Below are 72,089 nucleotides of genomic sequence, written 5' to 3'. Positions count from 1 at the left end.
TTGCAACGTAGTTTGCGCTAGCTTGTGCTGATGCTGATTATGTAAGAGTTTACTTTACAGAACTGAAGTTAGGTAATGCGATTTGCTAGAGAGACTCTAGTCCTTCCATTGTCCTACTGTGAAATAGTGGTGGATGGATATTTGATACTAGGTTTAGTTTGTTAGTAGTAGTTACTAATTGTTTTATGCGGTCTGCGTGACGCATCCTCTGTCACTGAGTGCTGCTTACCCCAGTCCTCCGTCGAACCTTTTGTACTTTGTTTAGTGAGTGGTAGGCTTAGCATGGTCAGTCAGTAGCAGAACTAGATCAGCATTATGCAACCAACCCACAATTTGTTGTATGTATGCACTAATGTATGCAACTATGCATGTGTCCTCCATCTCATCTATGCATTTGATGGCTGAAAAAAATTGAAGTGCAGACTTAGTGAACAATTGGCCCGTCTGGAATAGGTGGTGTAGGTCAGGTGGTACTTACTAGGCTTTGTTAGTATTTGGAATCAGAATGATCAAGGAACACTGGAGTGTTCATAAATAAGTAGACGATCCGTAAATGCACTAGGAAGCAGCCAGTAGTCGATCCATCTGATTAGATAGGTCAATTTTATTGCACTTGTTGTTTCCTAAAATGTTCTTTGACTTATTATTTTTCCAAATGATTTATTATTTTTCTCACAGCACTCCTTAATGTTGGTCTCTTTCTTTATTATATTTTACATGATCATCAGCACCACCCAGGGGCAAGAAGACGGGGTCGGAGTCGGCGGGGGAACCCCAGGACCTCTCCTCTACTGAGGCTCCTGCAGCTGGCCCCAGTAAGTCCTCCATTGGTTAGATTGACATTTATATTTCCCTAAATGTTATGTTACTGCATCTTTTTTTTCCCAAACTCTAAATTATGGTTCCACTTTCTGAATCTCTTTTTTACAAAAGCTTACTTCTTTGACCTTGACTATCTGTTTACTAATTCTGTTTATCCCTGCCTCGAAGTTGCTTCTAACTCCCTCTGCTATGACTCTCTGTGCTACTAATACTACTACTACTATTACTATTATTACTCTGTGTGTAGCGAAGCTTGCACAGTTGCCCACTCTTTAATAGAAGGTTTTCTTTGCAACAATAAAACTCTGATTGACCAATAGCTCTAGCCACTGGGTCCTGTCCTTTGGGTTGTCCTCTTCAAGTCTTCTCAATGTTGAGGCTTTGACAATTACCACAAACAAAATGCCCAACCAGATATTTGACTAGTATTTTTGATCGGATAGTACATGATACTACTATTGTCTAGGATTCTGCAGAGCCACATACAGAACTATGCACAACAAAATAGGATGTTGCTGATGAGAGGTTGGATCTTACTGATCACACCTCAGTCCGAAGAACCCAGGATCCCCTAACCGACTAGCTATAGTGTCTCACATTAGGGTCCCACTCCCGACCCCCCCACGAAGACGATACACAATGTTGATGATGACTGAGACAGAGACAACCCAGAACATAATAACAAACACCATTTTGCTCACACACTTGTGTAAGTCCACTCCACCACACCAAATACCACAGAGTCTATGTGTAAGTTCAAAAGGTTTATTGGAAACAAGTATCAAACTCTGTACATCGTTAATATGAAATTTAATTTACGACAGCCATAGTCAATAAGCCAGCAAAAAGCCTAACATTAAAACAGTAAACATTTACAAGTGCATGATTGACAAGAACAAGAGCCAAGATCTTTTTAATTCTGGAAGATCCCTCACCGTAGAACGTAGAAATACTGGTTACATTATCTTGCATCCAATATGCTCTGTAAATCTCTGGTTTGTAGAAGGGAATCTTCCGCCTATGATATATGAGAAAAACGCAGCGAGTTAGCCATTAGATAGTATACTGGTGAATGCTAGCATTTTGCAGTCATGCCAAAAAGTGTAACATGTATGTGTGATGGCTAAGCAATATAAACTAAACAAAGTCAATAGGTTGGTTTTTTTTCGACCTCTTCACTTGTACGCAACAGTCAAGCGGCCTTAAAGGCATCTACTGCACATGTCAATAAGCTGGCAGGTATAATATGCACCAAAAGAGTAGTAGTCGACATGATGAATCTAAAAGGGTTACTCATGGCTCAGGCTAACTTTCAAAAGAGTAGAGTAGGACTAGATGACCCTAGGAAGTGGAACCATATCCTACTAGTGTCTGTCTACTGACTGTACTTACTGTCTAGTGCTGATGTATGTTGCATCGCATTAACTTTTTTTTCAATGTTCCAAGTGAACACTTAAAATAGGGGGAGGTTTACAGGCATCTAAAAAATTTGTGATGCTTTTTTCTAGGCACACTACCATCCACCAGTGCCGTCGGGGCCAGTGATGCGGCCATTCCGGAGGGGGCAGGCGAACTGGCGGCACCTGCAGGAGACACAGGGCCCAGGGGGGATCCAGCAGCAGTGGCCGGCGGCGGTAAGTTATATTCATTACTTCTTGACATTACAGCTAGATGGAACTGTGTTCACTATTTCACTGTACTGTGCGACTTATTATACAACGGTTGAAGAAGACACCCTTTACGTAGCATTACCAGCGTGAGTAGAGTAACCAATGGCCTCTTCTATTTGACTCCAAAATCAGCTGTGAATGTTTTATGGAGAAGACAAACTCAGATCAGATGACCTTCATGGATGTGTTGAACATAGAGGGAAAGCACTAAGGGTGGAAGGACGGGCGAGATAAACAATATGACTGACCGGCAGAGAAGGATATGTTGTTGGAAGCATGCATAGGTGGCTGATAGTAATAAGATCAGATGCATGGGTTGTTGAAGGATGGGTGGAAGGTGAAAGAATGCCTGCCTGGGTGGGCGACACAGTATGGGTGGATAGTACTAGATAGCAAGAATCAGCGGTGTTTTTGGTTCAAACTCAAAGCCAAGGCAAGGAAGGAAGGAGCAGAAGCATGGGTGTTTGTTGGTGAAACCAACTAAGGTTTGTTAAGAGATATATACAAAAGGATAGACGTTTACTTTAATGGATGTATGCCTGGATGTACTATCACCAAGAGACAGTATAGGTGGAAAGTGTCACTGGAGATTCTTACTTTGAAGAAAATGTAACAGAAACTGCGCGACAGTAGCAAAGCCTAGAGGAATCAAGGTAGTATTATGAGCATACAGTACACTTGCAGTAGTTTGCAAGCACGTCATATATTATCAAGCGGAAACCCCTTCCTCCCACTCTGGGGACCACTCCCTACCTATTATTATTAATGTATTTTCGATTGGGGCAGCCAGCCTGCATGGTGTGGCCTATCTGTTGTTTAATGTTTATGTATATTGGTTACACAATCAATGAAAGCAAAGTACCCTCTGCAGTAGCGGTTGGTGGTGGGATTGTTGGCGGGCGGTGCCATGGGGAGGGGACGGGTGGGTGTCACTGGCGAGTAAACTGTGTATTACTGTTACGGCCAAATACAGGTAATCAACATAAAAATAAATAAAACTATTTTCAAGGTGCACACTGCACCGCCGAATGCGATGCAGTGTGTGCTACTGTGTGCAGCAATGTTTTTTTTTTATGTATTCTTTAATTACCTGTGAATGTCCTTAATCCATCGTTTACTATCCCCACCCTGCACCTTCCCACGTCACTGACCGGCAGCACTCCCACCACCGACCGCTACCGACCTGATGTCGTATATCGTATTAGCACTAGCAGCATCTATAATATGAATATAAGCAATGATCGTTGGATCCGATAAATAATCAGCCTTTTTGTAGTACCCATGGCAGGGTGTAAGTGAAATTGTGCATGCCATTTGCCCTCATGTAACAGAGTATGACCAGTGCCAACGGCCGTAAGGCGTCAGACAAAAAGATGAGCTTCCCCACCTGCAGACAGTAGTAGTAAATAAAACTAACGTGAGTCTGCATCATGTGGCTCATATCTGTTTCTCTTGGGTGCAAGCTTAGCTGATGGACCTGGCATGCCGCCTACAACAAGGTTATGTAATTGGGCTAAACTACAGATAAGAACAGCACGACTGGTGTACCGGAGTACATACATAGTACGATTTATATTTATAAATAATGTCTGAAACGGTCACAAATGTTAGAGTCCAAGGAAGTAGGATTAGAGATACTTACCCCAGCACCAAATCCCAAATGTTATGAACTGTGCTTGCTAGTGATACTGTGACACTATGTGTTGAATGATTTTAGTGTTCCTGTTTTGCTAAGAGTATTGGCTCCAACATGTTCTTTTTCTTTCTTGATATATATGATACTCCTTCCACTAAACCATCAAGGAAGGAGTTGGCCGCTAGGGCCCGGCGCCGGAAACTGGAGGCCATCTGCGAGCATTATCGCCCGCTGGTGGCTCAGGAGGAGGAGGAGGAGGCGGAGGCGGCTGCAGTTGCAGCCTCCTCCAATGCCCCGGGCCCCAGTCAGGCCCGGCCTCCACTTTCACGGCGCCGTGGTCCGGCATCCGCCCGCCGCCACGCCTCTATTTCCAGCACTGCTGCCCCCCACCCTGGATGTAACTGTAGGGCATTTCGCCGCCAGCTGCTCCGCCGGATGGCCCGCTTGGAGGAGAACATGGAGGAGCGGGTAAAGATCCTGGTGGACAAACATCTTAAGGCCCGCCGACAATAGAGGACCTCGTCGTTTGCCCCTTTTTTAATTCCTTTTGTTGGTGGGTGGGTTTGTGGGCGTTGGGGATTTCTACGGACATTGGGACTTTGGACTTTCGTTTCGTTTTGTTGGGGTTAGGGAGGGGGGTGGGTTAGGTCAGAGCGGGATAGTTTATTTTTGTTAGGGGACATTAAAAATATACTTACTATTTATTTATACGATGTTAATGTTTTTTGTGGTGGGTTACAGTTTTCCGAATTCAATGTAAGTTACATGGTTGTTTACTTTGTTTCCGTGCTGCTGCATGCCCACAGCCAGTGTTTGATTTAAAAGATCTGCCGATTTTGTAACACACAAACCGATAGATGCAGTACCCCCACTGAGTTATTTTTAATTGTCATAATAGTACTGTCAGTCTCTCCTCCTAGTCCATACCTCCCACCAAACTTATCTTACCTGTGATTGATGATGAAGTTCGGCACACTGATGGCTGCATGGTTGGTTTCCCAAGTTGACGGAGTAGATGCCATTATTGTGGTGGTAGTAGTAGACACTGGCAATAGCGTTTGAAAAAAGAAAGAGAAAGTCACTTGACTGAGACTCTGGGAGGAGGAGTGGAACAGAACACAAAGTAAACTACAGCATGGGTGGTCAAGCAGAAGAAGATCCTTGCCCTGCCTTAGTTGAAATTCAATTAGTGTTGCTTTCACCACATCTGCCCCAGCAAGCGTGTGATCAATTGGTGTACATAGTCATCACATCACACCTCAATATAAATCACACAGCCCGGGGGAAGAGGGTTAGGGATTGATGATTGGATGGGAAGTGGGGTTTTGGGAAAGGTTTGAGAAAGAAAAACAGACAATATGCATGGACACAACAAAAGTAAAACACAATCTTGTAAGACGACCATGATTCATTATCAAAGAAATCAAAGTATGAAGTGAGAGAAAGAAAATGCATGCATGCTGAGGAGGATAACTTGATGGTTAATGATAATGAGTTGTACTATAACTACTATGACCCAATGAGACAGTACAGTCAGGGACGAAATTGAAATTTGCCTTGCCTGTCTGACGCCCTCAGAGCTCAGACCGTAACCAATTACATGCTGTACCGGGCTTACTTTTATTTTTCAAGCTAGCTAAGGAAATTAAAAAAAAGTTGGATCAATTAACAAACGAACCACAACACACAGTCGTAATGATTAAAGAGAAAAAAGCAAGCAAATAAATGTAAAGACGAATGATGATACTAAAGTTACTGTATTATCCTGGTCCAAATGTGGAGTTGCATCATTCTCGTCATTCTTCTTGGTCCTCCCTTCCATGGACACTCCGCACATCAATCTTGGGTACCACTGCCTGCCTGATGCGGATTGGTAAGGTACGTGTGAGTCGTTTCTCCCACTGTAGCACAGGGTAAAGGCCAGCCTGTAAGTCTAGATGGAAAAACAAACGGGGTATTGAAAAATTACAGCCTTTACAACAATAAACTCAATTACAGTGGAGTGCAAGACAACACTCTGGAGAGAACACTTTCAGACTGAGGCAGCTTGGATAGGCTACATAGTGTGTCTACTCTACAGCATTAAGGTACAACAACAACGGGACAGGATTCAGGAGCCAGCACAGCCACAGAACAGGAGAACCGCAGCACAGGCCAGGCACCCTACCCCTTACTTACATTTTGACCGAGCCAGAGAAATGTCATATGCACTGCAGCAACCTAGAATTTTCCCAATGAAGTGACTAAATCAATGTGCCACTGTCCGTCATACCACTACACTCTACTCCAGTCCACACCACTACACGGACATCTAGCCTAGGTCTGCTGTGGTTCTTGTTCAAACTTTTTACCTTTTATGTCAGCCCATGAAACGCCTGATGCGGATTGGTAAGGTACGTGTGAGTCGTTTCTCCCACTGTAGCACAGGGTAAAGGCCGGCCTGTAAGTGTAGATGGAAAAACAAACGGGGTATTGAAAAATTACAGCATTTACAACAATAAACTCAATTACAGTGGAGTGCAAGACAACACTCTGGAGGGAACACTTTCAGACTGAGGCAGCTTGGATAGGCTACATAGTGTGTCTACTCTACAGCATTAAGGCACAACAACAACGGGACAGGATTCAGGAGCCAGCACAGCCACAGAACAGGAGAACCGCGGCACAGGCCAGGCACCCTACCCCTTACTTACATTTTGACCGAGCCAGAGAAATGTCATATGCACTGCAGCAACCTAGAATTTTCCCAATGAAGTGACTAAATCAATGTGCCACTGTCCGTCATACCACTACACTCTACTCCAGTCCACACCACTACACGGACATCTAGCCTAGGTCTGCTGTGGTTCTTGTTCAAACTTTTTACCTTTTAAGTCAGCCCATGAAACGCAGTTATTCCATCAATTTTCTCCAATCCAACTGACTGTGTGCAAAGATAGTATGCTCAGCATCCTCAATGATGGTGACCGTGTGGTACGTATTCTCCAACACCAACTCAGTCTGTAGTGACTGATTAAGTTTATAATATATTCCATATTACCAAATTGCAACGGATATTGGCCGGCACCTGCAGTGGTAGGAGTATAATGTGGTCATTATTAAACAACAAGGAAACATTAACTGTCACCACACCTGAGTCACTTTTACTTTGTCGATACACTAGTATAGTTCTACTTCATGGCATGCACAATTCTTCGTAGTCAGCCAGCATCCAATGCAATGCATGCCACCATCATTCACAATAATCACTCATTACCTGTCTTGGTGTTCTCTTTGGCTGTCTGATCTGATGCCTGCCTAGCCTTCTGCCAGTCAGTGATGAGTTTCTTTCGGATTGGAAACAAAATGGAATATAGGTGGAGTCACATTTCACTTCTTATGGAGGGACTGTTAGAGGCAACCTGTATTGTACTATTCTCCATCTCCATCCAATGTCTGACTTGCTTGAAATGTACTTAGGGAGAGTAAGGAACATGGAGCAGGACCCTGAGGAGTGGAGTGGACAGTTATGCACAGACGTGCAACTCCAATAGGGAAATAAAAAGAGGAGACTGTTGATGGCTTTGTTGTGAATGTAGATTTTGAACCAGAAAAACAGATACACACAGTCACACACAAATAAAGGAAGGGAGAACAATTTGAAAGCCTAGTTGTCAGGGAAGAGGAGCTCGTCCTCAAACTCTGGTGGTTCGGACAGCAGTACGTCTAACAATCCACTCCTTATGTCATCAAAGTCGCTCTCCTCTTCCTCCTGTGATTCACGTATTTTGTACTCTGGTGGTATAAAGTGTTGATTCATTTTGATCATGGTTAACCTCTCAACACTTTTGGGCGAGAGACTGGTCCTTTTGACAGTAACAATGGCACCAGCAGCACTGAAAACACGCTCTGAAGAGACACTTGCAACAGGGCAAGCCACATACTTTATCGCCAGCCTGCTGAGCACTGGCCATTGGCTTCTTTTCCCATACCAATACACCAATGGGCTTTGCTCCATGTAGACCTCTGTTGTGTCATCTAGATAGGCCTGAACCAACCGCTCAATGTTCAGGGTTGCTCCGATTTCCTGGGCATCTTTTGCCTTTGCATCAGTCATGGATGTGCAATACCCTTTCCGTAGAAACCAATCACCTGCCGTTTTTGTAAATGTGCCTGATGATCCTGTTGGTGCTGTTGATGTTATTGCTGCTGGCAGTGTTGACTGCTGGGAGGCAAACGCACTGCTCTTGGCTTCTGAAGTAGAACTTCGTTCTGGGTGCCCTGCAGTACTTTTTCTGCCCTGGAGGGGCGGGCCTTTAATGAAGATCCTTTCGTTTTCAAACTCAGTGGCTTCCTCAGCTATCAAAGTTTTGTACTGGGCAACATTCACTTCTGAAAATGGAATGATTTCATTACTGCGCAGCAATAATTTGTAACGTGGATCCAAAATTGAGGCAGTAATGTAATGTGGATCTGACAGAATGTTATTTTGAATCCTTGTATTGTGAGATAAGCGAGCGGATAAGGTGTCTGCCAAAGAATGTGCGTCTACTTTGTCATCCACACCTGCGTACATTTCTGCCACCTCCTTCAGCTCTTGCTCTAGCATGTACAACAATGGGATAGCTTGGCCCATAGTACAGTCCTCCCGGCTCACTTCACGGGTGAAGACCTCAAAAGGAAGTAGCATCTCTGTCAGGCTTTTGACAAGGTCCCATTGGGCCATCTCAACTCTCATGCCTTTCACTGTAGGATCCCCTGACCTTTTCATGACATAAGCATTAAGTGGTATGTACTGCTCAAACAGACGCTCAAGCATGTAATACGTTGAGTTCCAACGTGTTGGCACCTCTTGGATGAGTCCTTTGACTGGCATTTTATGCTCACGTTGAATCACCCTCAGCTCCTTCCGGGCTTTAAAAGAATGGTTGAAATGTGTGCATATTCTTCTGCAGGTGGTCAGTAAGCTGCTGACTTTGCTTTCATTTTTCAGAAAGTCTTGCACAACAATGTTAATGCAATGTGCCAAACATGGCACCCTGAAATAGCCACCATCTTTCATGGCCCGAACTACATTACTGCCATTGTCCGTGGCAACAAAACCAATGGTAAGACCTCTTGGTCACAGCCACTCAAACACCTTGCTGTTAAACTCATCCAAAATGTTAGCAGCAGTATGAGATTTCTCTATTGCAAACATGGCTACAGTAGCATGTTTGCGAGTGTCTTTAAAAATCTCAGCGGTGTCAACAACGCCGTCAGATATCTTATCTTTAACACCCGAAAAAGAGACCCAGTGTGCAGTGATGCACATGTAATCAGTGGCTTGGCAACTGGTCCACATGTCTGTTGTCAGGTGTATACTCTGAACAGCACTCTTTTTTAAGGCTTTTCGAAGCAATTCCAGCACGCCGTGATGTAGTGCTGGAACAGCAACTCTTGCAAAATAGTAGCAGCTGGGAACTTTCCATTTTGGGCAGATGGTGGTCACAAACTCAAGAAAACCCACCCCTTCAACAAAAGAAAAAGGGAGAAGGTCCAGTGCTAACATTTTTGCCAGCTTAGCATTGTACAAACGTGCTATTGGGTGATTGCGTTCGTACTGCCCCTCCGGCCTACTAAACATGCTCAGAATGGTAGGCTGCATGGTATTCCTTCCTGTGGTCGACGTCGCACTTTTTGGGCCAGCAGTACTCCTTGGTGTCTCAGGCTGGCTCTTACTCTTGTGCCAATGAGATGTGGCTGAGGATGTGGGCGTTACCACTGCAGTGCTGGGGACAGGGCTACTTTGTGTACCACTAGCACAGAGAATGTCTCCCTCTTCTTCCTGTTCCACCGTGAGCGGACTTTCTACTCGTTTAAGCCCAACAGCAATGGTTCCAGTTTTGATGAGCCTAAGGTGCTTCTCCCACTGGATTGCGTGGTGTTTTTTCAGATGGGTCATTTGGCCTCCGGTACCATAGTTTGTACCAAGCTTTCCACGGCTAACACAGGAATGACAAACGGAGCATACAGCAATGTTCTCCTCCTTTCGGCTAACCGGAAAGAAGTCCCACACTGGGGAGCTTAACTTTTGTCTCCTGCTGGAGGTGCCACTCCCACTTCCAATGCCGGATGAACTGGAGGGTGTGTGTTGAATTTGACTCTGTGCAGGACCACTACCTACTTCTGCTGAGGTGGTGCTTGTTGTGCTGGATGTAGGACGCTGCCGGCCCTTTGCTAATGTAAATATGGAAGCTGGAGGTCGTGTTGGTGTTACCTGTGTTGGAGGTATGCGTGCTACATCCCTCGCATCCATTTTGGATAATGTAAAAATGTTGCTCTCCATCTCCTCAGGCCCGGGAGTGATGTTTGTGATGACTGGCTCATCATCATCATCATCATCAACCTGCTCTTCTACATCAACATCCATAAGTGTAAGGCTTTCTGGAACCTTCCTTTTCCCATGCCTGCTCTTGTGATGTGTTTCCCTCTCAGACTCAGTTTGTGGCTTCCAAGTGACATCTAGATCATCAGAAGGGGGGCTTGGTGAAGAACTTGATGTACTAACCCTCCTTTTCCTTGCTGGGGATTTAAAAGCCAATGCAACTTCTAAAGGAGTGGCTTCCTCTTCTTCCTCTGCATGAGGCTCAATTTCCTGAACTGCCCCTACTTCGGGAGGAACAACAGCTGCTATTGCGGGCGGTGGCTGCGGCTGTTGACCACTTATCTGCTGTGTTGATGATGTTCCCTCCTGCGTTGATTGTGTACTACTTTGAGATAGCGATAAGTTTAGTTCAGGCTCAGCATCACTGCTTTCTACCATAAGGCTGGCTACCTCTTCCACACTCATCTGCTTGGGCATGGGATGGTGGGTTAGGCCCACTGATGTGGAGGTGCTGCTCCCAGCTTGCCCCCCCGACACCGCTGCTGCAGGCCTCATTTTTGGTGAACCAAAAAAGGTTTTGGGAGGCACACCAGACTTAAGTGACACTTCCTTCTTCTTCTGTTCCTTCTTCTCCATGGCAACTTTCTTGGTACCGGAGGACCTGCTACCTGCTTTCTTTGGGGGCATCTTCAACAGATGTCAAAACAGCACTCAGTTGCACAAGTTGCAGAGATGCCTGGTCAGGTCACTGACACGTCACGTTGTGTACACTACAGCAGCAGGACGTCGGTCTGGCACCACAACAGTGGATGATGATGACACACCTCTGTCTTTTGTGCACCTAAAAGCAAAAAATCCAGAAGAACATCAGTCAAAAGATCCATAATATAATATATAACTTATTAGTGTCTCGTGGGTGGTCATCACAATTATTAAATTTCATGAAGTCAGTGAACAACATCAACAGTATAGTCAGCTATTAAGAGACTGACAAGGCCAGGGATCCTGTTGTATTTGTACTGTGTACACTTAGGAAGAAGAATAGCAAGGAACAAAAACCCGCCGTGATGATTGCTGAGTTGTACCCCTGGGCCTACTGTACGACTAGGCCACAAGTTTGGACGCCTATGGCAAAGGCACAATGCATGCCTTCCTAAAATGGCCGCCACACACATGCTCAGCCCACCCACCACAATAACAAACAAAAAGTGATTGCAAAGGACAGGAAGAGGAAGTTGTAGTGTCTCTGGAACTTAATCCCTCTAAAAAAAATGTTTTCCAGACATAGCAGCTTCTCCCTGCTCCAAACCTACAGCTCAATGACAGCCTGAGGAGTTTTTTGTGCAGAAATGCACAAAAAAGCGTTTTCGAGAAGGGTCTATGTTGCTCGTGAGATATTGTTTGCCAGATTGCAAAAGCTGCGTGTTCGGGATCGCGAACTGTACAAAAAGGCTTTCTCGCGTGCGCGAACACGCATATTGCGAGCGCAAAAATGACGAAAACTGTAAGTCCGCGTTGTCGCGCTGTTCAGTTACCGAAAGTTCGCGAGCTGAATCCCTTGCCTTCCATGCTGGCCAAAAAAGCCCAATTTGTGTAGCACACACCCCAAAAATGCTACTCCACCCCAAACACACCTTTTGCAATAAAATCCAAAGCCATCCATGGAGTAAAGGAAAATCACCAGACAACACCAACTGTACATTTAAGTCACGCACCACAGATTGGAGGCTGACTACCTCTGGGCCTACTGGAAGACTACTAGGCCACAAGCTTGGAACCGGATGGCAAAAGCAAGCACACTGCTTGGATGGCTCCACAAAATGGCCGCCACACACCCACAACAACCACAAGAAATGGGAGACAATCAATGTACGCCTACGGCAAAGGCACAATACATGCCTTCCTAAAATGGCCGCCACACACATGCTCAGCCCACCCACCACAATAACAAACAAAAAGTGATTGCAAAGGACAGGAACAGGAAGTTGTAGTGTCTGTGGAACTTAATCCCTCTCAAAAAACATGTTTTCCAGACAAATAGCAGCTTCTCCCTGCTCCAAACCTACAGCTCAATGACAGCCTGAGGAGTTTTTTGTGCAGAAATGCACAAAAAAGCGTTTTCGAGAAGGGTCTATGTTGCTCGCGAGATATTGTTTGCCAGATTGCAAAAGCTGCGTGTTCGGGATCACAAACTGTACAAAAAGGCTTTCTCGCGTGCGCGAACACGCATATTGCGAGCGCAAAAATGACGAAAACTGTAAGTCCGCGTTGTCGCGCTGTGCAGAGTTACCGAAAGTTCGCGAGCTGAATCCCTTGCCTTCCATGCTGGCCAAAAAAGCCCAATTTGTGTAGCACACACCCCAAAAATGCTACTCCACCCCAAACACACCTTTTGCAATAAAATCCAAAGCCATCCATGGAGTAAAGGAAAATCACCAGACAACACCAACTGTACATTTAAGTCACGCACCACAGACTGGAGGCTGACTACCTCTGGGCCTACTGGAAGACTACTAGGCCACAAGCTTGGAACCGGATGGCAAAAGCAAGCACACTGCTTGGATGGCTCCACAAAATGGCCGCCACACACCCACAACAACCACAAGAAATGGGAGACAGTCAATGTACGCCTATGGCAAAGGCACAATGCATGCCTTCCTAAAATGGCCGCCACACACATGCTCAGCCCACCCACCACAATAACAAACAAAAAGTGATTGCAAAGGACAGGAACAGGAAGTTGTAGTGTCTGTGGAACTTAATCCCTCTCAAAAAAATGTTTTCCAGACAAATAGCAGCTTCTCCCTGCTGCAAACCTACAGCTCAATGACAGCCTGAGGAGTTTTTTGTGCAGAAATGCACAAAAAAGCGTTTTCGAGAAGGGTCTATGTTGCTCGCGAGATATTGTTTGCCAGATTGCAAAAGCTGCGTGTTCGGGATCGCGAACTGTACAAAAAGGCTTTCTCGCGTGCGCGAACACGCATATTGCGAGCGCAAAGATGACGAAAACTGTAAGTCCGCGTTGTCGCGCTGTGCAGAGTTACCGAAAGTTCGCGAGCTGAATCCCTTGCCTTCCATGCTGGCCAAAAAAGCCCAATTTGTGTAGCACACACCCCAAAAATGCTACTCCACCCCAAACACACCTTTTGCAATAAAATCCAAAGCCATCCATGGAGTAAAGGAAAATCACCAGACAACACCAACTGTACATTTAAGTCACGCACCACAGATTGGAGGCTGACTACCTCTGGGCCTACTGGAAGACTACTAGGCCACAAGCTTGGAACCGGATGGCAAAAGGAAGCACACTGCTTGGATGGCTCCACAAAATGGCCGCCACACACCCACAACAACCACAAGAAATGGGAGACAGTCAATGTACGCCTATGGCAAAGGCACAATGCATGCCTTCCTAAAATGGCTGCCACACACATGCTCAGCCCACCCACCACAATAACAAACAAAAAGTGATTGCAAAGGACAGGAACAGGAAGTTGTAGTGTCTGTGGAACTTAATCCCTCTCAAAAAAATGTTTTCCAGACAAATAGCAGCTTCTCCCTGCTCCAAACCTACAGCTCAATGACAGCCTGAGGAGTTTTTTGTGCAGAAACGCGCAAAAAAGCGTTTTCGAGAAGGGTCTATGTTGCTCGCGAGATATTGTTTGCCAGATTGCAAAAGCTGCGTGTTCGGGATCGCGAACTGTACAAAAAGGCTTTCTCGCGTGCGCGAACACGCATATTGCGAGCGCAAAAATGAAGAAAACTGTAAGTCCGCGTTGTCGCGCTGTGCAGAGTTACCGAAAGTTCTCAAGCTGAATCCCTTGCCTTCCATGCTGGCCAAAAAAGCCCAATTTGCGTAGCACACACCCCAAAAATGCTACTCCACCCCAAACACACCTTTTGCAATAAAATCCAAAGCCATCCATGGGGTAAAGGAAAATCACCAGACAACACCAACTGTGCATTTAAGTCACGCACCACAGATTGGAGGCTGACTACCTCTGGGCCTACTGGAAGACTACTAGGCCACAAGCTTGGAACCGGATGGCAAAAGCAAGCACACTGCTTGGATGGCTCCACAAAATGGCCGCCACACACCCACAACAACCACAAGAAATGGGAGACAGTCAATGAACGCCTATGGCAAAGGCACAATGCATGCCTTCCTAAAATGGCCGCCACACACATGCTCAGCCCACCCACCACAATAACAAACAAAAAGTGATTGCAAAGGACAGGAACAGGAAGTTGTAGTGTCTGTGGAACTTAATCCCTCTCAAAAAAATGTTTTCCAGACAAATAGCAGCTTCTCCCTGCTCCAAACCTACAGCTCAATGACAGCCTGAGGAGTTTTTTGTGCAGAAATGCAAAAAAAAGCGTTTTCGAGAAGGGTCTATGTTGCTCGCGAGATATTTTTGCCAGATTGTAAAAGCTGCGTGTTCGGGATCGCGAACTGTACAAAAAGGCTTTCTCGCGTGCGCGAACACGCATATTGCGAGCGCAAAAATGACGAAAACTGTAAGTCCGCGTTGTCGCGCTGTGCAGAGTTACCGAAAGTTCGCGAGCTGAATCCCTTGCCTTCCATGCTGGCCAAAAAAGCCCAATTTGTGTAGCACACACCCCAAAAATGCTACTCCACCCCAAACACACCTTTTGCAATAAAATCCAAAGCCATCCATGGAGTAAAGGAAAATCACCAGACAACACCAACTGTACATTTATGTCACGCACCACAGATTGGAGGCTGACTACCTCTGGGCCTACTGGAAGACTACTGGGCCACAAGCTTGGAACCGGATGGCAAAAGCAAGCACACTGCTTGGATGGCTCCACAAAATGGCCGCCACACACCCACAACAACCACAAGAAATGGGAGACAGTCAATGTACGCCTATGGCAAAGGCACAATGCATGCCTTCCTAAAATGGCCGCCACACACATGCTCAGCCCACCCACCACAATAACAAACAAAAAGTGATTGCAAAGGACAGGAACAGGAAGTTGTAGTGTCTGTGGAACTTAATCCCTCTCAAAAAAATGTTTTCCAGACAAATAGCAGCTTCTCCCTGCTCCAAACCTACAGCTCAATGACAGCCTGAGGAGTTTTTTGTGCAGAAATGCACAAAAAAGCGTTTTTGAGAAGGGTCTATGTTGCTCGCGAGATATTGTTTGCCAGATTGCAAAAGCTGCGTGTTCGGGATCGCGAACTGTACAAAAAGGCTTTCTCGCGTGCGCGAACACGCATATTGCGAGCGCAAAAATGACGAAAACTGTAAGTCCGCGTTGTCGCGCTGTGCAGAGTTACCGAAAGTTCGCGAGCTGAATCCCTTGCCTTCCATGCTGGCCAAAAAAGCCCAATTTGTGTAGCACACACCCCAAAAATGCTACTCCACCCCAAACACACCTTTTGCAATAAAATCCAAAGCCATCCATGGAGTAAAGGAAAATCACCAGACAACACCAACTGTACATTTAAGTCACGCACCACAGATTGGAGGCTGACTACCTCTGGGCCTACTGGAAGACTACTAGGCCACAAGCACACACATCCAACAAAGGTAAATCACAGACACACACCAACAGTGAAATACACCACAGCCACGTTTAGCATTTCAATCCTATGCCATCCATGCCCTACATGATGTAGAAATTCTACAGACACCACAAAACATGGACCCATGGGTACCCTACTGGCTGAAATTGCAGAGAAAAACAACTAGGCCCCTATTGAAAGTAGTACAGGCCACCCACCACAACAATAATTTTTAAAACATGGGGCATCCCTCCCAGGGCATAGAACTCACCCTTGACACCTGTCAACTGCTCAGGAGTTGGGAAATGAATAAACTCATCCAGGTGAACCAACATGGCCTCTAAAAAATCATGCAGGACACGGCTGAACATGGTCTGGGACATGCCACCAACATGAGCTATGGTATATTGAAACGTACCCGTGGCAAAGCAATGTAGGGCTGCCATCACCTTCATCATGGGTGTCAGTGCTGTAGGATACCTGTGTAGCGGTTGGAGGTGTGGTGCCAGCCTTGCTGTCAAGTTCACAATCAACCGTTGGGTGAAGCGGTAGCGGCGTATACAGTCACGTTCCCTCAGGGCAGCCAAGTCTGGCATTGGTCGGGGGAGAGTCGGAGCCCTGCAGTAATTTGGAAGGGACAACGAAGAGTGAGTACAGTACAACAACAATGTCAATGTACTGAGCACATGTTAAACAGCCAATACACATATGCTACATACAGAGTCAGGTCTGTGAAATATATCCTGGACATGTATGCCAGGCAGGTGACACTCCTACCAAGAGCCAGCTACAAACGTGGATTCTCAAGCTCAACATGACATGGCATGAAACTAGCTGTGGGCCAGTGTAAGTGAACAGGCAGACGCATTACAGGAGTGACAGACATCCACATATGTGCAGAAGAAGGATGTTTATCATACAGACAGGTTGCAGAACACTAGAGGCACAGGTCACATGTTCCTGAAAAAAGGACAGACCACACACCTTGTCATGAAGGGGTACATGTCTAGACTGATCACACATACATTGATACTACGCAGATATGTCCTTGTCTCGCAAGCCCATGTTCGATGCATACATACACACGTTACGTCTGATTCCACATGTGTCCTGGTGTGCATAATGGTGTGCCATGCCCATCTACACACAGACACATCTTGGATGCAGCAACTGCAGATGCATTTGACGGAACACCAACAGCAAGCTTATGGGAACACATGACACACACATGACATAGTCACATCGTGCCACGCCGGTAGTTACATGTCAGGTGTAATTATCCGTGTACCTGGCATCAGGGGACAGTTGCGGGTGTTGGTGAGTGTGCCATGCCAGTGAAGCATTGCTCAACAAGTCTGTACTACATGCACACATGTCAAAGGTGTGTAGGGGATGTGTGGCACATAGTGCACCATCACACATGACATGTGTACACAGCTCATCACACATCTATTGGGTTCAAACATGAGGTGATATGTGCCACATCACAGCCTGACACACCTAGTCCCGAGACATGTAGGACTGCACTGACAATGACTTGATGTCCAGCCTTGGCCAAGTATGACAGCTCAATTCCTTTCTGTGTGCCGCCTGTCACCAGTGTAAGCTGTGAAACGCACCGTGCACACGCTCTGAGTCCGTATCACTATGGTAGTCTAGCCATACGAGTACGCCATGGTGATACGGTCCGTACACGCGTGTGTAGGGTCCGTATCACTATGGTAGTGTAGCCGTACGCGTACGCCATAGTCATACGGTCCGTACAAGCGTGTGTAGGGTCCGTATCACTATGGTAGTGTAGCCGTACACGCGTGTGTAGGGTCCGTATCACTATGGTAGTGTAGCCGTACGCGTACACCATGGTGATACGGTCCGTACACGCGTGTGTACGGTCCGTATCACTATGGTAGTGTAGCCGTACACGCGTGTGTAGGGTCCGTATCACTATGGTAGTGTAGCCGTACGCGTACGCCATAGTGATACGGCCACTACTCATGCATGTACAGACCGGATCCCTATGGCGTACGCGTACGGCTACACTACCATAGTGATACGGACCCTACACACGCATGTACGGACCGTATCACTATGGCGTACGCGTACGGCTACACTACCATAGTGATACGGACCCTACACACGCGTGTATGGACCGTATCACAATGGCGTACGCGTACGGCTACACTACCATAGTGATACGGACCCTACACACGCGTGTACGGACCGTATCACAATGGCGTACGCGTACGGCTACACTACCATAGTGATACGGACCCTACACACGCGTGTACGGACCGTATCACTGGAGTAGTGGTGCCCTAGGGGCGTGTAACGTACCGTACACATGAGGGACAAGTATAAGGGCCTAAATACATGCTGGTTGTCATGGAGACCGAGTTTCCAGTTCAAATTATTCATCAGGTGGCCAGCAAAAGTCGGTTGGAGACAATATACAATGTTGCCAAGTGGTTGTTGACTTGACATCATGCTCAATTTTTGAATCATGCAAAGGCACTCACTGGGGAAGGTTCAAAGGGATTGGAGGAAACGTAGGATGCAAATGAGACTGACCAATCACTCTGTACTCCTGTAAATGAAACAGGCCAGCAAGGCCAATATAAGGCAGCCAGGTCCCATGAGAGAGCACTTGCCTGCATAACCTTTCATTCCACACCACTGCTGCTGCTTGTGATTCCTCTGGCACCATGTCCAGGTCTGTGGAGAGGGCCCAGCCATTTACCCTGGAGGAGAATGTGGCATTGCTGGATGTCATCCTCCCACAGTACCCCAGCCTGTATGGGAGACCAGGGGAGCAGGTGAGTGCTGACTCCACTAGCTTAGACTGTGCCCCTTTTTTGTGACTGTCACTTCTGGCATTGTGTCCAGGTGTGACAGACATGCAATGTTCTTTAGAGTGGGTCCCGGGGGGGGGGGGGGGTGGCTCATGTCTCCCATGCAGAGCATGCTGTAGTGCATGTCTGCACTCCTCACTTGCATAGTGCTTACTGTGACAATCACTGCATGGTGCATGCCACATTCAGCCTGGCTAATCCTCTTGGGAATGTTGTTTCTACAGTCCTGATGTGATTCTGTGTTCCCCCCAGTGTGACAGGTGACTGTACCCACAGATGTGTGTGAGTTGAGTGTACCTGTGGTGAGAGTGTCCAAATAATGTGTTTGTCCCCTGGACATTGGTGTGTGTGTAAGTCCCCTGTCATGTGGGTGAGTGTCTATGTGGAGTGTTGCAGCCCAGATGCATGAGGGATGCATATACCCTACCCATCTGATGTGAGCAGGGAGCAGTGCTGTGTGTCTGACGTGCTGTGCTAGCCCAACACCTGTGACACCCCCCAGTCAAGTGGCACATGTGCAGAGTGAGGTTTGTACCCGCAGTTGCCAATGGCAGGTGATTGTCCTGTGCCTGTGTGTGTCTGTGTACTCTGCTGAGGTTGCGTCAGTGGCCTGGGGCATGTGACTGCTTTGAGGTGCTGCACATAATCCTGGTGTAGCTTGTGATGCACAGTGTGAGCCAGGATCATTGATTGTGTGGCACTCCTCATTTCACCTGTGTACTTTCAATGCCACGTAGTGCATTTGGCCTTCCCCAGAGGATAATGTCCCTATGACAAAGGTGCAATGAGTTGGCTGCATACTATGCCCTGTTCACACCAGCCAAATTGTTCAAATGTGTTTCTCTGTGACATGTAGCAGGTGTATTGATGTTGTCTCACTTTGTCATCCTCACAGGTAGGCGCCTATGCCAAGGGGGAGATCTGGAAGGAGGCCGTCAGGGCCGTGAGGTCGGTGGAGGGACGAAAGCGGCGCCTGGCCCAGGTGAGGAAACGCTGGAAGGATATCCGGTGCTGGACCAGGAGGATCGCCCGGGTCCTGCTGGGGGACTCACCAGAAGGTCATAAGAACCGTAGGCGCCGCCGCCTCACCCACATAATGAAGCGGGTCCTGGCGGTGGTCTTCCCTGACTTGGATAGGTGCTTACTGGAGAAGCAGCAGCAGGAAGGGGGTAGGTACATGTGTGTTTGTTGTGTGTCACCAGCTTTTGGACTCTGCTGAGGTTGCGTCAGTGGCCTGGGGCATGTGACTGCTTTGAGGTGCTGCACATAATCCTGGTGTAGCTTGTGATGCACAGTGTGAGCCAGGATCATTGATTGTGTGGCACTCCTCATTTCACCTGTGTACTTTCAATGCCACGTAGTGCATTTGGCCTTCCCCAGAGGATAATGTCCCTATGACAAAGGTGCAATGAGTTGGCTGCATACTATGCCCTGTTCACACCAGCCAAATTGTTCAAATGTGTTTCTCTGTGACATGTAGCAGGTGTATTGATGTTGTCTCACTTTGTCATCCTCACAGGTAGGCGCCTATGCCAAGGGGGAGATCTGGAAGGAGGCCGTCAGGGCCGTGAGGTCGGTGGAGGGACGAAAGCGGCGCCTGGCCCAGGTGAGGAAACGCTGGAAGGATATCCGGTGCTGGACCAGGAGGATCGCCCGGGTCCTGTTGGGGGACTCACCAGAAGGTCATAAGAACCGTAGGCGCCGCCGCCTCACCCACATAATGAAGCGGGTCCTGGCGGTGGTCTTCCCTGACTTGGATAGGTGCTTACTGGAGAAGCAGCAGCAGGAAGGGGGTAGGTACATGTGTGTTTGTTGTGTGTCACCAGCTTTTGGAAGTGCGCAGTCGCATGGATACACCTCCAGGGTTTATATGTGCAGTGCATATCCTGTTCCACAAAGTCAACCCGTGCTGTTCTTCCTCCCTTCCCCTCCTTGACATGTGTTCCCGAGTCTGTGGGTAGTCACTCTTGCACAAGGTTATCTAGGCTGGCAGTTAATCCAAGTGCCCAATGCTTGCAACATCATGTGTGGGGGTGGTGTGTTACATGTGTTGTGAGCTTGCCTGTGCCCTGGCCAGTTCAGTCATTGTGGGGTCCATGTTAGTTGGCACTGCCGCTGAGTCCCGACATAGGAGTGTGTCTTAAAAGTGTACTGCCTTACAGTATGCATGACCAATGTTGTGCCCTCAGACATGAAGTGCATGAGTGTGAGATATGCATAGTGCAAGGACGGTCGCTTCTGTTGCAGTCATATCCATACAGGACCATGGAGGAGTGTGGCCACTACAGTCCCCTGGGGCACCTTTTCCTAGGTTTAATGTGTGTCAGCCAACAATGTGGACATTCTCTGTGTCTTCAGCATAGGTTGGGCTCTGTGGCATTGTACCCTGGCCTCATTTGTATTTACGTTAAGTGTGCTACATGTGTCCACTTGACAGGGTGACCCAATTTGGCTTGTGCATACTCACAGTGGCCAGTGCCTGTGTGTCTTGGTAAAACTATCTGATGATGGTTGTTTGTCAATTATATGTGTGGTCAGGCACACGAGGGGTAGTTCGTGTACAATCAGGATTTATTGTAGGGCATTTTTTTAATCCCCGACTACGAGGTGTAAGTACTTCCTCTGTCTCAATCACATTGTCTCAGGTGGGGGGGTGTTTGTGAGGGCAAGGCCTACATGTGCAAACCGTATGTCTCCTTGCCAGGTCTGGCCTGTGTGTGATGATTGTCTGGACATACACTCAACATGCAGTGACCCAGTCATGTTGGGCATGGTTTAATGTATTTGCGAAGCATGCATGTGCCAAAAGTTAACAGACATGGTTCCTGCTCATCCCTTTTTTGGCAACGGTGTGTGGTCCAGATGCTGTGCTCGACTGTCCCCAGACACTAGCTCCTCTGTCTCATTTGATATCAAGTTATTTGCTGTTGTGTCATGCTCTCCATTGTTTCTCAGTGGCATGGTGGGTCAACCCACTGTGTGGTGCAGGGCCTACACATGTGCGTAGTATTGTAGATGTTACTCATGTTGCTTTTCATGCTATGCACTGTGACCTATGTAGTTTTGACTCATGTGTCATATGTATACAGGTGTCTGATTATTTCCTGTCTCTTCACCTTGCCCACAGCATCGTCAGGGGAAACCGAGGGAGACACTGGCACGGACCTTGAGGAGGGATCCAGCACCGGTGCCACCACTGCTGGCGAGTCTTGCGCAGCGAGTGGCACGGAGGCCAAGGGGAGTGAGGCGGAGGACCTGTCCAGTCCCACCACCGACTATGACACTGACGGGTCCGAGGCTGAGCTCCCAGAGGGGGCGGAGGCTGCTCCCAGAGCTGAAAGCAGCACTCCATCTCTCGCCGCCCCCTCCGTTCCCATCACCGGCCTCCCACTTGCTCGGGTCCCTTCCCTCCGTGCTAGGCGACAACATGTCTCCTTCGTGCCAGGCACCGCACCCCCTGCCCCTGTCTCCCCTGCTGCCGTCAATGCCGAGTCTGTGGACATTCTGCGGCAGTTGCAGGTTGGTCAGACCTCGCTGCTTAATGTCCTCCATTGCCACACCACACTGCTGACACAGATGGTGTCGTACATGGAGGGCATGTCAGCAGCGATGTCTGACCAACGGATGTTGCTGAGGTCCATAGACTCGTCACTGACTGCAGCAGTGGATCTCCAGCAGCACTCCGTACCCCTACCCCTGCACCATCCACACTTCCCACTCCCATTCCTGTCCAACGCACACCCAGACGTCCCCATGCACGCACCCCACCAGACACAGGCAGCACACCACCAGGGAAGGCCAAGCGCACACCTCCTGTCACGCACACACAGGGGGAAGTAGGCACAGCCACTGGGTCGGGGGGCAAACAGCAGCCACGCACCCTCCCACAGTAGCGCTGCAACCTATCCCTCTGACCCCCCTCCCTCCTTGGGGCCTGTGGTTCATTCGGGTGCAGGGGTGATGCTGGAAGAGCTTGCAACCGTGTGCAGCGCCCTGCTAACCACCACCTTTGGCGCTGCCCCACCCCCTGTGGTGGAGTCGTCCGTCCCTGCACCCACAACACCTACCCTTGCCCCTCCTGTCCCTGCAGTGCCTGGTCCTTCCCCCCCACATGATGCCCCCCCCCTTCTGTGGATGATATGGAAGAGTGAACTGTGCAGGCAAGCTAGGGGAGACGCGTCCCAAAGTGTCCCTCACCAGGACTTCGCACATGGCCTGGCCTATGGGCCCTGTATATAGTGGACATTTCTTTTGCTATAATTTTTTATGCTGAATAAAGCATTTTGGTTTTCATTTGCACACGAATGCTTTTCTGGTCTTGCTGTTGGTGGTGCTGCTCCATGATTTGGGGTGGTGATAATGTGTTAGGTGTCTGGGGAATGTTGTAGTGTGCTGCTCATGGGGTGGACCCTGGTATCTGTGTGCCATCACAAGGTATCTGCAAATAATCTTTGGTCATGTAAGCTCTTACTGTATGGTGACATTGTCCCAAGGTGTGTTCCTTCCTCTGTGGACCCTGACATCTTCCCTGCAGGGTGTTTCCCAATTGTTGTGCTGAGCTCTGTCTACATTTCCTGGGTGTGTGATGGATCCCTTCAACTTTGGCCATGCATGCTCAGCAATGTCTCCACCTGCATCATTTGTGGCATCCTTGGTGGTCACTGTACTTGTGTATGGAGTATATTGACATGACTTCATGTGGACATGTTCCCTTTTATGCACTATGCATGTGTGTACTCCCAGCCTCGCACACATGTGTTACATGTTCTGCTGGGTCTTTGGGCACCTGACTGACAATTGTGGGCATTGTATCTGTGGGTACTCCACCCTTTTCCTTCCATGGGAGGCAACAACTTGTTGCCTGCCCCAGCACCTGTACATTCCTATCAGTCCTGGAATGTGCGTGACAGTGTGTGTTCCCTTTGGGTCTCTTATTTTAGTAGGGTGGCACATGAATATACAGTCTTGTTGCATGCTCTCAGTGTGTGTACTGTGCTGCAAGCGCCAGGGGTGGGTAAGCATGTGTCATTTGTCATCACACCCACATGTGGTGTGTCATGCAGTGGGAGATGGACATCCACCCTCATGGGAGTAGGACACTGCTGTCAGTGATGTGTTGACATGCCACTCTCAATATAGTCGCACTTTGTGTATGCCTTCATGCACCCATGGAGTTTTGCTAATTGTAGGATGGTGTACACACGACCATGTCTCTGTCCACTGCTGGGAGGACTCAGCACCCACCTCTCCTGTGTCTGGGCACTGCTGGGAGGACTCAGCACCCACCCCTCCTGTGTCTGGGCACTGCTGGGAGGACTCTGCACCCACCCCTCCTATGTCTGGGCACTTCTGGGAGGACTCTGCACCCACCCCTCCTGTGTCTGGGCACTGCAGGGAGGACTCTGCACCCACCCCTCCTGTGTCTGGACATTGCTGGGAGGACTCTGCACCCACCCCTCCTGTGTCTGGGCACTGCTGGGAGTGATAGGCACCCACCCCTCCTATGTCTGGGCACTGCTGGGAGGACTCTGCACCCACCCCTCCTGTGTCTGGGCACTGCTGGGAGGACTCTGCACCCACCCCTCCTGTGTCTGGGCACTGCTGGGAGTGATAGGCACCCACCCCTCCTATGTCTGGGCACTGCTGGGAGGACTCTGCACCCACCCCTCCTGTGTCTGGGCACTGCTGGGAGGACTCTGCACCCACCCCTCCTGTGTCTGGGCACTCCTGGGAGTGATAGGCACCCACCCCTCCTATATCTGGGCACTGCTGGGAGGACTCTGCACCCACCCCTCCTATGTCTGGGCACTGCTGGGAGGACTCTGCACCCACCCCTCCTGTGTCTGGGCACTGCTGGGAGGACTCTGCACCCACGCCTCCTGTGTCTGGGCACTGCTGGGAGTGATAGGCACCCACTCCTCCTATGTCTGGGCACTGCTGGGAGGACTCTACACCCACCCCTCCTGTGTCTGGGCACTGCTGGGAGGACTCTGCACCCACCCCTCCTATGTCTGGGCACTGCTGGGAGGACTCGGCACCCACCCCTCCTGTGTCTGGGCACTGTTGGGAGTGATAGGCACCCACCCCTCCTATGTCTGGGCACTGCTGGGAGGACTCTGTACCCACCCCTCCTATGTCTGGGCACTGCTTGGATGACTCTGCACCCATCCCTCCTCTGTCTGGGCACTGCTGGGAGGACTCTGCACCCACCCCTCCTGTGTCTGGGCACTGCTGGGAGGACTCTGCACCCACCCCTCCTGTGTCTGGGCACTGCTGGGAGTGATAGGTACCCACCCCTCCTATGTCTGGGCGCGGCTGGGAGAACTCTGCACCCACCCCTCCTATGTCTGGGCACTGCTTGGAGGACTCTGCACCCACCCCTCCTGTGTCTGGGCACTGCTGTGAGGACTCTGCACCCACCCCTCCTGTGTCTGGGCACTGCTGGGAGGACTCTGCACCCACCCCTCCTGTGTCTGGGCACTGCTGGGAGTGATAGGCACCCACCCCTCCTATGTCTGGGCACTGCTGGGAGGACTCTGCACCCCCCTCCTATGTCTGGGCACTGCTGGGAAGACTCTGCACCCACCCCTCCTGTGTCTGGGCACTGCTGGGAGGACTCTGCACCCACCCCTCCTATGTCTGGGCACTGCTGGGAGGATTCGGCACCCACCCCTCCTATGTCTGGGCACTGCTGGGAGGACTCGGCACCCACCCCTCCTATGTCTGGGCACTGCTGAGAGGACTCGGCACCCACCCCTCCTGTGTCTGGGCACTGCTGGGAGTGATAGGCACCTACCCCTCCTATGTCTGGGCACTGCTGGGAGGACTCTGCACCAACCCCTCCTATGTCTGGGCACTGCTGGGAGGACTCTGCACCCACCCCTCCTGTGTCTGGGCACTGCTGGGAGTGATAGGCACCTACCCCTCCTATGTCTGGGCACTGCTGGGAGGACTCTGCACCCACCCCTCCTATGTCTGGGCACTGCTGGGAGGACTCTGCAGCCACCCCTCCTGTGTCTGGGTACTGCTGGGAGGACTCTGCTACCACCCCTCCTGTGTCTGGGTACTGCTGGGAGGACTCTGCACCCACCCCTCCTGTGTCTGGGCACTGCTGGGAGTGATAGGCACCCACCCCTCCTATGTCTGGGCACTGCTGGGAGGACTCTGCACCCACCCCTCCTATGTCTGGACACTGCTGGGAGGACTCTGCACCCACCCCTCCTGTGTCTGGGCACTGCTGGGAAGACTCTGCACCCACCCCTCCTATGTCTGGGCACTGCTGGGAGGACTCTGCACCCACCCCTCCTGTGTCTGGGCACTGCTGGGAGGACTCTGCACCCACCCCTCATATGTCTGGGCACTGCTGGGGCTGATGGCCACACACCCCTATGTGTCTGTCCAGTGGCGTGGTACGACCCGTACCCATGTCCCAAATGCATGGGTACAGGTCGTACCACGCCCACCCCTACGTCACCCCAACAATGGCGGTAAGGCCCGTACCCACGTCCCAAAGGCATGGGTACAGGCCGTACCACCATTGTTGGGGTGACGTAGGGGTACGGCCTGTACCCACGCCTTAAGAGCGTGGGTACGGGTCGTACCACGCCCACCCCTACGTCACCCCAACAATGGTGGTTCGGCCCATACCCATGCCTTTGGGACGTGGGTACGGGCCATACCGCCATTGTTGGGGTGACGTAGGGGTGGGCGTAGTATGACCCGTACCCATGCCTTTGGGACGTGGGTACAGGCCGTACCGCCATTGTTGGGGTGCCGTAGGGGTACGGCCCGTACCCACGCCTTAAGAGCGTGGGTACGGGTCGTACCACGCCCACCCCTACGTCACCCCAACAATGGCGGTACAGCCCGTACCCACGTCCCAAAGGCATGGGTACGGGCCGTACCACCATTGTTGGGGTGACGTAGGGGTATGGCCGGAGAAAACGCGCCGTCCGACGATTCGTACCCGGTTTTTCCAGGATCGGAATTGGCCCCAAAATGTATATTAATAACTTTCAAATGTATACTATTCCATTACTGTACAAACACATTTTATATAAATACTGACTAAGAAACTATAGCCATGAACCACAAGTGTGACGATGGTTAAAACACTACATGCATAGTGCATACTACTTTGAAGCAGTTCATGCCCTAAAGCCTACCTCACTAGAACACTACATGCTAACTGACTAAATGATTACAGTACTATAAGGAGGCACACTGGGTGAGTGACAGGGTGTTTGCTAGAAGTGTATGAATACTAACTAGGGAATTGAAGGTGTGAAACACAACTGTGTAGGTGATTAGAGGACTGCATCCATACTGCATAGGCATTTAAAGCAGTCCATGTGCTAATGCCTGGCTCACTGCATGACTACTTGGGTACTGACTGAATGAATAGAGTGCAGCAAGGAGAGTGCCTAGGTGAATTTATAAGTGGTAGGCTTTTCGCACAGGGAATGGATTAGTACTTGGTACTGAATGGGTCAAAGGCAGTGACAGGATGTTTGCTGGACTGTATGGATACTGACTAGGGAATTGAAAGTGTGAAAGACAAGTGTCTAGGTGGTTAGAAGACTGCATACATAGTGGATAGGGGTTTGAAGCAGTCCATGTGCTAAGGCCTGGCTCAGTGCATGAATACTTAGGCACTGACTGAATGATTAGAGTACTGCAAAGATAGTATCTTGGTGAATTTATAAGTGTTTTCACACAGTGAATGGATTAATACATTATGCTGAATGGGTCACTAGAGGACTGCAAAGGGAGTTACAGGGTGTTTCCTGGAAGAGTATGGATACTGACTAGCGAATTGAAAATGTGAAAGACAAGTGTATAGTATGTTAGAAGACTGCATGCATACTGCATAGACATTTGAAACAATCTATGTGGTAATGTATGGTTCACAACATGAGGACTTGGAAACTGACTAAATCATCAGACTACTACTAAGTTAGTGCCTGGGTAAAACTTTAAAATGTTCAGTTCTGGCACAGTGAATAAAATAGTACATTGTACTGCACTTTAGTGTCAAACCCTGACTCATTTTATCAATGCATAGGCAAAGAATAGCTTCTAAAGCTACTTGACAACATGACCGATTTTAAAACAGTTATCTGTCATCAAATACACTATGTTACCAAATGCTTCTCTCACAATCCTTACCCAAATGTACACAGACTCACAGTGTGATTTTAGACAGACCCTGATGCAGAGGTCTAGCCCGGGACCAGGGTTCAATTCCCCGCCTCGGCAGGTCTTGGGCTCAAAAAATTCCACGGACATGATAATTCTCGCCTCGGTGCCTATTCCAATCATGGAGTCCCACTCTGCAACTCTGGGCAATAGCTTGCTTAATCTCCACAACGGCCCCCACAACGCTAAGGATGCCTGGCCTCCACCTTGGGGGTGCCCAGGAGTGGACGCCTCACAGGGAAAGCCAGGATGGGTTCCACAGCGGTATTCGTACAAGTGCCTTGAGACCCTTGCGGGTGAGTAGTGCGCTATACAAGTATCAATTTACATTTTTACATTTTACACTAACTCACAGTGTGATTCTAGACAAGCACCACTGTCCCTAGGAGTTTACCAAAACTCATTCACTACAGTGAAAGTGGTAAGGGAACTGCACACAATCTACATATTTCAGGACTGCACTTTTCTATCAAAGCCTGACTCATTTAATCAAAGCATAAGCCATAATTGTCTTCTAATGCTACTAAAACTTGACAACATGACAGGTTTTAAAACAGTTATCTGTCAGCAAATACACGATGTTACCAAATGCTTCTCTCACAGTGGTTCCCAAATACACACTAGCTCACAGTGTGATTCTAGACAAGCACCACTATACCTAGGAGTTTACCAAAACTCATTCACTACAGTGCAAGTGGTAAGGGAACTGCACACAATCTACATATTTCAGCACTGCACTTTAGTGTCAAAGCAAGAATCATTTTATCAATGCATAACCAAAGACTGGCTTCTAATGCTACTAAAACTTGACAACATGACCGGTTTTAAAAGAGTTATCTGCTAAAAAATACACGATGTTACCAAATGCTTCTCTCACAGTGGTTCCCAAATGCACACAGACTCACAGTGTGATTCTAGACAACAACCACTATACCTAGGACTTTACCAAAAATCATTCACTACTGTGGAACTGATAAGGGAACTGCACACAATCTACATATTTCAGGACTGCACTTTTCTGTCAAAGCCTGACTCATTTAATAAAAGCATAAGCAAAAACTGGCTTCTAATTCTACTAAAACTTGACAACATGACAGGTTTTAAAAAAGTTATCTGTCAGAAAATACACGATGTTACCAAATGCTTCTCTCACAGTGATCCCAAATACACACTAACTCACAGTGTGATTCTAGACAAGCACCACTATCCCTAGGAGTTTACCAAAACTCATTCACTACAGTGCAAGTGGTTAGGGAACTGCACACAATCTACATATATTAGGACTGCACTTTTGTATCAAAGCCTGACTTATTTAATCAAAGCATAAGCAAAAACTGCCTTCTAATACTACTAAAACTTGACAACAAGACAGGTTTTAAAACATTTATCTGTCAGCAAATACACAATGTTACCAAATGCTTCTCTCACAGTGGTTCCCAAATGCACACATACTCACTGTGTGATTCTAGACAAACAACACTATCCCTTGCACTATACCAAAACACATTTCTTCATCTAGAAGAAGTACTACATTTTAGTATAGAAACATAACATAACTCATTTCACAAATTCATAAACAATGACTGGTTTCTAATTCTACCAAAATATAAAAACAACACAGTTATCTGTCTGCAAACACATGAAAAACACACATGCTTATCACAGAATGGTTTCTACATGCACACACACTGTCAATAAGATTGTAGAGAAAAAAAGTACTCCCTACACTTTAGCAGGAGATATACATTAGTCTGATTAAAATCAAAATAGTCTACATACATCCCCTCACAATTAAATAACTCATCTTTCAAGTTGTTTTGTAGAATAAGAAGTATATCAGTCACTCACCATATTTTCTTTTACAGAATCTCTTCACTGTGCACACAGGTCAGAAGTCCAGCACACAATGTTGCTAAACAAGAGAGGAAGTGTGCTTGACTTTTCAACATATCAGTTTATTATATATAATGTTCCTTACAATCTGTTTTTGTTAACCAATAAGAATCATACCTTTAAAAAACAGAAATATACACCCTACCTTTCAGTGTACAAAGTAGTCATCCAACCAATGATTTTTTTTCTTTTTAAAAAAAAAAATTCCGTGGATCCGCTCACCCAACGCGAGAGAATCCGTGCACCCAACGCGATAGGATGCGAGCACCGAGCGCGCATTTCGCCGTTTTTTTTTTTTTAAAAAGGGGACCCCAGGGTGTCCTTCTAGTACCCCCTAAGCACCTCTAGAGGGTCAGAGTATTGCCACTCTGCCCCCTTTAAATGTTTTATCCACTTATTCCCCTTGCTTCTTCAGCCTCGCTTCTACCGAGACAGAAAATGGCCGCCAACAGTTCCTGGTTTCGAATGTAGACAGACACTCGACAGCCAATTAGCATTCAGCACGCGATCGGGAGGGTGCGCGCTCAGTTCGGGGAGGGTGCGCTTACAGTGCGGGTAGGGTCCGTGGATCCTCCCCGGCCATAGATATTTATGTACTTTTAACTCTCATTTTCTCAGGAACTACTGAACGGATTCACACCATTTATGCAAAAGGCACGAGTCTGAACTGAGGACTACCTCTTTGCCAAATGTGGTGTCATTCCGTTCAGCGGTTCGGGCTGTAGCTGCGACAACAGATCCTATGGGAAATTGCATGGGGAAAACGCGTTTTGGGACCCCCCTTTTTTCTCGGCCCCCGCTTGACGAATCACCACAAAACTTTCAGGGTAGGAGCGGAGCAGAGCTGGCCAAAAGTTTGGCAAATTTCGCGAGGATTCGTCAACCGGCGCTAGACTTATTGGGAATAGAATGTTGCGGATTTCCTATGGAAAATAGGTCCTAACTATAACTATCTACTGGCGACCGCCAGTAGATTATATATATATATATATATATATATATATATATATATATATATATATATATATATATATATATATATATATATATATATATATATATATATTCACTGAAAAAACCATAGGTTTCAGGGGTGTTATAGTTAGCTGGACTTTTCACTTGTACAAAACCATTGAAATTCCCCCGTTATAGTTAGTTCAGCTAACTATAACTCGCGCGCCCGCAATGCACTGCTGATGACGTCACATATTACATCACTCATGACATGGTCAGTGACATCACTCATGACATCACTGATGACATCTCAAATGACATCACTGATGACATCACTGATGACATCATCCAGTGAATGTGTGTTTTTCTGAAAATTAAATATGTTTTATATATGTATATCTCAAGGTCGATGGAAGAATAAATGGGTATATAAGTGTCTAAATGGATGATTTGTTTTTGAAAAATTGATTGTGTAACTGACTGATTAAGTGTATCATAGTGAATACATGGCTTAGTGAGTAATGTTTAAATATGTAAATATCTGTATCAGTCTCTCACTTTGTGTATAAGTGGCTGCATGGGTTGGTGAGTAGCTACATGGGTGTCTATATAGGTTATTAGTTGGTTTTTTGAGTATCAGTCTGAGTGTCTGCATGGTTCGGTGGGGGGTATTACGTAGTGCATAGGTGCATGAATGAGTGACTCACTGTTTGTATGTGTTGAACACAGCATGTGTGCAGGACTGTATGGGTGGATGAGTGTGTGTATGGGTGTGTTAGTGAGTGAATGACTGTCTCAATAGTGTCTTTATGAGTAACTACATATGTTTTAAACTAGTATATGTGACTATTGGTGTATATATGTGAGTATATGTGAGAGTGAGAGATTGAAAGAGTTCCTGTATGAATAAGTATGTGTTTCTATAAGTGATTGTTTAAAAGACTAAGTATGTGTAAGTTTCCGTAGAAGTAAGTGTGGTGGTGTGTGTATAACTGTATATGCAAGTAAATGTATGTTTGATTCTTTATTAGCATGAGTGACTATGTGTGTGAGTAACTCTATGGATGAGTGGCATTGTGTAACAGGATGTATAGGTGCATGAGTACATATGATGAGTGAGTACATGTATGAGTGACTGTATAGGACTGTTGGTGAATGAGTGGATGTGTATGTGGATCTTAGAATTACTGAAGAGGTTGTTGTAACTGGTATTGGTATGTCCATTGTTTTGAAAATTTTAGTCTCTATTTTTGAATGTGTGTATCAAAGGTTATATTAGGGTGAGAGGAGGTCTGCCACTCTATCACAAGGATGATGTCATCAGTGATGTCATCAGTGATGTCATTTGAGATGTCATCAGTGATGTCATGAGTGATGTCACTGACCATGTCATGAGTGATGTAATATGTGACGTCATCAGCAGTGCATTGCGGGCGCGCGAGTTATAGTTAGCTGAACTAACTATAACGGGGGAATTTCAATGGTTTTGTACAAGTGAAAAGTCCAGCTAACTATAACACCCCTGAAACCTATGGTTTTTTCAGTGAATTTCTGAGGTTTTTTAAATGCTAATTCCTAACTATAATGTGCCTGAAACCTATGGTTTTTTCTGTGAATTTCAAAGGTTTTTTAAATGCTAATTTCTAACTATGCCTACAGAGATAGGACATATGAAGAAAGAAGAAAAAATGCACAGAAAGAAACAAAAGAAGTGCAGAAAGGACCAACAGAAGTCCTCAAATACGAAGATAAGTGCAGGAAGAAGGATAACGTGCAGAAAGAACAAAAAGAAGAGCAGAAAGAAGCCTTGTTGCAAAATCATCCTGTACCCTCAACTTTTTCAGACGGATACTGGTGGTAACTGAGTCTGACTAGCCAGTCCTAGAGCCAGTGCTATGTTAAAAGACACTTAGAATACAGTGAAAACACCTACATACACTAGGGAACATTATGCGTTGGGGTCCCCCTGTGATTAGCATGACCTCCTCTGTAAGCCCCTAGTACATAATAGGGCATGGGGATTAAAACTACCTCTTAAAACAGGCCACAGGGCGTTTTTGCACACGTTAACTCAGGCCCCGTCCCCTCCCTTCACCACTGTGTAAACACGCCCTGTGTCCATTTTTAGTTGGGAGATTAAGTTCATTTGAATCCTGAGGGTCCCTAGGGTCCAACTAGCCCACTAGGTACCTCCAGTAAATGCCACAGAGCTGTGTTGCAGAGAGGTGTAAAAAGTGGCACGGCCTGGACCACCTCCTTGCAATGCAGCTCAGTGGCGCTTACTGGAAGCACTTGGTGGGCTAGTTAGCCCCCAGGGGCCCTCAGTATTGTAGGGAAATTATATCCCCAATTTAAAACGTGCCATAGTGCGTGTTTGCACACGTCACCTCAGGCCCCGTCCCCTCCCTTCACCACTGTGTAAACGCGCCCTGTGGCTGTTCTAAGTTGAGAGATTAAGTCCCCTTGAATCCTAAGGGTCCCTAGGGTCAAACTAGACCACTAGGTACCTCCAGTAAGCGCCACAGAGCTGCGTTGCAGAGAGGTGTAAAAAGGGGCTTGGCCTCAGAACACCTGTCTGCAGCGCAGCTCCCTGGCGCATACTGGAGATGCCTGTTGGGGGCGCGTTTGCAGAGTGCTGCACGGAGGGGGCATGGCCTCCGGCACGATGCCAGTCTTTTATGTATTTTAATTTTTTAAGAAGGGGGGCTGTGTGGTTCCCCTTCTTATTCTAATTTATTGGCCCTGATGACCCCATCCCCCAGGGCCTGTCTCCTAATTATATTTTTTTGACCCCAATCCCTAGGGCCGGCCACTGTTTTTTATTATTTTAAAAAAATATTTATTTATAGACACACCTAGGACATGCTGGACAAACCGTACGTACCTATCACCATGACGATTTGCGGGATATTCATTAAAAGGCGACTATGCATGCAATGTATCCACGTGGAATGTATTTACACTACTAGTGAAGCTCTGACATGTCTGATGCCCTACCGTGCCTAATCCCGGTAGACACCCTTGTCGTTTATTTATACAAACATGGGTAGCTATTGACGGGCACATTTAATACACATGCACACCAAGCCATTCAAAGGGGATTCGACAAAAATTCGACCAAAACTATGCAAGAAACCCCCCTCACGGTTAATAAAACACACATCCACTGCCGGATGTGTAATACTTTTTATTTTACTCTCTGGAAAGGGGACGAACATCACTTGAGAGTCACAGCGCGCTCCTGACAGAGCCCAATGCTGTGTTACACCCACCATTGCCTGCCGAGTGCCACACACCTCTGTGTTGTATTCCACTAGCTAGTGCATATGCTATGACACTCTCTAGCCCATGTGCACTGTAACACCACCCCGTGAATATGTCATGCCACACTTGTCTTCGCACGGGTTATATTGCCCCATCTAACGTGCCTTCCTCGATGCCTATGTTATAACGCACAGTGCTATGCCATACATATTACAATCTGCGATCCATATCTGTGTCACAGTGCATATGCAACGTTACACTCCCCAGCACATATTTTATATTACAACTTTAGAGACTAGTTAGGTTACACAACACTGCCCTGTGCATATTACACTCCAAGGCGCATATCGCATAGCACGCGCTAGTGCCTGTGCTATCTCGCGCTCTCCAATGAATCTGTCATTGCGCACAATGTATTGCATATTATATTTCACGCCCGGTTCATCTTATATCACACTTTTTGGTGCATAGTTTATACCATACACTATATCTAGTTTTCATTTTCAATCGTGCTCTCAGGACTATGTTCTATATAACACTGTGTTCACCTACCCTTTTCACGGGCATTACATTTTGCGATAGGGGGTGGAGGGTCAGGGGGTGTTTCTGCCAAGTGAGCCCGGAGTCACAGTCACAAACGTCCTCTTCTTCCTGAATAAAAGTGAGATTATGCTGCATACTTGTTCATATTTTAAGTAGTTCGCACAGACTCAATGTTTTAAAAACAATAAAGTTCCTAATACCCGCCTTCTCTGAACAGTTAGCTTGCTGCCCCATCCCCCTCCTCCCTATCCTCTGTTGTGTGAATCCATGGAATAGCCTCCTCCCTCCTGCCATGCATGGTCTGATGTGCTGCCACTGCCCTCAATTTAGTATGATGTACCAGTCCACTCCTCCTGCCCTCCATTGCCCAATTCTATGCCCCATCATTGACCTCCTGCTTAAACTCTGTGCTTAGCTTGCTGCCCCTATTCTCCTTCCCCCTGCCCTCCGATGTCTTTGTGCATGCCCCTGCTCCATCCTTTTTGCCCACCATGTCCCATGGACCTGCCACTCCTATCTACTCTGAGTGTTCTGTTGAGCTGCCACTCCCCTCCCACCTGCCTAGCATTGTCAGATGACTGTAACCTGTCCCTGCCACCTCCACCCTGCCTGTCCACATGCCATGCCCCTATCCTCTTCCTCCTGTCCTACATGGTCCATTGTACTGCCACACCCTTCTGCCCTCCCTGGTCTGTTGTGCTGCAACTGCTCCTCCTGCCTGCCCCGTGTGGTCTGTTGTGAGGTCCCTTCCCCTGAACTTTCTTGTCTGTGCACAGGTCCTGACCCTCCCTTCTATCCTCCATCGTCCTTTGTGCATGCCCCTGCACCCTCCTTCTTGCCCATCATAGCCATTGGTCTTCTGTGCTGCCATGGCCCCTCCCACCTTCCCTGTGTGGTCAGTTAGCTGCCCCTGACCCCCTCCCACCTTCCCTCCATGGTCTGTGTGTATGCCATCACAGTCTCACTGTTGCTCTTCATGGTGTGTCTTGCTTCTAGTGCCCATCCTGCCTGACCTCCATGGCTATCTTGCTGCTCCTGCCCTGCCCCCTTGCCCCCAGCCCTCTGTTTACATGTGAAGACCCCTACTCCCTCCCTCCTGGCTTGTCTGTTCCATTGTAATGCCCCCGATCCGTCCCTACTGCCCTTTATGGTCTGTAATGCTGCAGCTTTCTCTCCTGTCTGTCCATTATGGTCAGCTAGCTACCATTGCCTCTTGCCTCTCTGTTCTCTGTTGTCCATGTGCATGGTCCTGTCCCCTCCCTCTTGCTTTCTATGGATTGTTGTGCTGCACTCCCGTCCTGCATGCCCTGTGTGGTGTATTGTGCTGCTGCAAACCCTGATGCCTGCCCTGCAGGGTCAGTTTGGTGCACCTCTCCATGTCCCTCTTGTCCTCTGTTATCCAAGTCCATGTCCCTATCCCATTTCCTTCCATGATCCAATGTACCATACTTGCGAACATTTTGAACTTGGTAAGAGGGAGATTGTGAAAAAAAACTGGGGTATTGATTTTCCCCTTTGAGTTACATTGAAAAAGAGGATATTGTAGACAGGAGACAGATCAAATAAAGCCCATTTGAGCTTAAAAACATTGGACGTTTCCTGGCTGAATCGGGTCTGTTGGCATGTATGGTTGTACTACCATTGCCTCTTCCTTCTGCCCACAATGGTCTATTACATTGCCACAGCCTTGAAGGAGGGTAGATTTTGTATCACAGGGGGCCCCTGGCCCGTTCTGTCCACACCTGAAGTATGAGACCCTTGTCCTTGCCCTGCCAGCCGCATTTGTAGGCCGTATTAAATTGACCAGCGGGTCCTGTGTTGCTATATAATTATCCTGAGACATCCTTACCACTCAGCCAGCATAAAACCCCTGTGTAGGCCCTTCTGTTCAATATGTAGGCCTCTTTGTTAAATTGACCATAGCTCTGCAATTTTAGTGTATAGCAGTCTGAAGGCAGGTCTGCGAGGCCTTCTGCTCCAAACTAGTAGCCCCCACCCTACCCGAGTGCTCCGTGCTCGGTATCAAAGTTCAACATCCCACTGAAGCTGTCGACATACAGTAGGCTGCATCCTGGACTGGTATTTGCTTCCTGGGCAGGTTTCCCGCTTTTAAGGAAGTGGCAACCGCAGAGCGTCAAGTTAGGAGAACTGAGGAGATTTTGTACATGAATATATTGAATTCCCGTACAATACCCATTATTTTCTGCTTGCTCTATGGAACTTACGATAAGCGATTGGCCTGAGAGACTGACCTTTTCACCCAGTCCATTGTCAGCATTAAGTGGGTAAATGACGAAATGTCTGGTAAAATCTGCAGACGAAGCTTTTGGGTAGCATACGTAGGTAGATGTAGCGTGCAAAGGAGCCCACAAAATGATATAAAAAGGGAGCACCCACAGATATCGACGGACTACCTCGCCGTCTGTATGTAGGTTAACAGGCTGTGCAGGTTTTCCCCAAGAGCTGGGAGCTCTTGTCTTCCTTTGCTTAAAATGTCTTGCTCTGCTTTGCTTGAAGTATCTTATTCTATTTTACCTATATGAAATGTCATGTTATGTTTAACCATTGTTCTCTTTACTTTTGCATTTAAAAGATTTTGTATTGTAATTGCAGGAATGCTTGCTCTAAGAGTAAACGTGAGTGTTCCTAGGTAACATTTTCCTTGGTGTAACTTGTTTCTCATGATGCATTTATAGATGTGTTTTCTCTCTCTCTCTGTCAGTACATTAATTGAGATACAGAGAATATCATGACAGCTGTATGATTATCTGGATTCTGTATTTTGTACTTTATGTCTCTATTCTGCGGTTTCTTTGAAGTTGTATCTTCTCATTAAACTGCCATTGTATTCTGCCACCAATTTCATGTCTCATATGTCTGTTTTCTTCATTTTTGGAGCAAGCGTTCCTAGGCACCCCGGCTCAAATTAAGGTGCCCCTTTTGTCCCTGACTCACTCTCCTGCTCAGTTCTGTGGTGGCTCCCGGGGCTCTGGGGACCGCCTCTAGCTTCCTTGACCCGTAATAGATCTTCCCTCCAACAGCCTCTCTTGCAAGTCCTGTATTGTTGGTTTGTTGCCCCTGCCCCCCTTTCCACTGCCCTCCATAGTCTGTTGTGCTTCCACGGCCCTTCCTGCCTGCTCAGTGTGGTTAAATTGTTGCCTTTGCACTCTCCTACCTGCCTTCAATTTTCAGAGTCCGTGCCCCTGGCCTTTGCCTCTCAATAGTATCCCAATGAACAACTAGATTGCTAACATTCTATATTTATTACAAAAGTGTGGAACGCCTGACATCATCTTGATGTAATCAAAACTGTAATACCTAGAGCATTTCCTTTAGAAATTACATATATGAGAGGGTCTTATTGGCATCAAAATTATGGTTAGTGCTCTAAAAGACTAAAATAGGGACATTTTGTCTGAGTTTTCAAATAGCGACAAAGCACTTTTAAATTATTTGTTATCTTTATGTTTTTTTATCCAGTTGACCACTTGATTAAATGTTGCACTTAGGGGAGAGGATGTGGTGTTACTTCCAGAACTGCAGACTTTGCAACTGGGGAACCAGGTTGAAGTTTCTGCTTCAGCTCGACATTCTGTGATTCTGGTCAAATCAATTAGTCTCCCCATGTCTACAACCAAAATGAATATGTGCTTGTGTGATGTAACCAATGCTCATGTAAAGCACTCCAATACCTGACAAGTCTGCACTATATAACACTGCAAAAACACTAAATAATAAGTGTTTTGCACACTTCTGTCATTGGGCTATATTTGGGCTACATCTGGGTGATTTTGGGCTACATTTGGGCTCTTTTAGCTCCGGTGGCCATCTTGGGAGATTTATTTGTTATGAAGTTTCCTAATTTCCTCATGTACTGCAGTCTCCTCAGTAGGAAATGCTTTCAGTTTTTTACGTTGATTCCATCATGAAGGTATTCAGATATGTCACACATTTGCCATAAATTCTGAATGTTAGCACTCTAGTTGCTCATTAGATCACTGTAGTAAAACTACTGTTCACCATGGAAGTCTGCTCCTGGTATTAAAAGTGCATGTTTCAGTCTGCATGTCAGAATTTTTTAATGAAATAGAAGAGGATTTGAGAAGTCACTCAAAATGTGCCCTCATTTTCTTTCTTCAGCATTAATGATAATTTCTATGGCAAAATGAACCCCCTCATTGTGTTCCTTTTTAAATTAAATGTTTTAAGTGTTACCAGTTTATCCCAATCAAGATGGCTTCAGGTGTGCCATACTTTTGTCATAATGAAGACAGTAAGCGCTCTAGTTGTTTTTAAGAACATTCTGGGACATTCTGTCATTGGGCTATACTTGGGCTACATCTGGGTGATATTTGGGCTACATTTGGGCTCTTTTGTCTCTGGTGGCCATCTTGGGAGACTTATTTGTTATGAAGTTTCCTAATTTCCTCATTTACTGCAGTCTCCTCAGTAGGAAATACTTTCAGTTTTTTACTTTGATTCCATCAAGAAGGCATTCAGATGTGTCACACATTTGCCATAAATTCAGAATGTTAGCACTCTTTTTGCTCATTAGATCACTGTAGTAAAGCTACTGCTCACCAGGGAAAACTGCTGCTGGTATTGAAAGTTCATGTTTCAGTCTGCATGTCAGAATTTTTTAATGAAATAGAAGAGGATTTGAGAAGTCACTCAAAATGTGCCCTAATTTTTCTTTCTGCAGCACTAATCATACTTTTTATGGAAAAATGAACCCCCTCATTTTGTTCCTTTTGAAATTAAATGTTTTAAGAGTTACCACTTTATTCCAAGCAAGATGGCTTCAGGTGTGCCATACGTTTATCATAGGTAGGACTGTTAGCGCTCTAGTAGTTCTTTGGAACACTCTGGGAAGCTGCAGTAGAACACAAAGGAATCAACTGACAGTCTCTGCCCTTGTTGGATGTACATGTTTTACTGAGAATGTCAGACTTCATTCTCACATGACTGAGAAAGATAATGTGAATTTACAGAAAATAAGCTCTCAGTTTAGCTTATAGATCACCTTCCAAACCTCTGTGGTAAAAGCATGAGAAAATATTTTTCTCTCAATCATGATATCCCAGCAGAAGGCTTTTTCACATGGTGAAATCACCTTAGAACATACCACAATTCCTAAAATGAGTATGGTACCATCAACAAATGATTTATAATGTAACTAAAGTCTTAAAACCTTCTATTAACTGCAATGCTTTTTAATGAGGTGCTATCATGTATATTGGTCCCAAGATGGCTGCCAACACTTCTTGGATGAAGTGCTGACAGCCAATCAGATCTCAGGATGAGATGTGTGGTTAGGCTCCGCCCACATATATATATGCTTTTAAATGCTATTTTCTCAGGAAATACTGAACAGATTTACACCAAACCTACAAAAGGCACTTCCTTGACCTGAGGACTACCTCTCTGCCAAATTTCAAGTAAATCTGTTCAGCCGTTCGGGCTGTAGCCCTGTCTAAAGGTCCTATGGAAAAATGCATGGGAAAAACGCGTTTTGGGACCCCCCTTTTATCTCAGCCCCCGCTTGACGAATCCCCCCGAGACTTTCAGGGTAGGAGCGGAGCATAGCGCCCCACCTATTTTGATAAATTCGCGAGGATTCGTCGACCGGCGCCAAAGTTATTCAAAATAGAATGTTGCGGATTTCCTATGGAAAAGGGGTCCTAACTATAACTACCTACTGGCGACCGCCAGTAGGTAATATATATATATATATATATATATATTTTTTTTTTTTTTCGGGAGAAAGTTAAAGCACAAATTGAATTGTCTAATACCACAGATAGTCACACAAGGCTTTTTTTTATCTTATGAGAGTGTGCTCAAGGAATATTTAGACTTTATCCAGCATACAGGCTTGTTATATCTGTAGTTTAGATATGGTATCTTACCAGCAGCAGTCTTTACATCAACATGGGGTTCCCTTCAGACAAGATCTACTTTGTGCCAGTCATTTCTGCTTTTCAACGAGACCAAGGAACATCTGTTATTTTTTTGTCCAAATTATTATAGACCGAGAGGCACGTGGATAGTGCCTTTATGTCACCTACCGGAGATGGCTTACCACACTAACGCTTTTAGAATCTGCAAATGTGACTTTACTAGTGTAGTAGTGATTGCTGTATCTACATTTGCTGCATGGTTGATTAGACTCAAGCAATTGCTTGACTAGCAAGGTCAACCTAATTTTATGGGGCTATCCATGTACTTGTTTTAGTGAAAAGAGTCTATTAGCCTATTTTATTTGCATTGTGATGTGGGAGTGCAGTGTTTTATTTGTTGTCTGAAATGATATTGATTTTATTGATGTTTCACTAGTCTGTATCAATGTTATGATCGTAGGAGTTTTAGCTTGTATAATTAATCTTAGTATTTACTTTGTTTAACCTATTTTGTATGCTTGTCATTAACTGGATGATGATAAAATAAGATGTTTGACCTTTCAATAAACTTAGAGCCACCAAGGGTCAGCAGACTGACCTCCTGTTTTGAGCTACAGGTACATAACAAAGTCCAGAGGCTCCCTGCAAATGCCCAGCTGACCTTCTGCCTGGACCTGGAATTGAACCTGCCTGAGCCCTGCTGGCCTCTGCTGGAGTGAGTTCCTGACCCCTGAGATATGCCACTCAGGACCTTGACCTATGGTGTGCTCTTAGTTGAGCTCATCTCCAAAGAAAAGAAGAAATCCTGAAGTTTTGGGCTCTTAGTGAACTTGAACGGATCAGTTCGTGGCAAGATCTTCCTGCCCACCATCCGCCAATATGAAGTTCCGTCAAACCAGACTCGTAGTGCAACAGTGACCACCAATGACGCCCAGCAGCGCAAGACCTACAATTTTCACTACAGCATCGACTGCTCGCGGTGACCACCAACACAAACCTCCAGCAACTGCCGTAGGCAACACCTGACAGGATCCTCATGCTACAGTGATGACCATCTGCGACATCCAGCCGCTTTTTGTGCTACATCGATGACCATCCTCAACACTCTCCGCTGCCCATTTCCACCTCGAACGGAGCTCTTCGTGCTGGGCTTTGAAGGTAACTCTTTCAGCTGGACTAACCTGGTCCTTGTATCCGGCCCATGCTCTAGAACTCCTGACTTTCAATCTGTGCGCATGACCAGATACCCTTGAGTGGCACTTTGTGCTTTTAGGATGATTACTTACCTGAAATCTTTCAAATTGCTCATCTCCGGTTCTACTCATTGTATTTTTGTTGTTTTTGTCTCAAATAATTTATTACATTTCGCTCTATTTTTCCAAACCGATGTGGGATTTTTCTTGTTTGTTTTTTTACTTGATTACTGTTTAAAGTGCTGTATAAATACTTTAAACTTTGCCTCTAAATTAAGCCTGGCTGCTTTCGCACTAAGCTAGCACATGGGTAAGCATTGTTTAATTTGGGGTTTGCTTGTGTTTCTCCCTGACAGAGATAGTGGTTGCTGATTGAGTAAGGTTCCACCTCCCTCAACCAGTAATCCAATTTCTAAAAAACCCTCTATTGGCAGTCAGGCTAAATTGCTTAGGCCTTTTTAAGGCAGCCATCATTGGCCCCATGCCCGCGTCCTGGAAGGAGGCACTCAGGGTCCCTGTTTTTAAAAAGGGCAATAGAAGTGACCCGGCATGTTACAGGCCAACCTCACTCCTTGATGCTACAGTTAAGGTGTTAGGCAGAGTCCTCCTTGCTTGCTTGGAGACCTGGTCAACCACTGTGGGGGTCATGTCTAAAATGCAATATGGCTTCAGGAAGGCATTAGGCAAGACTGAGCAATACCTTAATTTGTCCTTAATTATTAACAAATACATGAAGGCAAGGAAGGGTTCAATCCACCTGGCCTGCATGTATTTGTCCAGTGCCTTTGATACAGTTAATCAGGACAATTTGTGGGCTATGATGGAAGGCATGGGCGTAGAAGAAGCATTGGTATCCCTCTTTCGAAGGTTACACCTTTACACCTCAGTTGCCATAAAGTATGGCACCTAAGGGGAAAAAATTGAGCTGATTTCCTCAACAGAGGGTGTACGGCAAGGGTGTTTTTTAGCCCCTTCTTGTTTTTAATATATATATTAATGGTTTGGAGGCCCATTTATTAAGTAGGGAGCTTGATTTTCCTAAAATTGGTAGTAAAACTGTTCCCTTACTAGCTTATGTAGAAGACACAGTGTTAATGGCAACAACAGCTAATAGCCTTCAGAAATCCCTAAATATTTTTAATGATTTTATGTTTTCACTTGACCTAAAAGTGAATTTCACTGAATCATACATTATGGTATGTGGCCCTATGTGGCGACTACAAGATCTAAAAACGTTGTCATGCAGGACAACAGAATAGAAAAAGTAGACAACTTCATGTACCTGGGGAATTTATATAATAACCAGCTGAACTGGGAACCTCTTGTCACAGCGAGAGCCCATCTTACAAATAGGGCCGTGGATGGGCTATTTCGCTTTGAACGTAGATTGGGTCACAAGCCAGTGAGGGAATTAATGACCGTATATTAAGCAAAATGTCTTTCTATTGCAACATATAAGGCAGATGTGTGGGGACATCACAAAAGCTGCCATTTACAAATATTGGAAAATAAATTTACCAAAAGCATATTGATGACCCCGAATAGCGCTTTTAACTCCCTATGTCACAAGGAACTGGGTTTAGAGTTTGTAGAGGATCGTATAACTAGTGCTCCCTTGTTTCTATGGGCAAAAATATGGCTCTCCAAAGAATTATTGTTCTCACTTGAAGTAATTATAGATTGCCAAAACATGGCAAATGCCTTAAAAATACCAAGGCTCTGTTTTATGAAGGACACTTACCATAAGATAGGTCTGGGGCATTTTTATGATAATCCAGGAAATATCCCACCAATTGCTAAAGCCATTATTAAAGAGGTGCACTTTTTCGGGGCAAAATCTTGAACAAGACTAGTTGGGCCCACTACAGATGTCCCTAGCCCCGCTGCAATACCATTTAACTTTTACTATTGATTTGCAGCCTAGATTCTATTTGACAAGATTTCGCCTACGCACGGTGCACTTTTTAGTGGCATTTCCACGTCAAAGAGGGTGGGTTGATAAGCTCATACCCTGTTTGTGTGACAACTTTACGGTACAAAGCACTATGCACTTTTAGTTTCATTACTAAGGAAAATTGGCCCTTGCACATATATTGATGGTTTTAACTTTTTGCACTCACTAGCTGCCCCTGATATTTGCACTGCGGTAGCCACTACATAAAAGCCTCTTTGGCTATCAGAAAATGCTATGAGTAAGCATTTCCATATAATGAATGGTTTTAATGTACTTAGGTCTCTCAACCTAATTTGAGGCAGGTATTTACAACCCAACACTTTCACCATACGTGACTGTTTATGTTGTATGAAGCATGACCCTTTTGATGGACAGGGGATTAGTGCGGCATCCCTTTGCTGAAGCATGCACCCCTCTGTAGGAAAGTAGGATCTGGCTACATGGTTACCCCACTTTTTTCCTGGTGTTTTGCTGGTTTTTGACTAGTCTGACTGGGATCCTGCTAATCAGGACCCCAGTTTATCTGCTTTCTCCCTAAATTGGTTATGTATGTACTTTAGGTACACTCCAGATTGGATACTGGGGTACCCTTATCAGTGCTTAGTATATGTTACACCATGTACCCAGGGCATAGGTACCCCAGGGGCCTCCCATGGGCTGCAGCATGTATTATGCCACCCATGAGAGGCCATTCAAAATGAAACGACAGGCTTGCTACCGCAGACTGTGTAAGATGGTGCTTGCACCACTTACTTAATACATAGGTTCACTATATTTATCTAAATCACTCCACTTAAAAACCTATCAGTCACCCCTATGGCAGGCCTTATCTATCCTGAAGGCAGGGTGCTGTATTTTACGTGAGAGGATGCCCCTGCATGAGCAGAGCCCCTCTGCAGCCTTCGGAGACCATTCTCCGGGGTTGTCTGTGATGCAGCCAGACATATAGGTTTAAGTGCATTATAACCTCGCTGTAAATGCTAACTTGAAAACGGCTGCTTAGAAACATGTTGTGTTTGGTGTCAAACGCCTTGGAATCATACCTCCACACCAGTAACTGGTGTGGGAGGTATCATTCCACCCTTCTAGAACCACTACTGTGGGTCTACCCGGTGCCAGCTTTCCCAACCTGGGCAGCACACAATGGATGCTGCCAGACACGATTCTGCTCTCCTGCTGCTGAGCCAAGCTTGAGCAGAGGAAGGCATGACAATAGGCATCCTGTCACAGGGAGGTGTGACCACCTCCCAGACAGGGTTTAGTGTATCGGGCTGGGTGGGTACACTCGGAGTGTCTGTCACAGTCTCTTCTCTTTTCTTGATTTCATTTAGTTCCTTCGGTTTTTGGATTGTTCTTTGTGAGCGGCAGGAATGGCAGAATTCAGTGGCTTGGCATATGATGATGCAGTATATCAAGCGATTCTTGATAACATGCCAAGTATTTTGGACGTAGCTAGTATCTCTTTGCCCGATACTGGTAATGATTGGGGAAAAATCCTCCTTTTAAAGAAATCTCACTCACGGTCCTCAATACACGGCGCAATTATGGCCGAATATTTACGGGCAAACTGTGCACCCCCAGGGTTAATTGTAACCAATGCACAGAGATTATTTCTTGAGGACAAGACCTTTCGCAAAGACTGGTCCTTGATAGCCTGGCGGTGCACGAGAGATTGGCTGATTTTAATTATTAGCACAGCCAAAAGAGTTGCTGACTCCATCCTGGTAGAGATACAGGTTTTAGAGTCACAAATAAAAACTACTATAACAGCAACCTTATTCAAGAAAAATCTGGAGGAATCTAATAAGAGTAACAAAGAGTTCAAAGACTCAATTTTATTGATTAAAATTGAGAAATTCAAAAAAGACCTGGCCAAATTCAAACACGATAGAGTCTATCCCTATACTAGTGATGACTATTCACCACCAGAGTTCAAAAGTAATGGCAAAAGATTTGGATCTACTTATTCTGGTTCTAGTTCTGATGACACCTCCAGTGATACTGACTAATCAAACAACCAACGTCCTCGATATAGGTGCAGAGGGAGGGGGATGAGACCTTATAATCCAAGAGGCCTATACACCCCACATTTTCAACAATGGTGGCAACCACCCCCATAGGGTTTCCCACCCCAACCCTTTCAAACCCCGATGACCCCTTACCAACCGACATATGATGACCAGTCTTTTTTAGGCTATGGCCCACCAAGACCCAGAGGCAGAAGAAGAAATCTGCAGGCCCAGGTTCACTGGGACCAGTCCACCGGTCCACATGCAGGGACCAGGAGCAATACAAGGAAGAACTCTGCCCAGTTAGGGACAAACCTAAATCCAACTTAGTAGTGAATTTGAGTAAACAGACCCTATCTAAGGATGAGGAGCTTGTACTGAATAGAGGCCTTGGTTTTGTCACTACTTCTGAGGGTTATCCTTTTCAAATACAGTGCGAGCTTGCCAAATTCTTTAGAAAAATAAGACTTCATTATTTTTTTAAGGCTAAGGAACATACTACAGATGTGGACACTGAACTCAACATAGGTATGAGAATAAAATCTACGTTTAACCCTCCTGGTCATGTGGTTCCACCCCAGGTCCTGACTTTTGAGAATGCAGTAAGGAGCGAGATCACTGATCTGTGTAACCAGCAGCATACCAGCTATAAGAATTTACCGCGCCCTGAACACCTGGCTCTACAAGCCTTAGCCAAATATGATGATATTATCATCAAACCTGCTGATAAGGGTGGCGCTATAGTCATCTTAAATTCTGATGACTATAGGACTGAATGTTTACGTCAGCTTCATGATGAGAAATCCTACAGAGCTATGAATGAGGACCCTACCCAGAGACTCCTACAAACAATTTTGGAACACAGTGAAGAGGCACTAAATGAGGGATGGATCACAGCGCAGGAAGCTCAGTTCTTACGAACTAAATTCCCCATTACCCCTTATTTTTACATACTTCCAAAGGTACATAAAGATCAAAGACCTCCCCCTGGAAGACCCATCATTTCCGAACAGGGTTCTATTTTGGAACCTTTGTCTACTTTTGTAGACTTCTTCTTAAGACCCATTGTACAACAAATGCCCACGTATTTGCAAGATACAAAGGATGTATTAAGATTACTACCCTCAATTGAATTCGACATGGAGAGAGACTATTTGGTCTCTTTCGATGTTGAATCTCTTTATACTTCAATTCCCCAAGATGAAACCTTGGAGACAGTTATGTCAATTTTGGAGGCTACCGATTTGCATTCCATCACGCCTGTTCATTTCATCATGGCACTTGCCCGGTTGGCAATGAAAGAATTTTTTTTCAAATATGAAGACTCCCTATACTTGCAAACATCAGGGACAAGCATGGGAAGTGTCTTCGCGCCTAGCCTGGCGAACTTATATGTCCATTTATTTGAACAGGAACATGTCTTAGCTTCCACTAATCCCTTTTTTGCATCTATCCGCTTGTGGAAGCGATACATCGATGATGTGCTGGTCATTTGGCGGGGTGATCAAGATTCCATCGTTGCTTTCCATCACTGGCTGAATGCACAGAATGATTTTTTGAAGTTCACAGTTGAGATGAGTAAGACCAGACTGGCATTTCTCGATCTGTCCATTTTTGCCACACAACAGGGCCTTGAAAGTGAGATTTACAGAAAACCTATGGCGAGAAACTCACTACTCAGATATGACAGCCAGCATCCAAAAGCGCTCAGAGACAATTTACCCTACGGACAATTCCTCCGTGTCCGGAGAAATTGTTCTACCTCAGAGTGCTTTGATATACATACCAAGATGCTGACTACACACCTTTTGGAGAGACACTCCCCGCAGACTAGTGAGGCGCGCTCTAAAGAGAGCCACTAATAATCACCGAGAGGCTCTTCTAGAGCCACCAGTGCAGAAACCACCCTTGGACAGGTTGACTTTTGTACATACATTTAGTACATTATCCAACCAGATACAGAAGAGCATTCGACACCACTGGCGTCTGTTAAATTGCTGCAAAGAGAAGATTGCTTTGCCATTATTTGCATTCAAAAGAGGCAGCAATATTAAGGATAGATTGGTTCATACACGCCCCAAGACACCATTGCCGAGACAGTTAGGCACACTATGGGGGCTACCAGCAGCCACAGGTCATCATCCCTGTGGTGAGTGTTCCATTTGTCCACAGACTTTACACACTACGTCAATTGAGATAGGAATCCACAAGCCATGGGTACAATATCAGTTCACTAACTGCAACAGTAGTAACTTGATTTATCTAATCACCTGCCCGTGCCAGATAAATTATGTGGGGATGACAACTCGCAAAGTCAAGGCACGGATGCTAGAACACAAAAGCACGTTTAGGTGCAAAAAGTTAACTATGAGACTCATGAGACATTTCTCTGAACACCATGGACCAGAGGATTTCAAATGGACAGTTCTGGCAAAACCCAACATACCCCTACATGTTAGTGACATCTCTAGATACTTGTTTGTAAAAGAGCAAAGATGGGTATATAAGCTCCATAGTGATACTCTGGGTCTGAATGACGACATACCTTGGGTGAGTCTATAGCTGGCGGTTTTCCATTCCCTAACTGATCTGCACCTCCCTACCAGACATCCACTGTTTTTGATATTTGTGGTGGAAACCACGCCCTTTGTACCTAGAGTGATCTTAATCCTAGCTCGCATATAGGTTCTGAGGGCTTGAACGATTGTCGGGTCTTTTATTCGGGTGGTTATCAATAGATGCATCCTGTTGTGCATTTTGAGCATACTATATTAATAGTTAAGACTGCAATTTGCAAACATCTGGAAGCCCAATTGCCAGGGGCATCCCATACGATTGAACCTGATCAGGCTCTTTGAATGTCTGAAGCGAGCTACAGCTCTACCGTATTAGCAGCCATGACATTTATTGATGCTATTGAGAACACTTGCAGTGTGACTTTCTTATTACAACTAGTGAGTGAGCTACGTCATGCTGCAGGTCTATGCACTTACTGGTTTTAACATAGTCATAGTGTTCCTAGTGTCTGGTGCCGTCTTGTTTACTATGTGTTGACTTTGTGCAGTAACGCATTTTGGGACACCTCAGATCGCTATAGGACCCTTTAGAGGAGTTTCTGTACTCTGACTTTTGTAGAGGTTGTACACTTGCGCACTGCATTCATTGATTATTGCAGCGGCACTTCGTAGTTCAGGATTTGTATCTTGAAACTACAAAACACGAGCGCATGACGTCATGCTGTAGTTCGACGTGATTACCGCGGCTCGTTCAGTGCTTCGCATTTTGCGCTTGACGCTAGAATCCCGCGCCGGAAGTACAAGGACTAACACTAGGCGTTCTTACGTATTTAAACCCACGTAGATGGTCTCTCTGTGCCTCCTTCCCTGACTCGGCTACACACAGAGGTACCGACGGACAGATCAGTTGGTGTGAGATGATCTCCTGTGTTATTTGGTGGCATTCTTTTGCGCTGGCATTGCAAACCAAAAAACGCACGCTACTAACTCCACTAGGTGCTATGCCTTGTAAATGCTTGCTTTTGGTGCAGGGATTTTCTCCCTTGAAATTTGGCGACATTTTCCATGCCATTATTTACAAGCTAATGCAGCACATTTTCCGTGTACCCACGCCACTTGTTGTCTGATGACATTCACTCATGCCGGCAATTGCAACCATTGTGCCTTGTTACTACATGAGGAGGTTTTCGTGGCAGGTCTATCCCCTCCTGTTATGTGGAGATAGTTTTCACTCTGCCATTTACAAACTGTAGCAGCTAACTCTCCTAATAGTTGTGCCCGAGTACGAGTAGCGCAATAGGCAGTGGTTCTCTTGATAATGCACCAGCCAGTGCTTTTCTAGATAACGCTTCTCTGGTTCTCCTTGATTGACACTCCGATTGGGGCAATATGCACATAAAAATTTGAGTCTGTGCCATTGCCTGTATACAACGATGTGGATTGATTATCACCATGTCTATATCGATTCACATTATATATCCTAGCTACGAATACTGCCAGCTTTTTAGCTTTTGAGACTTTCCTGACCGAGAACTAGCGCTTTCTTTTTTAAGAGTTGAGATATATGTCAGTATGCATTCTGAGTAGACATACTGGATACATTTGTCTATGCTAAACGAATAAGCACTTGGGGCATTGTCGTTAGCATTGTTTCTGCGTGATTCATGCTCTGCCTTCTTTCTTTTTTCCCGCAGAGCGGGGCCCCATCTTTACCTGAGAAAGGTTCCAGGGAGGTGAGGTTTGAACCTTGATCATGCAGGGTAAGCAAAGATTTGTTGTTTGAGTGGGCATACCTCGTTGTTTGTGTGTTTCACTATTTTTCAAGCACAGAGTATGGTAATTGATTTATATCTCCATAGGTGATGATTACACCCCGTGATTGAAGGTTTCGCATCAAGCAAGGTTGTATGGTTTTAATTAACTTTTTGCTCTTATGTAATAAGAGTTTTATGGATATGCAGTAGCTACAAGAGTATAGGTCCTGAAGAAAGCCGTGGGCAATTACCAGTTAGGCTGAAACATGTCGACCCTTTGTTAGCAGTCACCGTGTTTACTGCTATGATTTAATAGCAGCTACTAAGGTTTACTGCATTTTTTGTTTTTCATTTTTACTAGGTGTGAGGAGAGATATACTGCCTAGAGTTTCTAGTCTTTCCACATAACCTTTTTAACTTTGTCTTTCTTTGCACTGCATCACATTAGATTTTTTTCATCACTAAATACACTTTTCTGTATCTTTTGTCTGCCTCGGGTTGGTAAGGCATTTTTTGAGAGCACAAGAGCTTGCCATAGAAGCAATTCCTTATGATCAAAGGATTGTTCTTCTGGGTTTGGCGGATGACCAAATGATAACATTGATCATCTGAGCTTGACACTTTAGCTCTACCACCTAAAGCGTTTTGATGGTAATCCTTGCTCTGCTCTGAATGCCTAGGGTGATAGAATTGATATCCTTCAATTAGTGTGTATATTTCCCATTGTGCTTCTTTATTGACCCCCAGTTCGTTTTTGTATGTTTACACTCTGAGAGTGCCAGAAAGTCTGCACTGGGGCACTTTGGTGTCCCTGTGTATAGTTCAGCTGACACCAGTACTGGGAGCCATTGGCTCCTGCTCTGGTGTGTAACTGGACAAAGGACATGGGTGTAGCCACCTCTTTGTCCTGCCCCTCCCCTAGGAGGGTCCACAGAATCCATCCAAACCCTTCCCATGAGTATAAAGTGGGTTACCTGACTACAGGACTTTAGATTTTACCTGAACACGATTCTTGCTAAGAAGAAACCAAGTACTTTGCCTACCTGCATGATGCTGGACGACTGAAGAATCTCCCTTGGTGTAAAGGAGTTACTCTCCTGCAAAAGCAGGCACCTAAATGCATCTGACCGGTTTGCTTCTCCCAAGCTCCTGAGGACACAGAATATTTCTTCAACACAGGAGGTGGGTTTCAGAAGATCCCTGAGGTCGATCTGCCCTCTGAACGATTCTGAGACCAGTATCTCTCGTGGGGACCGTGCAACTTGAACCCCTGTGACCCGCATACATTTGCAGTTGCATTTGCTTGTTGACGATTCCCGAGCATGTGCATTGGACTCTGTGTAGTCCTGACCCCGAGCAGTATTTGCACTGAAGATTTCCAGCCTCCACTCACCGAGTGTCCTGTGGGCTGGTACTTTGCAAATTAGCTTGTGGTCTTCTTGCGATCCCTGGTTCGTTGGCCTGTGGGTCCTGCCGAGGGTCATCTTGTTTGTTCTTGGGCTTACCTGGTTGCTCCAGATGTGTGCCCCGACTCTCCATTGCTTGGAGAGACCCCTGGACCATGCTGGTCCACACCGTAACCTGTTTCTTCTGACTGCATTGATTGTATTTGCCAATGCTTGTTGGTGCTCCGGCCATACATCGACCACTCAGCACTCGACATCCTTTATTGGACAGGTCACCTCCGGATCCTGGGTGTCCTCAACTTCTCCTGGTCCCCATGGCTGTAGAGTCAAGCAACCCTTCTTCAATCCTGAAGCATCCAACATCGGTGGGCATTTGACTACCAAGCCCCTGGTCCCCTGAAGTGACCCAGACTCTGTCCCCTCTGCTTTCAGGTTCTTCTCACCTCAAATCCAGGCCGGGATTCCACCAGACACTCTTCGCCCTTCTGGCAGCAGTACTTCTTTGCAACTCTCCATTGAAAACGACAAAGGTTTCCGACACCACTTGACCCCTATGCACCCGGCTCCTCTGGGATAGGTAACATGGGTACCTCGGTACTCACGAGTGGGTTGGCCTTAGAACCTCCTATGTTCCAAAGGGTTTGCTCGAAGTCATCGTAGAAGTGTCCTTAAACTATAACTTTGCAACCGCGACTTTCCCATAGAGTTGTACGGAGCACGCGGTCATGTTTCCTCCCTGCACCCGTCCTAGAGTCGGCTTCCTGTGCCCCTCCTCTGGGTGGATCCTCGGGGTCCCAGGAATCCACGTGCTCTAGGCACTGTGTCTAGTCAAGTCGTTATTGTTATACCATTTTTTTTAGTATATGGTTCGGTCTCCCCCAGAGCCCGCTGTGTAATTTGCTATTTACGAAAGTTTTATTGATTCAGTATTGTGCACTTTGTGCCATAGTCTCACATAGAGACTAGTAGAGAGTGTTATATTAATAAATACATATTTTTATATAACTACTGTGTGGTTCTCCTTTAATTTAATCATTTAGGAGGGGATATTCTGGTAAAACAAGCTGCTTTACATTCCTTCAAGATTAAGCCTGAAGGCTGCTCCCCACAGCTATCACTAGGATAGCTTTCTAAATGTTATCTTTGACCTCATACATCACAAGGGTCGTGTGGACTGGCACAGGGTGCCCTCTTTAATGGGTGGACAGCAAAGGCCAGGCCATCTTCTCACACCCTCCTCTCAACATTTGTGGGCAGTGAGGAGAGGTGGCAGTGCAGTAAGAATTTGAGCAGATCAAAAAACCTGTCTGTGAGGTCACTTCTGCAGTGGGTGTTGGGTGTAACTAAGGAGCATAAATACGGATTGCTTATGGGGCCCCTTCTCTTTGGTTGTCTTTCTGTGCAAACCTACCTTACCTCTTACATTTATGAGGCAAACAAGGTTGAGTGCCTTTGTGTATGTGGCAATGTTTAATTTTCTTTGTTTTGTGGTGTAGACAGAGCTATGGGGTGCTCTAAAGAATTTTGGTGCACAACAGCAACCAAAGGAAGGAGCCCAAAGTGGGTGCTTCACACCAGTTCCTCAGGAGTCCTTACAGCAGGATCCCAGGATTAAAGCAACATCACCCCATTAGACCAATGGGAGTTGCAAGCCTGAGCAACTGGGGGCTTCCTAGTACCTCTCTGTCCTACGTGTGAATTATGATCCCTACACTATGGGTTTCAGAGTTGGGGTGAACCTCAAAATATATTGCACATGATGGATTCTAGTCCTGTGCTCGTTGACTAATCAGGTGGTGCACATAGGTCCCTTCATCATTGGCAACCCTTGTATCACCTCTTAGTTAACCCACTACCTTCTTGGCTACTTATAATAAACCTGCAGCAAAGTTTCTCAAACAGAACCTAGAGCTTGATTATCATGGCGGAGGGACTTCAGTCCGTCCCCCATCATTTCGTATTTGGGACCGCCTGCCTACAAGGCAGAGTTCCCACAAGGGAAATTACGATGCAAATGCCACCGTGGCGGTGGCATTGCCCATGTTTTGTATTGCGGTGGGTGCTGCGCTCTGCAACACCCTCCGCAGTACAAAATAAACACCCCACACATGTCCCTGCACTATGTGGCAAGCACCATGAGGTGCACACCATATGGTGTGGGGACATGTAGGGGGCACCATAAATGCCCCCCAGGGCCTATGTCCCTAGCCCAGAGGATTAGGGGGGCCCGCTATGGGCCCCCAAATCCATTTCTGCCTGCTGTTTTGCGGCAGGTTGACCACCGCAGAACGACCGCAGAAAGGGATATTGTAATCCCCATGGCGCTGCCTGACAAGCACTGCCACCAGTCAGGGACCACAGGGAGGTCCGACAGGCGTTCGGATAAAGACTGCCTGTTGGGATAGTGGTGGTTGGTGTTTCTGACCGCCACACGTCCAAAAGCCATCATTAAATGGTGGACGGAGAGCCCTGTTACGATGGCTGAGGGACCACCACTGACAGCCTGTCGGTGGGGATCCCTCGGCCATCGTAATGAGGCCCCTAGTTTAGACTCATTTATTGGCTTATTGTTTTTAATTCTTGTGCATGCATTCATTCACCTTTAGCTGTCTGTGACCATAGGACATCGACACTATGATTAGGCCCTCCAGGGCCTCACTTTTGTACCATCTTTTCTTAGTACTTTAAAATATAGGGTCTTCGATGTTCCATGAATAGCAATTGTGCTTACATTCTTCGCTTTCTCTTGTTTTTGTTTAATTTCTGTAAAGCGTTAGGAGACTGTGCTGCAGAATGAGTTCAATAGTTAAACATATATCCATAAGACCCATGAGTTACATTTGCACCCACCCCTATGATGTACTTTATACTTTGCTAGTCAAATGAATGTAGTGTCTCTGCCGACTGTCGCATTTTCTTTTCACAGCGAGAGACATCTTGAGCCATAAGGTGGGAAAACTTAATTAAAACCTTCAAACGTGAAGCCAAGGTGTATGCCACAGTCAGCCACCATGCTGCTTCCCTGCTCAGGATACACCTTTTATTTATTTGATCTGCCCCAAATGCAACCTCTAACATACCCTCTTCGAATAGTCAATCGCCAGACTTACTGACAGGCTAAATAGAAAAATATGATTAGATTAATGTTCTAATACAATTAAATCATGCTTTAGTTGTCCATTTTGCTTCTTTGCCACCTCTCCTTGATGAACACAAATCATTTTTAGAAATAACTTAGGAATCCACTGGGCAATCTCTTTGCAAAATAAGAATCTTCATCACTCACTATTTATTGCCCTTAGCTAAGGGTCTTAATAGCTCTTACTTGCTCCCCTGTAATTAAAGGGTTAATGGATAACGCACAATTGACAACTTTCATTGCCTGAAACCCAGTTGGCAATAATATTTTTGCACACATTTCGCTACTTTAAAGTCGCATATGGGCTGTCATGCAAACCTGAAGCGGTGCATTTGTGTGTCGGTGGTAGTGTCTGTGATAGATTTCGCTTGGGGTCTGCAGCACTTGTATAACAGAATTTTCCCTGAACCTTAAACTAGCCCCTCCTTGTCCCTCCTACACACCACCTGGCAGGAGGATCAGTACCTGTGCTATGACCTGAACATTCCCGTTACAAAATTACACTTTTCCCACTTTCTATCCTGAAAGATCTTTTTCAGTTGTTTGCTTTGTCATTCCTTCACAGACACAAACATTCAAAAATTCTTTGCTGTGTGGGGAACAGGAAAAGATGATAACCCTGTTCTACCATTGTTATGCTTTTGGGAGAAGGAGGAGGGTGTGACAGTGGTGGAGTGGAAGAACACATGTATGACGTTACAACGCATACATTTACAACACATGCCTTTACAATGCAGTTTTTACATCGCAACATCCTTTACAATGCATACATTTAGATCACATGCCACTACAATAAATTTTTTAAAACTACATTTACAATGCATTCCATTACATCACATTATACCTTTACAACACATACCTTTACAATGCATACCATTACATTGTATTTAAGGTAAGTGTTGGATAGTGAAGGGGTAAAAATTACTATTCTAACTGCAGGGGGTGCAACAGTAGGGTAAGTGTTGGATAGTGTAGGGGTAAAACTTACTATTCTAACTCCAGGGGGTGCAACAGTAGGGTAGGTGTTGGATAGTGTAGGGGTACTATGCGCTGTAATGGTATGCGTTGTAATGACATGCGATGTAATGCCTGCGTTGTAGTGACATGCGTTGTAGTGTCATGCGTTGTAGTGACATGCAATGTAATAGCTGCATTGTAGTGACATGCGTTGTAAAGAATGTTGCGATGTAATGACTGTGTTGTAAATGTAGTGCGATGTAATGACTGTGTTGTAAAGGTTGTTTCCCGTGGAAGAACAGAACAAAGGTATACAATACACATTTATCTATTGTTGTAGGGGACGTGGAGAATTTGCACAGAGTCTCCAATGTACGTATCAGATTCTTGGATTTGTAATTTGGTTTCAGATGACCTCCGTATGCAAAGTACTGTTCTATATACCTCACCTCAAGTTTAAAATGATCTTGCTGACAAATGTTCTCTGCAAAGTCCTATTTGCTCCCTTGGGTTAGCTTTGCAATGTTTCAAATATGCAACATACAATGAAACTACTACCCACCTCTGTAGAAGGCTAGCTGTTGAAGAACCAGAACCTTTTGGTTTCGGCGGCGCAGGGTACGCCTTAATCTCCTGGGTTCTCATGCTCAGCTACACAGAGACACGGGGACACTCCGTCGGCGTAAAAGATCAGATTTTATTAGCTGCAGCTAGTACAGTTGTCCTAGAAGTACACACGGTATGTTCTCAGGAGACTGTCACTTCACTCCGTGGCGCACAATCTTATATAGATCATATGTGAAATATACATTAACCAAGAACACACCTAAAGCAGATAGAAAGAACCAATAAGAAAAGTTGGAAAACAGATCAGAACCAATAGGAAAGGTTCGAAAACAGAGTATCGGGTAACTCGAAGAGCCTCTCTTCCAACTGTGTTTGCCACCCCTCCCCATAAACTAATTCATTAACAGGTCTGTGGTCGACTCGCAGGTGACGAGATACGTTTATGTGCTTTGGAGGACAGTTGTGAAACGAGAGAATACGAGCAGAAGACAGCGAAGGCCAAACGATAAGATAAAGTTAGAAGAGAATAGTGTGAACCAATAGATAGTTAAGACAGGGATTAAGAGAACCAGACAGGGATTAGTGTACTCGGCCAGTGCTAACATCAGCTTTGTAAATAGAGGCAGAAGGCTTATTTCGACACAAAGCTGCAGAAAAAGCAGAAAAGACTATGTTCGCCGTGATGCCTGAGTGAGGGCAACACAAAATGGCGGCGGGGCACAAAATGGCGGGTCGATTCGATCACAATCGAAAATCGAGTTTCCTCAGATGTCCTGCTATTTATGGACCACCCAGATGTAAATGCACCGCATCTCTGGCCAGGTGTGGCCACAGGGGAGTAAATAAAATGGAGCGGACCACTCAAGGTCACACTTTGACACGCGCACTGCGTGTGTATGTATGCTTAGTATGTCCAGGGCAGTGGATGATTGAAGCACAACATTGGTAACGAGGGTGCTACCGAGCCCGCGCACCCTGCCTTGCGGCCTACCTTGACGCCGTGAACACTACAGCTGCTGCCGAGTCCATTCCAGCACCGTAGAGTGGTAGAGAGGACTTCTGCTGCAGCTGGCACCCCCTTCCTCCAGACGAAATGGAAGTTGAGTGCGGCGGCCGCACGGCGTCTCCCACCAGCATGTGCTTCGTGATCTCGGAGTAACAGGCTGATCCAGGCCCTGCCATTTACACTGCAACATGTGCTTCCTGGCAGTGTCAGAATGAGCGAGGAGGTCCACACAACACCCTGCCATCCCCAAGCGCTCCTCCTGCTGGCACTGCAGCATTGCAACACAATTAAACAGTGGCTAAGAAAAGTAGGAAAAAAGCATTTAAAACCAAGGAAAATGGAAATACACATGAATCAGGACACTATTGTGCAAATACCCACACCAACATTTGGGCACAAGGAAGGTGATACAGCCCACCAGGCTCCTCCCAGCCAAACGGCACATACTTACCAGGAAAGGCCACAGGAACACGTGGTAGGAAGCATCCAACAGAGACATCCAACACCTAAGCCACCAACCTAAAGCCCTGAGACATGCTCAGCATGGGGGAGGCAGATCAACCCCGCCATCTAAACATCACACAACATGCCCTCACAGGAGTATTGCTGCCATTTAGGGAACTGGCTGATCCCCCACCACAAAATATGGCTTGGGCAGCTGGAGAACTACTTTGTTGCCTCAAAGGAGACAGATGGTGCTATTAAAAGATCACTGCTCCTCCACCATACGGGGGAAGTAATTTTCAAGTTGTTCAAACACCTGCCTCACACAGGACCAAACACAGACAATGACACAGCGGTAAGGGCACTCAACACTCACTTTGATCCCCAGTTAAATCCCGACTTTGAAAGGTTTATACTACATCAAGGTCACCAATGAGAAGGGGAATCGATGGACACTTTTCACAGTAGGCTACATGAACTAGCGAGCACTTGCACAGAGGACTACCAACTAAAAGAAATTCGTGCTCAACTCATATAAGCATGTTGAAGCAAAAACCTGCGGGGACTAATCCTGCGACAACCGAACATCAGCCTCGATGACATCCTGATCCTAGCACGATCACACCACTTGTCCACTGCCCAAGCTCACAAAATGGATTTAGCCATCACAAATTCTCCAGAAAAGCCTCCATGTATCAAAATGGAACGAGCTGATGCTATCCAGACCAAGAGCCGAGGTGACATGAGCAAGGGAGGTAGGACCCAGTCCACTAAGCAGAAGTGCGGATACTGTGGCTGTGAGGAACACCAGCTCAACAAGTGCCTGCTCAAATTGCGGAATTCAGAACTACTTCGCGACAGTTTGTGGGAAGAATCTCAGAAGCAAAGGCCCCAGAAACAATAAACACAAATGGTGTGCCGGCTATCTCTCACACACCTGGTGCATCAAGATGATGCCAAAACGTCAGCGACACAGAGCCGCCACCTGGAAGATTCCTCCCTGGAAGAAGATGAAGCAGAGGAAACTTCACTCATATCATTCACGAGGGAACTGAGGCGCCACAGGAGGCCACAGCCCACATGTATTGGCCGAATAGCAGGGCTATGAAGTAAAAATAATAATTGACACAGGAGCCTCTGTCAACGTGATGGGAGTACATCAATACAAATACATGAGACCCAAGCCCCTCCTAGTACCATCTCACACCAAAATCTTCTTGTATGGGAGTCAGTGCTGGTACAATCCGAAGGTCAGGAAGTCACGACCACCTTCCATGTCATTGACCAAGAAGCAGACACGCTCATCGTCAGCCACACAACAGAGGACCTTGGACTTGTGTCCTTCACCAAGAGAGTAAAGTCACACCATGTCAAAGAACTATTGGACTACTTTCCAGAGTTATTCTGAGGACTAGGCTCCCTCAAACGTCCTCCAGTGAAGTTACACATCAATCGCACCGGTGGCTCCCTGACACCACTGTGTCCTGTTTCATCTACGTCCCTTGGTGGAAAAGGTGTTCAAGAGACTAGAGGAACAAGGAGTGATAGAAAACATCTTGGGGCCCACCCCCCTGGGTCTCCCCGATTGTCATTGCAGAAAAACCCAAACAACCTGGAAAAATCTGCCTATGCATTTACATGGGACTGCCGAACCGTGCCATCAAACAGGAGGGGCATATCACTCCCACCATAATTGTGGCAGATGTTATTGGCTCTTGCTGTTTCTCGAAGCTGGACCTTAAAGCGGGGTATCACCAGCTACTATTGGCAGAGGAGAGCCGGTATATCACCACATTCAGCACACACCTGGGCTTACACTGGTACAAATACCTACACTTTGGCATCTGATCGGCTGCTGAAGTATTTCAAAATGTAAAACGCGAGACCCTGTCCGGACTACCTGGTGTCCTGAATATCAGTGATGGCATCCTAATCCATTCGTCCACGGCTGCCGAACACCATAAGCACCTAAAGGCCACACTCAAACATCTCCAAGAAAACAGGTGATGCTATACAATGACAAATGCTGTTTCTTTCAGCTGTCCATTGAATTTTTGGGGTATGTCTTCAATTAAGAGGGAATACAAATCAACGCCCAAAAATCAATAATGATCAAGCATGCGCCAGCACCCACCACAGTCCAGGAAGTAAGGAGCTTCCTGGGAATGGCCACCTACTGTAGGAGGTTCATACCGGACCTGGCAACTATCCCTGAACCCCTGAGATCCCTCATGAAGGCAAATGCGAAATAGATATGGGGCTTTTACATGGAGGCCACGTTTCAGAAGATCAAAGAGACCATTCTCGATAACACCACACCTGTCTATTATGACCTGCAGAAATGTACGGAACTGTTGGTTGATGCCAGCCCAGTCAGGCTAGGAGCTATTCTCACCCAACAACAGGAGCCAGGTCGTTGGGCAGCTCTGGCATTCTCCAGTAAAGCATTGACACTAACGGAGACAAGATACACCCAAATTGAGCTAGAAGCCCTTGTGATCAAGTGAGCCTGTGGACACTTCCACATATCTCACTTTCAGTTTTGCTGTGGGTCTCGACCTACACATTGCAGGGGTAACTTTATTGGGTTTGTCGCCCCTGACCTAGCTGCACCGGATACTATTGCTCACTATACCCTACACGTACACGCCTGAGCGCCAAGCTTCCTCCAAACTAATCAAACCCTCACTATTGTCTAGACACTTCCACATATATCTAAGTGGCCAGCCTTTCAAGGTCATCACAGACCATCAGCCTCTGATCCCACTGTTCCATGGGTTGGCCCTTCACCCACCTCCACGGATCGAGAGGTGGACCAGTCAGTTACAACACTACCGGATGGAGGTGGTTTACTGTCCTGAATTAAAGAACCCCGACGACTTTCTATCATGCCATCCCCAAACCCCAGAAACTCAAGACAGCTGTGATGACATGGAAGATTATGTCAGAATAGTCTTGGCAACCACCTCCCCTGAGCATTATGCTTGGATGACATCAAGGAGGCGTGGAAGACTTGAGGAGTTGGCAGAAGATCTTGTGCAGAAGTGCCCGGTATGCCAGATAACTGGCGCGCCAGAAAGGCCGGAGCCGGTAATTGCAGAAGACCCTTCCACCACGCCCTTGTGCAAACTCAGCATAGACTTTGGGAGCTGTCCAGGTGGACAAACTGCCTTTGTCCTAATGGATGCATACTTTAAGTACCCTGTGGTGGATGCAATCGACTCACTGGCATTTATGCATGTAGCCCCTGTCCTTGAGAAGACATTCACCATCTTTTGCCTGCCCAGCAAGATTAAGAGCAATAATGGGCCGCCATTCCATGGTGCAGAATTTCGAGGCTTCCTTGACCAACTTGGAACACACCACCACCGTATTACATCTCAGTGATCGAAGGCAAAGGGGGAAGTCGAACGATTCATGCGCACTATAAACAAGCCTCTATGCATCGCCACTGCCAAGCAGGCCAATCCCGAATGCCACTTACAATCATTTCTGAGGGAGTACTGGAGTACTCCTCATTGTATGACTCACCAAGCACCATGGACCCTGATGTTCAATGGGCCCTGTTGAGACACCACTCCTACGTGCCCTGGATAGACGCCACCACCTTACGACATTCGAGGGACCCAAACATGTCGTGAGTGGCGCAACACTGTCACCAGCTGGAGCAGACAAGCGAAGGAGCGTTCCCTTCTGTCCGGTGACAAGGTGATCATTAAAGACCGAAAGTCTGGATGGAAATTCAGGACACCATTTGAGCCAGGAACTTGGACCAGTGTTAGAAATGAGGGGACCATGGTAACAGCTACAAAGGGACAAAAAGTAGTATCTTGAAACATCTCATGGTTCAACCAAATTGAAACTTCGTCACTTACCCATCCTCAAGGCTCTGGCTGCAGTACGATGAAAATGGCACGGGATTGAGTGGGCTTGGGAGTCAGGGCCCACGAGACCCTTAGGGGAGTCAGCAAGAAGACTTACGAACCAGCTCTCCCATATGTGATCCACCAGCTCATAGTAAACCCCATCGATATAACCTCCGACCCAATCCACAACCCAGCCAGCAGCTCAAAGACTATGCATCTCATGTGAACTGAACTTTGGTCATTAAGAACTGAGTTGGGGAGGGATGTAGCAGGTTAGTGGTCCTGCTATTTATGCACCTCCCAGATGTAAGTGCGCCACATCCTGTGGCCAGGCGTGGCAAAAGGGGAGTAAATAAAAGGGAGTGAACCGCTCGAGGTCACACTCTGACATAGGCACTGCATGTGTATGTATACATAGTGTGTCCAGGGGATTGTAAGGTGCAACAACCTCATGCTATTTTCTTGGACTCTTTCTCTCTCTCTCATTCTCCAGATGGTTCATTAACCCACCTGACTAGGGCCCATTAAGTGAGAGGCCATCTACAAGTGCACCTTTAAGGCTATGACCAGCGGCAATGTGAAAACCAGGGATTGGACCAACCATCTGGGCTGCTTTTAGTGGGGAGGGGTAGAGTCATCACAGTAAAGTCAAAGCACAAAGCACTTCATATGCAATCATATGACTTTCCGAATGTACGAGCTAGATTAATTTTTTCTCTTTAGTGGCAGTTGCAGGATAGATAGGAAACACAGAAACACTGGTGGCCCTTATTACTTTTTAAAATTTATTATTCAATCATTGATGCATGTGCTCTTAATACTATCTGTTTTTAACTTGTCTGTATGTATGTGTAATTGCAATGATTTTAGATAATTATGCAATACGTTTTTCATTCATTCATTCCCACTGTGACAGGACAAGAAAAGGCGGAGACCAGATATCTTATTGCTATGAGGGTTTTTTAATTCTGTTCTTGGACCCTTGGTTTCCTATTATGTAGACAACTCACAATGGAAGAGTTAACAACAGTCCTTCTTCTAGAAATACAGTCTTTTCTTCTTTCTTCTTTAGTCCCTCGTCCTTCTTTCAGGTACCCTCGAGAAACATAAACATGTAGGTGGCTTTTAGCAATACAGTTTTCTCTGTTGAATATCCCATCACCAGTCACCACTTGTGATCGTAATATATTCCATGTCCGTGCTCTTATTAACCCTTGTTATCAAATCCAGTGTACCATTGGCATTAGGTGAGAAGTAGGAAGGAAATGATTAGGAAATGGCCCGTTCTCACCTCTCCATAACAGATACTGTTTTCACCCCAGTCGTGCTTTATGGTAAAGGGACCCAGGAACCCATAAGACGAGCCCTGCCCATCTTAACCACTCACTCGTGGATAGTACTTGCCTTGGGCCGTGACACCTGACCGGAGTCACAGCTGCCCCATCCGTTACGCCTTCTATCAGGTCCTCTTGGTCTTGGCTGGTGGTCCGGTCCTCTTTGTCAATCCTGGGCACCTCCCCCGCAATGTCCACACGGTCTGTCGTGTAGCTCCCAGCTTCCGTGTTGCCTCTGTACAGCATCGTCGATGCTCCCTTATTCTCCCCGTATTCTCCTCCTTGATTTCTCACTATCTCGGCATCTTCCTCCTCCGATACTCCTCCTCTCTGGGGTCTCCTTCTCTCCGCTTCTTCTACTCTTGACCCATGTACATCCGCTACCAGGGAGGAACAAAACGCTAGAACGCGTTATATACCATACCCCCGGGGTACCGCTCCCTTGATGGGCCCGTCTTCCTACCACACCCACCAAACGATCTCTTTTTAGGTCTCGGCTAGCGAAGGCTGCGCTTGCGCAGTCTCGCTTGCGAGATTTAACGTTTTTCAGTAGTGGGGCTTGAACCCGCCCCTCTTCTCCATTGGCTGGCCTCTTAAATGCTGGTCAGCCATTGGAGAAGAGCTTTGACTGTCAATTCAAGCCCCGTCTTTTTCGGATTCGGGGGTGTGTTTTTTCGCTTCTTTCTCTTTTTTAAGCCCCGTCCCTTTTACACTGGTGGGCGTGTTTTTTTTTTTTTTCACAGGGACGTTCTCGTGTTTATTAGGTCTCGGCTACCGAAGGCTTCGCTTGTTCTCTGCTGTCTCGCCTTAAACTAATTTCAGCTCAGACAGGCATGGAAACCATTTCCGTTTCTATTTCCGCCCGTCCCGGGTATTCTAAAGGACTTAATGAATAATGTTAGCAGGCTAAGGTCAGATGAACCCGCGCGTGCCCCTCTTTCCCTTTCCTATTGGCTGGTTTTAAAACAATTGGCATCAACACGTTCCTGCAGCTGCTCCTAAAATTGATTTGCAGAATTCATATTAGAGGCGGAGGCAAGGCCAAAAGAAATATTTTAAAATGAAATTAGACATATTCACTCTGAACTCGTCTGCCCCGTCCGGGAGAGCGGCTTATCTCTGTTTCTGCAGACACGCAGGCACACAAGGATGCGGAAAGGCTGCACCGGGGCAAGATTTATACAAGACTAATACATTACAAACATGTCAAGCAGCGAGCCCCATTCTGGTTACCTAGGTGATAAACTAAAGCGAAAATTGCACATAATTGTTGCGGATGTCACTGCCGCCATATTGTTTCCAAGGCAACAAGGTGGTTGGAGTAATGGCAATGTCGTGAGATTTCATTTGTACGCTGGATGCGAAGCTGTCTTCCTTCTCGTAGCGTGTTTTGTCTGAGGCGTATCGAAGACATCTGTGGCTTCTCGCGCGCCTTTAATGATGGTGGGTATTCACAGACTGACGGGTCCGCATTAGCCAAGTGTGCCTCACAGACATTCTGTTACATGCAAAGCTGCATGCTTATGGCGTCCCATACTTCAGAATGCAAGTCTAGAAGCAATACCAGAATATAACAATGCCTGACTTTTATGCATCTTTTACTAAATGGTGAATAATGGTGAAAAATAGCCATGGTGCTTCCAGCTAATTTACAGTGGACATCACTTTGCTATGCAGTCAGTCACACTTTATCTCATCTGTCAAATGAATATACATTATTACTATGGAAAGAACTGACACAGTGCCCGTGATCTGAACTATAAAAGGTTTTTGTGCAGTGGCAGCCAGAGACGTTTCAAAGTACTGGGTTATAATAGTTTTGGACGAGATTGGCTTAGTGAGTTTAGGGAGCAAGCCCCACTGACAGAAGGGAGGTTCGGGCAGTGCCGTCTTAATGCATGGGCACACTGGACAGTTGCCCGGGGGCCCTACAAGCATAAGGGTCCCAAGCAGGCCAGAATTTAATACACATTTCCGTTAAACCTTTTTATTCCTGTGAGTGGTTGTGTAGGCAGGGTCCGGTGCACTGCTTTCCCCGTGGGCCTATAATGCTGTTAAGACAGCCCTGGGTTCAGGGGGTTCTCCTCCTGAGAAAACTTTGAAAAAAAGAGGGGCAAACGGTGCATGTTACTGTAGTGTGCCCATTGTGCACTGTTCGGTCTGAAGAGCGCCTTTGTGGTAAAAAGACATCTATTTTTATTGTTAACTTACTGATTACTTCTACAAAGAAATAATGTCTGTCACCAGTGACGGCCGGCATGGCTTGCGTGTGGTTGGCGTGCAGGGAGGGTTGCGTTGGGGGTGTTGTGCACATAAAAACATTTTTAAAAACCTTATCTTTGCGCCAGGTCCCACATCTCTGCTCCTGCTCTCCTCATGGAACTTGAGAAATAGGAAGCAGACCCCCCCATGGTGTGGGTTAGTGCAGGGTGGCATAGGAAGGCATAGGACGTGGTTAGGCATCGTTGTGGAATGGGCACATAATAGTGGATGGGTTGAGGTGCAGTGGTGCGAGATGAAATAGGATCAGATAGTTACATTGATAACTATATAAAGTGGGATAGTGTTACGGGGCAACTGGTTAAACCTGTGGGGACACGCACTGTATATTGGTGAAGTATGGACTTGGGGCAGAACTTGAAGTGGTGCATCTAGGGATGAGCTTTCAAGAAGGGCCATGGAGGGCGGCGCTGTAAACATTGAATTAGGGTTTAGGGTAGAAAACGGTTTTCGGGAAGTGAAGCCAGGGTAATTTGAGGACGGGTTGGGGCATAAGAATGAGCTAGTGGCAATGTTGAAAGGTCCAGCATGAGGTGGTAAGGTGTATTTAGTATTCCGTGGACGTAGAAATATCATGGATATGGTCATGGACGAGTTAGAGCAGAGTGGCTCGATGCTGAACACGAGTGACGCTGGTAAGGATGTTTTTTTTGGCCAGAATAAGTTGGAAGGATCAAGACAGATGGGTGAAAGGGGGTCAGCTTTAACGTATTTCAGGATTTTGGATGGAGGTGGGAGAAAAGTGTTGGTCTTGGATTTAGGTTGTGAGCGAAAGTTGAGATGGGATTGGGAAGGAATTGTAAATAAAGGGGCTATAGTGGTTACAGAATCAAGAAGATACAAGCAGATAAAAAGGGGGCAGCCAATGGTAAGTAGAAATAAAGAAGTGAATAAAATGGTCACGCAGTTGTAGACTCCATGTTTGAGTAAATGGTGCAGTAAGAAGTGTTTCACATCGTGGTCAGCTTTTCACTCTCACAATGATGTATTCCTCTGTGCTGTTCTGAGTTGAATATCTTTCAGATCCTGGCCATGACATATAACTTAAGCACATATGTTGTCTGCTGTTGATCTCCATGTTTGGCTGATTTGTTCTAGCCTATTTTGTGGAGTCCCGGCGTTTAATTTTTACAGTGGCTTTTTGCTGCAGAGTCGAATGTGTATACACAGCTTCCTTTCCTTCTAAAACAGTATAGTGAGCCTGCTGCGTTGTTCCCTGTGTATTCTACAGGGTACAGAATCAAATCCTGGTTCGTCGGCTCAGTGGGTTAATGTGTTTGCTGCAGAGGTCTCTATGTGTGTGTGTGTGTGTGTGTGTGTGTGTGCCTCTGTGTGTGTGGCTCTGTGTGGCTAGCTTTTTTTGTAGGTGGCTCTATGCGTGGGTGGCTCTGTCTGTGTGTGGGTAACTCTGTGTGTGTGTAGGTGGCTCTGTGTGGGTGGCTCTATTTGTGTGTGGGTTACTCTATGTGAATAGCTCTGTGTAAGTGGCTCTGTGTGGGTGGCTCTGTGTGTGGGTGGCTCTGTGTGGGTGCAAATGCAATAGGTCTCGCATTTGAGAGAGATTAAGCTATTGACATTGTAAATAACAATGCCGTTTCTTTAAATGTTTTAAAAACAAAAACATAAACAAAAATAATGTCATGAGCAATGCCAATAACTCTAACTTTAACAATGCCGAGACCATTGAATTGTAAATGCTTGTTTATTTAAACAATCAACATCATGCAATACATGACCAGAAGAGGAAAAAGAGAATGACTCATCATATTACATTATTAATAATAATCTCATCACGTTTAAACATAATGATGACAAAGTGCAGTGTGCGTCAGACAAAACATGCAAGTATATAAAAGGCAGAAGGGAAGTCTACGTCATACGATATGTTGTGAATGTAATGGGTTATGGCTAGAAAAAATCTCAGTCATCCAAACGCTGATGGGGTTCCAAATACAGCTCAATCTGGGTTGATACCTGCCACTTTCAAAAATAGAGATCTCCAAAGTACAGGCATTCATTAACTCCTTCCACCAGACCCGTGAGTGAGGTGCTTCACACGATAATCAGTATCGAGGCAGAACTAGCCTGGCCAGCAGCGAAATAGCAAAAAACATATATCCCAAATACTCTGGGTGGAATCAACGGTGAGGATGCAAGTATAATCATTTTATTATCCCAGATGAGTTCAGTATGAGTTACTTTATTCAGTTTGTAAGAAGTGAAATCCCAATATCTATGCATACCTGGACAGAAGGCAAAGACATGTACACTGCCAGACCCTTTAGTCCCACACCAAAAGCATTTTCCATCTTGCCATTATATATAGACGTTAAGGGATATAGTAAAAATCATCGGAAATTTTAAAATGAGTAGGCAAGGGTGTTACTGTTCTTAATTTCAGTACAAGAGGCCTCGACTCCAGATACCTACTTCACTGATCTGCTTAAAGTTGGAAGATATCTACAGTCCCCATAGTGCCGGCCAAGCGATTCTTTTTATAAGCCATGCTCAAATGATCCTTGCTAGTGCCTTCATTAAGAAATTAAGAATAAAATTCTGCGGGAAACAGCCTTTACAACGAGGTTTTTACCTCGTTGTGCCTTTACCACGTATTTATTAGCACACATATTTTTACAGCGAATATGCATTTACAACGCATGCCAATACCACGCATTTAAGGTAAGTTGGGGCGGTGGGGGTCTCCCCCACAAATACATTGTTTTTAAATCTAAAAACAATGCACGGTATTGGCATGTGTTGTAAATGCATATTCGCGGTTAAAACATGCGCGCTAAAAAATGGTTGGCAAAGGCATTTGAAGTATTTACCTCTGTTGTACCGTCGTACAACCTATTCTGTGAGCAGTTAAGATCTTTGGCTGTCAGATTTGTTTTTAAATTACATGATTGGAAGCATCTGTAAAAACCCTGTCGTGGAAGATAGAAACGATGTTGCCACGCCTCATAAGACACTAATGCAGAGCCCTTCAGTAATTGCCCCAATGTGCATAAATCCAACTCTGCCCAGCAATCCTTGAAAACTATTATGGATAGACAATCGTAAACTCGGGTTATAACCTAGCGAAGTTTATTGATCATAAAGGGTGAAATAGGAAAACAATTTCTGTACTGAGGATCAAACTCAGTGATATATCCATAGGGGCTTGTACCTAGTTCTCTTAAAATACATTGCATCGATTAGATCTATATTTGGCTTAATCACACTTCCAGGAAGCAGAGAGTCCATAACCCTGGTGAGATGAGATATTAACGCAGCAAAGAATGGCCCCCTAACACTGGTAAGGACATACCACCGCTATCATATGGGAGTTATAGAAACTGAATATTACACTCAGGTTTCTTGTAGGACGATATAAACGTCTACCAACTGGCCTCAAGTTTTCTAAAGAAAGTCTTGGGAAGATAACGTTGTATATACCTGAATAGGTACAGATAGAGGTGTAAGATAATCATCTTCATAACGCTACATCTCCCAATCAACCCAAGATGCAGTCTATTCTATTTATTAAGCAAAACCAAAGGAAATGATGGACGGAGTGTTTAACATTGCAAGCACTCACCCCCAGTCAACTGATCTGGGTTTAGTCCATCACCGTTCTTTAGCCCACTCTGCCACCCCAGTTCAGACATGGCCATATGCAAATCAGTCTGACCCTGTGCGTCATGGGAACAGTCCAGCCCGAACTGCCAAGCCATGTCTTCCTGGACCGGAAACAAGCTTCCTAGGACCGGTTTCTGGCATTTCAGCCGTCTTCAGCCAGGCTTGCTTGAATCCAGTGGCAAAGTGAGCAAGGGACTCACGTCTGAGCATACCCTGCCAACTTATGGCGAACAAAGCAAAACCAAAGGAAATGATGGACGGAGTGTTGAACATTGCAAGCACTCACCCCCAGTCAACTGATCTGGGTTTAATCCATCACCGTTCTTTAGCCCACTCTGCCACCCCAGTTCAGACATGGCCATATGCAAATCAGTCTGACCCTGTGCCTCATGGGAACAGTCCAGCCCGAACTGCCAAGCCATCTCTTCCCTGGACCGGAAACAAGCATCCTAGGACTGGTTTCTGGCATTTCATCCGTCTTCAGCCAGGCTTGCTTGAATCCAGTGGCAAAGTGAGCAAGGGACTCACGTTTGAGCATACCCTGCCAACTTATGGCGAACAAAGCAAAACCAAAGGAAATGATGAATAGGTACAGATAGAGGTGTAAGATAATCATCTTTATAACGCTACATCTCCCAATCAACCCAAGATGCAGTCTATTCTATTTATTAAAAACATCTAGTGAGTGCTTATAAGCCTTAATACAATTGAGATCTATGATCTCCTCAGCTCTCATTAATAGTTCAACACCGAAACATCTAGCAGACTGCACCTTTCTTTTATACCAGGCCAAAGAGGGTACATTGGTGATGACGTGAGTTTTATCAGTGTTCAGCTTATACTCTGATATGCTACTAAATTCTACTGCTAACACTTCCACCTATCAAGGCAGCAGCTGGAGAGGAAGTGAGAATAGAAACATCATCAGCATATGCAAGAATTTTCAGGTCTAAGTGATTTAGTCGAAGATGATGTATAGTGCCCAAGAGTTAAAGAGCCTGGCTGTAGGGCTCAAGCCCCATCTCATTGGATCCTACACTTTTTTAGGGAAGATAACTATATTGTTTTCACCCCAGGAACAAGGGACTCTACTCAAGACATCAGAAGAGTTAAACATGTCCCAAAGGAATGGTATGAGCATGTGGGAGAAGGTCCTATAGAACTGGTAGGGGATTTGATCTGGTCCCGCAACTTTGCCCTTTGCCAGCTGTCCATTGGCCCTCTCTACTTCTGCAGAGGTAAGTGCCTCCTTGAACTGTTCACACTTGTGCTGACTTAATTTTCGATGATGCAATCTATTAATATAGTGATCAATTGATTCAGTGGAAGTCACGCCACCCTCTCCGTAGAGACTTTGATAAAAATTCCAAAACTCATATCAAATTTCTGCCTGAATCATGATTTGTTCCCCCTTATCATTAGTAATCTTCTGTATAAGATTGCTGCTTGCTTTATCTTTGACTCGGAAAGCTAAAAGATGCCCCATCTCCTCATTGTTTTGAAAGCATAGGATTTCCTTAGCCTGGATCTTTTATTGACCCTGTCCCAGATATTGTTCTGTAAAGTTGCTTGCAAAATTGCCTGTTGCTCCAGGACCTCAGTTGTTCACCTCAGACCCTGGTCCATTATACCCTGTGCTATGTTTACCACGATTTGACTAGTGGACAACCTTAAACTAGAGCCAGCCACCGTCCACTTCTCTGGTTGAGAGATAGTGAAACGAGACTTTTGGCATCTACAACACACTTTAAGTGCATCCCATACATATATCATAGAGCCCATTTATCGCTAGATCATCACCTATCTCATCATCCATTGCCATTATGTAGTCGCTATCGAAAAACAGTTCCCTGTCAAAAGTCCACCTAAGTAGGCTGGCAGGTTGACTGGACCAATTTGAGCTAGAGTTGTCAGAGATTAATCTTGAGTTTAGTCTAATTTTTACAAATGAGAAAAGTGAGTGACTAACAAGAAACATATCGATACGAGAGAGGGATTTATGGGGGCTGAATTGAAGGTAAACCCAGTCGCCTGATCTGGAGTTACTCCAGACGTCAATTAATGTGGCAGAAGTCATAATTTGTCTCAAAGCATCTTTGAGTTTTCTCTTTCCCACTGTACTCTGTGATCAGCCCGGGGTGTAACATCACAATAAAGTCACCACATAGCAGTAAGGACTTTGATGAAATTCAATAAGCAGATAATCATACATAGAAGGATCATCTTCATTGTGTCCATAGATTGTGCACATGGTAAACTAAATACTCCCCAAATGAATTAAAGCAATTAACCATTTCTCCCCCTTATCTTGTTTAGTTTGCAATACTGCTCATTTTTTTTATCCCAAGCCAATAGAGCCACCCCTGTCTGGAAAGAGCTACTAAGGACTTTATACCCCAGCTCTGCAAAGAACGAGGTTTGCTCTTGAAGCAGATGCGTCTCTTGAAGACAAATGAGATGCAGTTTAAAGGTATGGCGCTTTTCCTAAATTAATTTACACTTGCCAAATGCTCTTCTGCCATTGAAAATCATTGACAGAATATGAAGATGCTGACCACGACCCAGCCCACTATCAGCCATTAGCATATTCTTGAGCAACCGTAACATCACGTGCACCATCTCTCCCATTTTTAATGAATTCCTCCTCCTTCTGACCAGCTTTCCTGTCCATTTCCTCTTTTTCTACAATTGTTCCCCAATCTGCTTTCCCTTTTGTGAATCAAACAGCTAATCCACCCACTACCCCCAAAAACCACCCCTCCAACCGCCCCAATGCCTTCTCTAACCAAAGCCAGACTAACCCTCCCCCAGCTTCCATGCACAACCTTTTGGCCATTGTCCCAGAAGCCCTCTTGAGTACTAGCCATTACCAGCAGGTTGAACACCTAGACTCCCCTACCCTAAGACTGCACCAAACACCATTATTAAAAACCTCACATCTTTTGGTTGCAATAACCTTCATAAGCCATCTGAATATAATAAAGGGGTAAGAGATAAAGGAGGAAGAGACAAGGGGTAAATAGCACAGAAGAGTGCCATTTCAATAAATGTGCCCCACCTATACCAACACAGAATGTGGGAGAAAACAGAGAGGACATCTGCAAATTCAACGCATGTGTATAACATAACCATTAAGCTAATGCTTTTTCCTCATTCCACAAAATCATTAAGTAATTGGTTTTGTCAACTGACACAGTTCTAGCAAATCCACAACTTTGGTTACATCATGGCAGAAGTACATATGTCCTGCAAAGTTAATTTTCAACGTTGCAGTCTCCATTAATGATATTATTGCCCCAATTTTTACAATTTGCTCTCGGAGCTGCCTGTGGCTTTCAGCTGTTTCATGGCAAAAGTCTGACCGAACAAAATACTTGACAGCACATGCTCTGACAGGAGTACGAGGGTGAGCTGTCTGGAAATTGACTGTCGTAG

This window comes from Triturus cristatus, chromosome 12 (genome assembly GCF_964204655.1).
Source record: "Triturus cristatus chromosome 12, aTriCri1.1, whole genome shotgun sequence".
In the NCBI taxonomy this organism is placed as follows: domain Eukaryota; kingdom Metazoa; phylum Chordata; class Amphibia; order Caudata; family Salamandridae; genus Triturus; species Triturus cristatus.
The sequence above is the reverse complement of the archived record's forward strand: the minus strand, read 5'-3'. Positions refer to the sequence as shown.